This window comes from Mercenaria mercenaria, chromosome 3 (assembly GCF_021730395.1).
Source record: "Mercenaria mercenaria strain notata chromosome 3, MADL_Memer_1, whole genome shotgun sequence".
In the NCBI taxonomy this organism is placed as follows: domain Eukaryota; kingdom Metazoa; phylum Mollusca; class Bivalvia; order Venerida; family Veneridae; genus Mercenaria; species Mercenaria mercenaria.
Genome location: NC_069363.1, coordinates 32,447,729 through 32,519,817, shown reverse-complemented (window position 1 = coordinate 32,519,817; position 72,089 = coordinate 32,447,729). Strand labels below are relative to the sequence as shown.

General features: G+C 36.9%; 2 protein-coding genes across 2 annotated transcripts; one reads left to right on the top strand and one right to left on the bottom strand.

Annotated features, from left to right (window-relative positions):
* Positions 1-29,990: 29,990 nt before the first annotated feature.
* LOC128555871 (uncharacterized) lies at positions 29,991-39,017 on the bottom strand. The gene is made up of 2 exons (XM_053539650.1): positions 38,768-39,017; positions 29,991-32,419 (listed from the first exon to the last, which is right to left on the bottom strand). The coding sequence occupies exons 1-2, from the start codon at positions 39,015-39,017 to the stop codon at positions 29,991-29,993; spliced, it is 2,679 nt and encodes an 892-aa protein (XP_053395625.1).
* LOC123525156 (translation initiation factor eIF-2B subunit gamma-like) lies at positions 37,559-64,689 on the top strand. Its single transcript, XM_053538128.1, has 12 exons — positions 37,559-37,664; positions 43,069-43,303; positions 43,793-43,950; positions 47,394-47,559; positions 54,127-54,244; positions 55,938-56,027; positions 58,134-58,255; positions 59,492-59,682; positions 60,368-60,445; positions 60,699-60,847; positions 63,191-63,294; positions 64,444-64,689. The coding sequence occupies exons 2-12, from the start codon at positions 43,156-43,158 to the stop codon at positions 64,494-64,496; spliced, it is 1,377 nt and encodes a 458-aa protein (XP_053394103.1). The 5' UTR covers positions 37,559-37,664; positions 43,069-43,155; the 3' UTR covers positions 64,497-64,689.
* Positions 64,690-72,089: the final 7,400 nt, after the last annotated feature.

Genomic DNA, 72,089 nt, shown 5'->3' with positions numbered 1-72,089 from the left:
ATTGCACAGGTTCCATAACTCTATTTTGCTTTTTTACAAAATTATGCCCCTTTTTTGACTTAGAAATTTTTGGTTAAGGTTTTGTATGTAAGCTGGTATCTCAGCAACCACTTGTGGGAATGGATTGAAACTTCACACACTTATTCACTGTGATAAATTGACTTACATTGCATAGGTTCCATAACTCTATTTTGCTTTTTTACAAAATTATGCCCCTTTTTCGACTTAGACATTTTTGGTTAAGGTTTTGTATGTAAGCTGGTATCTCAGTACTCACTAATTGGAATGGATTGAAACTTCACACACTTGTTCACTGTCATGATCTGACATACACAAAGCAGGTTCCATAACTCTGTTTTGCTTTTTTACAAAATTATGCCCCTTTTTTCGACTTAGAATTTTTTGGTTAAGGTTTTGTATGTAAGCTGGTATCTCAGTATCCACTAATGGGAAAGGATTGAAACTTCACACACTTGTTCACTGTCATGATGTAACATGCAGTGCAAAGGGTCAATAACTCAACTTTGCATTTTACAAAATTATGCCCCTTTTTAAACTTAGGAGTTTTGGGTTAAATTCTTATATGTGAGCTGGTATCTCAGTACCCACTAATGGGAATGGATTGAAACTTCACACACTTGTCCACTGTCATGAGCTGATAAGCACTATGCAGGTTCCATAACCCTATTTTGCTTTTTTTTAAATTATGCCCCTTTTTCGACTTTCGTATTCATTCAGTCGACAAGGCTGTTGAATAGTCGAGCGTTGCTGTCCTCCGACAGCTCTTGTTTAACATACAATCAGTCTGTTCATCAGCTTCTTTTTCCATGTTTACCGGTACCCTACGTAAAGGCTGTTTACGTTACCAGTAGATATTTTATTTCTTATGATGCCTATTCTATCAAGATCATCATCGGACTTGGAAAATAAAGACGCATTTTGAAACATGTCTTTGCTGATCAGTATTCGTACCAATATCAGTTCTTTAATAAAGTCCTGAAGAAGTTATGGTATGATTATTTACTTATTTTTTTAGGATTTTGACATTAGCAGTCCTACTTAACTTAAGTTTACAACGTAAGTTCCAGGATATATTACCTCGGGTTCTGACTTGATGTTCATTAACCTTAAGCGGATAGTATCATTCTGTTTTACAAAAGATTTAGCTATCATTGTTTAACCTGTTTATAGTTAGTTTTTAGCTGGTTCAATAAATAACATCATTCCCCGTTTTATTAGAGGTACCGAAAGCTTTCCCTTAACTATCATTTCAGAAAAAGGAGGACTATCAACTTTCTCAGACATAAAAGCTCTGTAACATCCAATTTACCAGCCAATCTAAGTTTGCATGTCTGGTCATATATTGTCAATGTATCCGATACTTCATCAACTTGACAGCTTTCAGAAAATCTAAATCGATAATAGCATCTATATCTTTGTCGGCTACAGCAACATCCTAAACATATTTTACAACTTGCATTTCAATAAAAACTGGTAGGGCTTAAAGAGTGAGGTTTGGCGCCAGTAAACTAGTTTAAACTCCCCAGTGGTGCTTTCGCCACTGACCTTTCCAATGCGGTGCCCTACTATGTTCCTTCTTCGTGTATGCTTTTTAAGGTATGTTTGTTACTTCTTTGTTATTAATACGTTCGTTTGTGTTGCTGTGCACATGTGCTCAGTTACTGTGTGCGTGTATACAGTAGCACAGACACATATTTCCATGTGGACGCTGTACTTGTATTCAGTTGCACATACACATATTTCCATGTGAACTCTACGTGTATACAGTTGCACATACACATATTTCCATGAGGACTCTAGGTGTATACAGTTGCACATACACATATTTCCATGTGAACTCTATGTGCATACAGTTGCACATACACATATTTCCATGAGGACTCTACGTGTATACAGTTGCACAGACACATACTTCCATGTGGACTCTACGTGTATACAGTTGCACAGACACATATTTCCATGAGGACTCTACGTGTATACAGTTGCACAGACACATACTTCCATGTGGACTCTACGTGTATACAGTTGCACAGACACATATTTTCATGTGGAGAGTACGTGTATACAGTTGCACAGACACATATTTCCATGTGGAGTGTACGTGTATACAGTTGCACAGACACATATTTCCATGAGGGCTCTACGTTTATACAGTTGCACATACACATATTTCCACGTGGACTCTACGTGTATACAGTTGCACAGACACATATTTCCATGTGGACTCTACGTGTATACAGTTGCACAGACACATACTTCCATGTGGACTCTACGTGTATACAGTTGCACAGACACATATTTCCATGAGGACTCTACGTGTATACAGTTGCACAGACACATATTTCCATGTGAACTCTACGTGTATACAGTTGCACAGACACATATTTCCATGAGGACTCTACGTGTATACAGTTGCACATACACATATTTCCATGTGGACTCTACGTGTATACAGTTGCACATACACATAGTTTCATGTGGAGAGTACGTGTATACAGTTGCACAGACACATATTTCCATCATGTGGAGTGTACGTGTATACAGTTGCACAGACACATATTTCCATGAGGACTCAACGTGTATACAGTTGCACATACACATATTTCAATGTGGAGTGTTCTTGGCGTTTAGTGTTTCCCCTTATATCAACAGCAGTGTTTGCAGTAGTATATACTATGCTACTGTATTGTACCAAATTATTATATTTGAATACTCGAGATGATGAAAAGAGCATCCATGTCAGTTAGGCAGACACCGTATGTCTTTTGATCGTGTCTTGACATCTGTTGTTTAAAGCATACTCAGCTCACGTTCAAGTAAAGATATTTTTGTCTGCAGCTTACTTATATCGTTCCGTCTATGTATTTTTGAATGTGGGTAAGAGATATTTTTTGATATCTGTTTATTCCACCGCTGCCACCAAAAACTTCTTCCATGTGTACCAGGCGTTACTTATGTATTAAAGAGTATATAGAATTTTTCTTAAGTTAACTGCTTTGATAAATGGTATGAAATCGGTAAAATAATTTTTTCTTAAGTTGTCTTGCTTCCGATTAGCTCGGCCAATGATTTATAAACGATTGTTTAAAACATAAATTATCTAAAAATCAAGCATATCATCAATTCAATATGTCCTTTTTGTACAAACTCTATCTGGTAACAAACCTGTGTCTTTGACTATGTACAAGCTACGTTTCAAACCAAACAAGTTTAAACAAATTATTACGAACCACTCAACCTATGACGTGTGTATGGATCGGAAATATCAGATCGTTCAGCACGACGTTTATGTTGTGTTAGTGTACTGTTTAATTTTTCAGCTTGAACATTTCGGCTTGGGTGGTTCATGTACTCCCGCTTTAAAAGCGTTGAGTATTGTTTAATCACACCTTGGATATAGTGCCTGCTTTTTAATTTTGTCTTTTGGCAGTTTCTGTGATATGCAGGCTCCATAACCACAGATTCCCTCACTAAATTCCAGTTTGTTTGATTGTTTTCTCGTTTAGGGCACATCCATTATTTTATCTGGGGACCATACGCCGCTTTTCATGGAATTGCACTCTGTACATCATTGAAGGTTCCATGTGCACCGCCGTATGAAAACATCTGTGGATGTCTCTAAATTACATTCTGGTACTTATAACATGTGTAAATGTTGAGTTCTGCTCAACCCGAGGCTAGAGGGCGTAGACGGTAGCTTGCACCTCCACTATTTAAACATTTTACCATCAACATCCAAAAGGTTTATCCACAGTGACGCTCTGTTAACTGAAAACAGATATTTTTTTATTTTAAACATTTTACCATCAACATTCAAAAGTTTTATCCACAGTAATGCTCTGTTAACTGAAAACAGACATTTTTTTTATTTTAAACATTTTACCATCAACATTCAAAAGGTTTATCCACAGTGACTCTCTGTTAACTGAAAACAGACATTTTTTTTTTATTTTAAACATTTTACCATCAACATTCAAAAGGTTTATCCACATTGACGCTCTGTTAACTGAAAACAGACATTTTTTTTATTTTAAACAGTTTACCATCAACATTCAAAAGGTTTATCCACATTGACGCTCCGTTAACTGAAAACAGACATTTTCTTTTTATTTTAAACATTTTACCATCAACATTCAAAAGGTTTATCCACATTGACGCTCTGTTAACTGAAAACAGACATTTTTTTTATTTTAAACATTTTACCATCAACATTCAAAAGGTTTATCCACAGTGACGCTCTGTTAACTGAAAACAGACATTTTTTTATTTTAAACATTTTACCATCAACATTCAACAGGTTTATCCACAGCGACGCTCTGTTAACTGAAAACAGACATTTTTTTTTATATTTTAAACATTTTACCATAACATTCAAAAGGTTTATCCACAGCGACGCTCTGTTAACTGAAAACAGACATTTTTTTTATTTTAAACATTTTACTATCAACATTCAAAAGGTTTATCCACATTGATGCTCTGTTAACTGAAAACAGACATTTTTTTTTATTTTAAACATTTTACCATCAACATTCAAAAGGTTTATCCACATTGACGCTCTGTTAACTGAAAACAGACATTTTTTTATTTTAAACATTTTACCATCAACATTCAAAAGGTTTATCCACAGTGACGCTCTGTTAACTGAAAACAGACATTTTTTTATTTTAAACATTTTACCATCAACATTCAAAAGGTTTATCCACAGTGACGCTCTGTTAACTGAAAACAGACGATTTACAATAGTCAATAAATGTACAGTACACAGGGTGGCCAACCCACGTGACTTTTAGATATCGTACACCCGGAGAAAACGTCCTAATTCTAGTAACATTTTGCCTATATATTCCTTATTACTTGAAAGATTTTCATAAGATAAAGAGCGTCGATAACAGCAAAATGAGTGCTTTCCTGCGCCCAAAACGTCTGCAGTCAGTACAGTACTTTTCTCAAACAATTTGCCCAACAGCGGAAGTTTGTACGTTATCTATTAGTCCACGAAAAGCAGTTGAGCGAAGCTTAAGAAAAGTAAGAGAACTGTGACAGCTGCTTTGTGCTGAGGAAAGCGTGCTGTCTTCGACGCACTTCATTTATAAAAATTCACCAAGTAATAAGGAAAATAATTATATAGTTACTCCAGTCCAGACGTTTGTTTTCGGTATCCAAAAGAAATGTAAGATGGCCACACTGAATGCAAGGTGTTTTAAAATGAATAAATATCCATTAAACATTTTAGATCTTATCAATTATGCTATAGTCCTTTCTGAAACCTGCCCGTTCTTCACAAATTACATTCATGGAATCTAGATACTAGTACTGTTCAAACGATTACTGAGAACGGACGTAAATAGTTTACCAAAACAACTTCAGATAGTGAAACCTCTGCAATTACGATCTTTATTTTTATATATTGGAAATATTATACCATCGGTCCAGGAGTCTGGAATAACTCTAGTATAATAATAATGATAATACTAATAATAATAATAATAACTTTATTTAAAGAGGATAACATATTTGGCTATAGCCAGTTTAATATATGGTCCTCTAACATAATATTTAGCTATATCAAATTTTCCTTTCTTCCAAGTACTCTGGTCTTATGGAACAACCTCTCCTCTGAAATTGTCCTCCTGCCAACGCTTGAATCTGCAATTACATGTAGTTGTAGAAAAGTGCATTTCATAACCTGATTTTACTATTCTTGTCTGTATATGTATATAGCCAGCAACAGAAAGTAGGGGTTTATTGTGCGGGCAAGAGCAAATATGCGCCATGTTTAGGTTTGCAGAACACTGTAGGACCACATTCGTAACAGATCGCATTTGTAACAGATTTCGTACGTATGCGATCGCATTCGTAACAGGTAAAATGTGTTACAAATGTGTTTGTCCAACATGGGGGTTGACATGAGAAGCACATATGTATCATGTTGAGCTTTATACTGCAAATGTTCAATAAGTTGGTTGTCATCGCAACATTATTAAATGACTGTCATAAGCACCATCGTCGTCGACGTCAATAATGTCATAAAATTATTTGAGCCGCATCATGCGAAAATGGGCCTTCGGGAATCTTCAAGGCTTTGCAACCAGTGTGGGCCCAGATCAGCCTGCACACCCGCGCAGTCTGATCATAGCCCACACCGTTCGCTGTTATTTTTGAAAGAAGGCTTATTTTCTGACCCTAATTCAGATGCATAAATGCACAGGTCAGCCTAAATATAGACTTCCAGAAATCCACGAAAATATCCGAATGCCAATTTTCCAATGATGTGGCTCAATCTTTATTATCATTTCTGCATCCACTGCCACTACCACTATAATATGTTTACAACTTCAGCTACTTCTACTGTAACATCGACTAGTTGAAATGTAGACGCACATACTCAGGTCTCTGGTTCGAACCCGGTGGCGACATACATTTGTAGCTATCTTTCGTTATCCAGAGCTGTTTCAAGTTGGGTGACAAACAGGAAGTTTATATGTCCTGGGAAAATTATATACAAATTGTCACGGACGGAGTCGTTAAGTCTAGGAGGGCCCGACCTTGTGCATGCTGCAAACTAATGTCTATGAGATTTTAAGAAAATACACTTTAGCTTTTAATTAATCTCACCCCACTGAGCCCGCTTGTAAGGTAATAAGCCTTCTTTTATTATAATCCTGCCGCGTGAAATAGCGGTGTTTTTGCGTTCGTGCGATATATATAGGTCTTGTCTTTGGTATAACTTGCCCATGCTTAGTCAGATTTTTTTATGTTTAAAGCAATGCGAATTGACAATATGTATGTGTTCGGGTTTAACGTCTTTTTCAACAGTTTTTCAGTCATATAAACGACGGTGTCTACTTGTAGCAGTGAGCACAATGCCCAACTTTATAGTGCTGCCTCACTGGAATATCACGCCGTAGATACGTGGCGTAATACCCCACCCAGATACAACCAGAGAATTGCCGATTATAAAAGTTGAACAGGAATTGCATGTGGTATGCATCTTCCCCTTTAATCATACATATTCATATATTCATGCATTTAGTAAACAAAATCTTACAAACCGATATGGGAAATTTATAAATGACATGTACATGTAGTACCATGCTACTATGAATAGACATGAAAACGGTATTCTTGCCAATTTTAATTGCCAAATAACAAACCAGTACCAAGATATTAACCTGACCTGTAATATTCCTCTAGTCAACAAGAGGGTCGTCATGGCCTGCTTTCGCTCACATGAATAATACTACACTATACATGTTATTAAATATGCGATTTTTGCCATTTATTGGGCCATAACTGTAAGACAAATAGATAGCGTGATGTGGCTACTCTTCGAGGAAAAAAGCAAAATCTTCATGATATATAAATTCAATGCAAGTTTGGTCAAAGTCAAATAATAAATGTGATTTATGTCATGTTCACAATGCTAAACTCAGCACTTTTTTTTTTTTGCCAATTCAGGGGCCGTAACTCCAAGTCAATTGGTGCAATACGGTTGTTTTTTAAAGGAACCGAAATCTTATAGGTTTTTAAGTTGTGTGCAAGTTTAGTCAAAATAAACAAAAAGTGTGGTCTCTATCGCGTCCACAAGGCTAAAATCAGTAATTATTGCCATCTCTGGGGCCATAACACAAAGACGAGTAAGGTGATATCACAGATATATATAAGTTCTGTGCAAGTTTTGTCAAAATCAAATAATAAATGTTGGCTCTATCATATTCAGAAGAAAAATGTGAACGGACGGACGGCCGAACGACGGACGACGGACGACGTACAAAGGATGATCACAATAGCTTACTTCGTCACTTCGTAAAAGTGAGCTAAAACATATTACAAATGTGTTTCTGATGTAAAAATGCACTTTTTTGTTCATTTTTCCAATTGAAAATGACATGTGACAAATGTGATCAGATGTCACATCAAAAATTGGCATCGATCACATTTGTCACACAAATTGTTAAAAATGTGCTTGATTTCTGTTACATATGCGATCTCATTTGTAACACCTGTTACATATGCGATCGCATTTGTAACACTTGTTACAAATGCGATCTGTTACGAATGTGGTCCTACAGACCACAACTGATGCATTTCATTATTATTTTTGAAAAACAGTTGTAGGAAAAAGATACGTAGCTGTCTGTTTTTAAATGAAACAAAAAAGGTATTTGACTTAGTGGCCATTATCACTAAGTGACTTGTAGCTTTAGGCTGTATGAGATCCTGATGAGTAGTTTTTTTAATGCAAGTAGATTCCCCGCAAGAATTCGTATCTGAAAGGCAATCCTAACTTATTTTAGCAATATTACGGAATAAGGGAGGTAACTATGCACACGATTTGGTTTTACATAGCTCTCATAGGTGTATGGTCTGTAGAGTAGTCGCCCTATTATATGCTTCAGCAGCTATTTATAAAATGTTATTTAGTAGGAAATAACGCAATTTAAACATTTACTGTTATTTATTTCCCAGTTTGAAGAGTGTGTGTGCGTATGAAATACAACAACAATAACATTTATTATGCATTTAAGGTCCATTACTAAGGGAAAGTGAGTTGGCAATTTTTTTCACAGCCAGTGCATAGACTTCTGCAAGACACTAAATAATGAAGATTGGCCGGTCAAAATCTACAGAAGGTCTTTGGAACTCAAAGAAATGTATGTGTATTATGTTGAAATTTCAATGAATCGACAGAATGACCCCCCAGGTCTTTTTAACTTTCTTCATACTTCATAGAAAAATAATTGTACATATATTGCGATTTATTTCGAATTTCTACATACCAACTTTCATTTTCCAATGAAATGAAATAGTTTCTGTGCTTTTTAAAAGAAATTAAAATGTTCACTTTCCTTAGTATTGGACCTTTAAACACTTGAAACTTGAAAGATGTATATAGCCGATCAGTTACATACATATACAATTATGAACTTGAACTGATGCAGTAACATCATTAAAAATAAGAGAAATTTGTTAGAGAAGTATCAATCTTTAAATTCTTAAATTATTGGCAAAGTATATAAATTTTGTTAAATTATTAACCGTAATTTCATTGTGTTTGGATATAGGGGTTCTCAAATTTAAATAATGCAAAAGATGAACAATGTTTATATAAGTATTGAATAAATTTGAATGGATTTTGTTAAAAGTAAAAGGCCATTTTAATAGCATGCTATGTCAGCGTCAAAGTCTAAGCTGAGCAATTTAAAATGAAAAATTGGTGTAAACTGTGTTTACAGCACCGGTAAAAACACTTGCATACAAGAAAGGAATATCTGTTCCTGGCATGTCTTACGACTTTTTGCCGCAACAAATCCAAGAGCATAGCATTTTTTATGATGAAAAATCCAAATGCCTTTGGCGGGATTCGAACCCGAGTCGCTCGAGTTTTATTCCAGTGCTCTAACCACTGAACCAAAGAGTCGCCTCCCTGTCGCAGTTGTCAAAGATTGGCTTTAAACGTACAGGCTACACTTTCTCAATTCAAATAAGTCATCATCATTATGATGTCGTGTAAGCTATTTTTACACGAAAATGCCATTTTGGACATGATATAAAGTCCGTATCCCGGACGAGTTACGACTTTTTGCCGTAACAGAAATTAAAGAGCTTAGCATTTCAATGACGAAAAATCCCAACTGCCTGTGGTGGGATTTGAACCCGGGTCGCTCTAATGCTCTAACCGCTGAGTATGCGTAAGCGACCGTTACACATGTGATCGAACAATTGACTCCTAAAGCTGATCATAAGCAGATAGATGTAGTTCTATATGATTAGCAGTCAATAAATGTGGAAACATTATATAATGATGTTATGCATGGCTATTTTTAAAAGAGAAAAAATGAACTTGTTCGAATATAAAATGTTACTTAGAAATGAAAAGCATGATCCGTTTGTAGACGATATTAAACTATCTTAGCTGCTAAACAAACCCGCCATATTTGGGTATCAAAATCCGGCTAACAGGGTTAATGGTTTTCCGAAGCAGCTCCGATTATTAATTACACTTTCAGAAACTGCAAAAATGTTTACGAATCAAAAGCAATATATTTTGGCTGCGTAATTATTTACAGAGACATATTGCCACATTTCATTGTCCATCCAAGAGATGTTCCCTTTTGTGAAAAAAGCAAGAATGTACAGTCCATGTCTGATAATTTCGGAGTGACGTCACGTTTGTTTATGCTTTCTGGACTTATAAAACTAACAAAATAGGTAAAGCAGCTTACATAAATAATAATATTAGGTATATTTTATTGTAACACGACTGTCAGTCCCGGTACCTCAGTGGTTAAGCATTGATGTTTGAAATGTTGAATTATGTGGGTCGTAGGTTCGAATCAAGGTAGGTGTTTTTTTCTGTTTTTTTTTTCTTTCAGGGTAACCACCATAATCATTTATTTTTCCTGAAATATATTAATATATTTAGAAAGAAATATTATTAAATTAATTTCTGTTTAAAGGTGACCAGCCATCAGCTCTGTGTAAACACATCGTATTATGAATGCATAGTCACGAAAACGCTCGGAAATTTCGTGCAGGTTAAATTCCTCTCTGGTATATTGCCAGTATTAGTGTAGTCAACATATCAGAGGCGTCCACGTCTCTTGTTGCAAAGAAAAACATTGTTCAGTATATGCATACTACAAAATATTCTGAAGGTTATTTCAAGCAACATCATTTTTCCATATTTCGTTATTGTATACCGTAGTGCTGTATTACTGCATTTTTAATATTTTCAATTGTCTTTGAAAAAAATGTATTTAAAACATTAATAAAAAACAAAGATTTAAAAAAAAGTATAAATCACAGTGTGATTCGAACCAACGCGACAATGGAAATAAAAAGAATTGCACGTGTAAGGCTAACGCTCTACGACCGTACGGCCGGTACTAATCTTCTACTTCAAAGTAGCGTTCCAGTTAGTAGTATAATATAAAAGTGTACACTTAGATAATGATAATTATCGATGACCCCCCCCCCCCCCCCTGACTTGGACTCGTCCAAATAGTCACTCCGAAGTTATCAGACACGGACTGTACTACAACAAATACGTCCAAAACACTTCAGCTGTTAGCAAAATAATAACCCTAACTTGTTCATATTGATTGAATACCATTTTAAACTAAATAAGATTATTTGCATGAGCGTTCTACATCAAGACCATTTTAACCGTAAATTTAAAATAATATGCGTTCGTTTTTCTTTTGCCTTTATGATGTACAATATATATGGAAACAATAGATATATGACACTCAACATAAACAACTGATTCCATATTTTCATTATTTCATAAAATTAAAGATGGTATACTTTGCTAAATATATCAAAATAGAATAGTTACTTTCAATCTAGATATTTAAAAATGTAAGAAAACATTTTATCTTCAATGGGGTTTAGCCTAATTTCTAACAAACATTTAAGTTACAGTACAACCTCTGAGGAACGAATACCTTCCTATAAAGACAAATATTTTCTTTCTCATTGGAATTAATTCATAGTAAATTCACTTCTCAAGAGCCAAAACATCTGTATAACAAATATATGGGCCACGCTATGAGAAAACCAACACAGTGCATTTGCGACCAGCATGGATCCAGACCAGCCTGCGCATCCGCGTAGTCTGGTCAGGATTCATACTGTTCGCTTTCAAAGCCTATTGCAATTAGAGAAACGGTTAGCGAACAGCATGGATCCTGACCAGACTGCGCGGATGCACAGGCTGGTCTGGATCCTTGCTGGTCGCAAATGCACTATGTTGGTTTTCTCGTGGTCCAACTCAAATATATTTCCGTCTTCTCAGTCGTGTTTGCTCTATAGAGGTTGTATCGCTTGAAAAATATTTTGATGATTTGATGAGTTTAATCATATTTTTCCAACAGCATTTTATAAGCATACTGTGTAAAGTTTACTTTAACAGTGTTGCTTGATTCCTTACCAGAACCCTACTTGTTTTACCATATATGTTCAGCCTGCTGCTTAAGAGCAATTATCACTTTCTCGGCAAATGACTTGAATAATCACCCCCCCCCCCCCCCCCCCCCCCACACACACACACCCCGCATGAGGCCGACATAGACATTCTACATGATGGCTATCTCCAGTATATGTCTCGGCCAGGATCTCTCAACCCACAACTTCTTGAAAAGAAATTATTAAAATATCTGAGATTAAGTTCAATGAATCTCAGACTTTTATCAAAGAATTTTCTTATTGCTTAAGATAGATAGATACTTTTATTTCTTCCTATTTAAAATGTATAATATACAACTTTACAAGAATTTACAAAATAGATACAGATACAATCAACATATGAGTTATTTAAGATGGCTACAATAACTAACCAAACATGTACAAGTAGCTCAAAAGTAGCTATGCAAATGTGCAAATGCAATGATCAAACTGACAATACGCCATTATATATGTCTGACATAGGGAATATTCCATATTTCGCAACCGTAGAGAGCCTTAGGAGTTATTACTAAGCTATATATTGCCAACATTGTTAGAGTGTTAAGACTCCCTAGACGAAGTCTACAGTTTAAAGGGCTAAACAACTTTTGGTGTAATTTTACATCTGCTTCGCGAATTGCCAATTTCATGTTTAATTGTTTATTAAGATGATTCCTGAATGAAATTATTCACGTTTTTCATCGTCTGATAACTATTTTGTCTCCAGGTCTTTTCTACGCTATTTGTTAAATATAATAACAAACACAAAGTGCAATACCAGACGGGCGGTTTATTTACGAAGTGCAGCCATGATACGTTCATAATTACATGTAACACAAAATATGAAGTTTATGTCAAGCAACCGCATACTGAGTAAAAATAAGTTTGGTACTGCAAAAAGGTACCGTATATCCACGAAAATTAAAGTTTTCCTCTTTTGTTTCTCACTTTTTTTTTTATACGATTTTACAAATACATGGTTAAATGCCAAAATGAAAAAGAAAAATCTAAATCATATGCGAACCGACTCGCCCAGGAAAAAACAGAGCTTAAAACATTTGAGTTACTAAATGAAATTTCTCTGAAAACCTGTGCCCATTTGTCAAATGTCAGATCGCTGAATGTAGGGCCTCATTCCTTGCGGATATATGGTGGAAAAACAGAAAACATATATATTATGAAAGTAACTTTCGATAATAACATCGTGTTTTTAGAACTATACACCTAATACTGTCGAAAGAATAAGATACACTATGAAAAATACGCTGCATTATCATAATCAACTTTCTACAGAGAAAAACGTTTGTACATTTATATTTAAGCTGTCAAATAATCTAAACGTAATATCATAACATACTGATCTTGTAACTGTGACCTTAAAAGACTAAACCCACATAATTGTGGCTAAACAATCTAATATTTTCTCTCAAAAATCCTAAAGATAAATACTCAAAAAGTGACTAAAGATTTTGAAACAAACAAAAATAGTTTGCAGGTACACCGCCGCGGCACTTTTGAAGTAAATACATTCTTCTTGCATTTCTACTAACTTTTATTTTCATTCACTATCATTTTCATGGTCATATACATATATACACATTCTATGCCAAACTTAGTGGAAAAACGTGTTGAATTTTGTCAAGAAGAAAAAACCTAAAAATTAAAAATAAGCAACATCGAATTCTGCCCTGAATTATATATATTATTATTATTTTTTTTTTTTTTACTCCGTTAAATACAATATTATCAATTTCATTTATATGTATATTACTTATTTATCAATTCTAAAGAAAATGTTTCTTGTACGAAATCGTCCGGTAGAATGACTACTAAATACACATCACCAATAAAGTACCTTTACACAAGCACGAAACAATCGTGCGCAAGACTGACCAATATATACCATTGTATTGTATACGTTACGCGAAAGACAAATATTTCACGCTATACTACCGAAACGCGTGAAATTAATAGTCTTTTCTACACTATTTGTTAAATATAATAACAAACACAAAGTGCAATACCAGACGGGCGGTTTAGAAAAACACAAAAAGAGCGGGCTGGAAAGACATACTGGTGCTTACAGAGCCAATGATTTTGAAACTATTAATCTCCTCTCCAAGGAGTCGGCAACATAACCGTCTTTGCTATTTTCCCCTTTCCAACGCCCGTGCCGCTTCCAACATATATCGTTGACACCCGCGTTGGCTGGCGCCGTGGCGCCTCCGGCGCGGAGTGAATGTAGACTTATATTCAAATCTCCTACGACCTCTCTTAATCTCGAAACAAGACATTCTCTGGCTCGAGTGTAACTAAGAGGTTTGTTTTTGTAAATAAGTTTGCATTTATATTTTGACCTAAAGCACGGTTTAAACAAAAATACATCATCTGTAACAGATAAACTGGTGACTTCAAAATACCGTTTTAACATGTTGTACGGGCAAGCTACAGAGCTACCCTTTGAAATGACAATTTTATCTCCGTGACGATATTGGTCAGTCTTGCTTTGTCTAATATAAACAGAAATATAATTATCATGAAACTGAATATCATTACAGTGTAACCTGCTTAATTCATCAAACCGTAAGAAACCTGAATAAGCGAGTAATATCATTGCCAAATCTCTAATGACTAGAACATCCGTACATACTGTATATTTATCACACAGTGTAATTAAAATGTCTGTAGTGATTGGCTCCTTCTTATTTACAGGTTTTGAAAGAGTCCGTTTTGAAGCATCCATTAAGTTTGTGACAAACATATTATCTGTCGGATCAGGTAAATTCTTCAAGGAGTGTGCCCATTTTATGGAGTAAACCGTATTAGAAATCACTGAATTTGGTGAATGTTTGTCAATAAGCTCGGCTAAGTATAACGCGACATGAATTGGGGAGGCAGGCAGTGCTGATCCACCCTTTGAAGAAATGAAATAATCCCACTTTTTGAAATAAGAATAATACTTATTAACCGTAGTGTCACTTTTCGACAACGTCAGAAAATTGGCCATCTTGGACGACAGTTCATTAAAACTAAGATGTTGTATCCCGCTCTGCTGAATTTCCTCGTCAATGCAGCTTTTCAAATTCAAGCCTGTTCAAATAGACAAAAGACGATATCACTATATATATATACCTAATTATACAAATCTTAAAGCAATTAGGCCAAAATATAACGGCCTGCCGTCAAAAATGCCGTGTCTGCCTCTGCCTCTTCTTGTTAGCTTTCCTGACTGAAATATAACATATTCATTAACATAATCACTCGTCCTTTTACCGTCAGGGAAAAGTAGTGACCAAAATGGCGCAGACTTCCACACTGGTAAAAGTAGTGTACAAGTACATTTTTTACTTTGTATTTTACGTATACATTGAACACCCAACTTGGGTGGGGGAACAAGCAAAAAATTTTCATCAGTCCATCTAAAGCTCATTGCATCTATACCGGAAGTCCCTGGGCACCAATACTTTGAGTAAAATGCATTGCATTTAGCGTTGTAACTACATGCGAATAAATCAAAAGTATGCGGACCCCACTTTTCGTCTAATTTCTTAAATATCTCATTTTCGACTGACCAGTCATCACTGTCGGTACATCTACTGAAAAAATCTGCTTCTTTATTTTCTGCTCTTGGAATCCATTTTGGAAACAGACTGATGTTATGCACTTTACATACTTCGTAAACACCTACTGCTATGTCTTGCAAAACTGGTTTTCTACTACCAACTTTCAAAACGGAAACATCATTTTTATTATCAGTGTTAACCAAAATGTTCTGCCCTTCCAGGCTCTTAACTGAACTGTTTAAAACTCTGTGCACGGCCTCTAGTTCCCTCCACGTGGAACTTAATCCACTTTCGGATTCAGACCAGCAGCCGACAACTTGACTGTCGTCATTTTCATCAATATATCCAGCAAAACCTGCTCCACTGGCGTCACAAAAGACAGTTTTTTGAATATGTTTTTGTTCTATACTTTCTAATAACTCTGCGTCAAGTTTGCCTTTATTAAGCGTTCTCAAAATTTTCATTCCAAAATATAATTTCGTCAAATGCCTTCGAACTTACCATGACTGGAGCTTCCCAACTAGCACGACTAAGAACACATTCATACAGCGACCTTGACATTAGTCTTACGACTTGCCCAATGGCTGACTGCATAGAGATCAACTGCCCTATCAAACGTGCAACAATACGCACGGGAAAAATGATATTACCTTTTCGTATCATTTCCATGAATTCTTTCAACAACCTTTCTGTTTTTTGTATACGATCTTCTGTGACCATAAAGATACCCCTGCATGTATCCCATAAATAACCTAGCCATACGATACTTTGACATGGTTCCCAATGACATTTGTCTTCTGCTATCAAAAACCCAAACATAATCAAATCTTGATGCATAAATTTAGATGCCTGTAAAGCCCTAGTGTACGTACTCTCACCACTGAGCCCATCATCCAGAAATAATACTGTTCTAAACCCTTGGGATCTCCACTTAGTCACAGCTACTCTCAAAAGCTTAGTAAATATGAACCCTGCTGTTGAAATTCCGAAAGGAAGCACATTAAATACATAATAATGAGCTTGACCGTCACACTCCCATGAAAAACCTAAATATGTTTTATGTTCTTGAAAAATCATGATATGATGATACGCACTTCTTATATCAAAAGAAAACAAATAGTCCCCAGTTGAGAAAAGTTGCTTAGCAACCGACTGATCCTCAAAACAACATTTATATTTGAAAAGCTCTAGATTTATATGTCTGCAATCTAGCACGAGTCGAGGCTTACCTGATTTCCCGTAAGCCACTGTGAGGGGATTTACGATGTACGGTGTTTCTTGAACCTCAGTTACACAACCTTTCAAAAGTAAATTTTTAATCTCACCGGATACAAATTTTGAATTATCTCTGGCCGATTTGTTATTTTTTAGACGAACAGAACTAGGAATATTTCTAAACGGCAATTTGTAGCCATGTTCTACTACATCTAAAATGTATTGATTAGCCCCAGCAGCTTTCCAGTGTTCTAAAGAACTTTTCAACTTACCAACTGGCGTTATCAATATTTGATCCTGTACAGTATTTTCTTTTATGCTCTTAAAACTTTCTACTACAGAATGTAACAAATTTTTACTTATCTGTGAATCCTTATTCACTTGACCACCATCTCCCATCACGGCTTTACATTCTGCTCGCCAGTGCCCTGGTCGCCACAGCGGAAACAAGTACCGGGTTTCCGTCCCTGAGTAGACTGGTTCCATCCTTGTGAGGGCCGCATTCCTCGATTCTGCGATGGTGCTGCTACCGATGCGTCTTGCGTCGGAAAATACGTATTTCGTTGAAAAGGACTGTAACGAAACCCCCTAGATCGCTTTTCCTGTTTCAACTTCCGGTCGGCTTTGACTTGGGCTCTAAATATTTTCTTTTCGTCGTCGGAGTCGTCAGCTAGAGGGTGAGCCTCGTATTCTTGAACTACACGCCATCCGCTGTCAGAAGAATCTGCTATCTTTATTAATTTTTCACGATGATTAAGAATGTCAATACCTTCTGATACTTTTTTCTGTGCTGACGTTACATCCTCGCCTGGAGTCGTTCTTATGGCGTCTTGCAGAAACCCGTCTGCTTCCTTCAGTTTATCGAGTACTCGAACGTTCACCTTATGTTGCTCCTCGTTCCCCTTTTTACGAAACGTGTAAGTGTCATTTAATGCTAAACTCTGCTGAATTCTTGAAATCTGAGCCTGTGAAAAATCCCTTTGCGACTCCTCAAATTCTGCTAATTTCGACGTTAACATCCTTTCCATATTGGAAAGAAGTTCATTTTCTTGGTTTGACATGGCTGCCAACACGTGGTCTCTAAGCAAGCAGTGAAAATCTAGACAGAATGTTGTACGAAATCGTCCGGTAGAATGACTACTAAATACACATCACCAATTAAGTACCTTTACACAAGCACGGAAAAATCGTGCGCAAGACTGACCAATATATACCACTGTATTGTATACGTTACGCGAAAGACAAATATTTCGCGCTATACTACCGAAACGCGTGAAATTAATATTCCCAGGTAGTTATTTTACCGCATTTTCTTCTTGCAATTCACGATTTTCTCATGTTTTCAGTGCACTATTTCAGTGATTGTTAACTGATAACTCTTCACTCGAGGTTGAATATTTGACAGCATAAAAAGTATTTTGATTATTTGTTTATTCCCTGCCTCCCACCCTTACAGATATGTCGAGTTTCTTGATAGTTGATTGTTGATGGCTTGTAGCAGTATTCGAATATTAAAGGCAGATTTGACTTTGTGACTGTGATTTAAACAACAGTATTCATTTAGTTCTAAAGAGATTCCTCAGGCCAGACAGTACATCACCTTTAAGTTCTTATAGAAAGTAAGGTTCACAATTACGTATCTTAAAGGTATATCAATATATTTTAAGGGTTTTAGGTATCAGCAGTTCCTTGATAATAATTACTACTGAGTAAGTGGTTGTGTATTATGAGAACATTAAAGGCAGATAAACATTTAACATTATATAAGAACATTTGGGTTCTTCATGCCAGACTCGTTATCTACATTAAGAAAAGTAACGTTCACAAGTACGCATTTAATTTTATATCAATATATATTATATGCTGTTTTTCCCATACAATGTTACTCTTTCGTTATCAAACCAAAATTGTCATTATCCTCTTTTGAGCTAGTTTTCATTTTATTTTTTTATTCTAACTTAAAAGAATGTTTTGTGTTTCACGATAAACAATTATCATTTTGTGGTTGTTCAAAGAATCTGCAAGAGACCTGAGTGGCCATCTTATATGCTGTTTAACTATTCTAGATTTGATGAGTTCAAGTTATTACATTTTTCTGTTTCATTCGGGACATAATAGAAACCCCATTTTTACAATTTATGTTTCTCATGAGTTTCATGAACATTTGATTGTATGTTTGCCTTAAATTTTGATAGTATGATTTCAGGCTGAGTGGTTTACAAAGATAAAGATAACCGCATTTTCCCCACTTCTACTGGTCGATCATATCAACTGGCATTTACAAGACAAATATATTCGTATTTCTTTTAACATTGGAATGCTGTCAAATCCTAAGACCTGTATCCTATATTATTGTTTGTTGTTTTTGTAGTTAGGAACATGAAATTAGTGAATAATTGATTTACTCACGACATAGAGTAAGTAAATGTTTATATTGCGCTCCGACTGGAATGGCCTCAGTTCCAAAAGAAAGACCGCTTATTTCGTTCACCACAGAGTCACTATATGTTACCACACAGTATTTGGAAGCATTATATAGAGAACACCATTTCAAACAATAGTTGTAATATATATGCATCATACCCTGGATACGAAATCAAAACCATGTCATCTGCCACTGTTGGAGAGTTCACATGAATATTGTATCTACCAATACCAAGCCCACTAGATTCCGATTCATTGGTAAGATCATATGTACAATAGTTATTGTATTGGAGAAGTTACCCGTCCCCTTGTCTGGTTCCCTGAAGCATGTCAAAAACTTAGAAATCGAACCAATGTGCGAATAAAACTTGTCATTTTATCGTCCATGCTGACAAAGAAGAAAGAAATATTGGCATCAATTGAAAAATTGTACAGTTTCGAAAGCAGACCTTGATGTCAGATTCTGTCAAACACCTGTTTTGCGTCAAGGTAACAAACATGCACTTTACTACCATGCTCCTTATTGTAGAGTATGCTTTCAGAAAAATGACGGCATTAAACAGCCTAGCCCCTCCTAAATCCACCTTGCTGTACATTTAGTTTTGAGATTATTTTATCTTTACACCTCTCCAACAGAATAAGATCGTATATTGTAAGGTTGTTGGGATCGTCTTTACTTTTGCTTCCTCCCTTGTGTACCGTTACTATCACCCCCTTTTTGATGTTGATAGGGATACATTTGTGTATCCAAGGCACTCCTGAATAACGACAGAGCTTTAATTACAATATGACCACCACTGACAGCAGCAGCTTTTGAGAGAAATGAATTGGTAACAGATTTATTCAATTTCATATAGATATAATGTTTCCACTGTTGATCAAAGTAAATACTTTCCGAGGGGCTATATAATTGCTGGTAATAATCTTTCCGCTGTTCGCTTGATGATAGCTGATCATGGTATACTATTCCATTGAATATCATATCCGAACCAGGTCTTGAGTTAGAGTTTTACAAGTTTCCAAAATTGATTTTAACTTAGTTCGGCTGTTCTATCAATTTCTTCGTCAGCGTCTTTCAAGAATTTAACAATTCTTGTGTCTGTGTGTTGTCCTGAAATCAGCTTTTGTCGACTTATAGAGCTGTAAAACGGTGTTGTCTGGGCTCCTGGGTATGCCATCCCTGCACCAATCTGAACGCCTGTCTTTCATACAGGTTTGAACTCTTGACAGATGTTCATTCCAGTACGGTTTCAAATGATGCCGAAAACGAGATGTTGGGAAAGTAGCACTTCCGCTCTAGGTGTGTGCCTTTATATTGTCACTGTTGGAGTCTATAAAACTTCTCATTTATGTAAACAGCAAATCTCTTTTTACTCAGTAATCAGACGATATTTGAATATTCTTTTATCGAAAAGTCGTTGTGATATAAAAATACGAGACACATAATATTATATTTATGTAAGGAAATGACATCGTTGTGTTTTGAATTAGGATAAAGATGAATGTAGAAGCCATGTATTTTCCCAAACAAGACTTTTTTAAAGTTTGGACTATCAACCCGATGATCCTTGTTGATGTGAAGGTTACAAATTCATATTGTTTATAAAAATGTGCGGTAACTCTTTTTAGCCCTTTTCCTTTCATCATCCGAAAATCATTTTCAATTTTCGTACATTATCTATGAAAATGTAACAATACATACTATTATATTTTTTGTAAAAGTAATAATATTCTGCACGGTGACATCTTCAACTCATAAACGTTTCTGTATTTTGTTGTTTTTTTTTTTTTTGTTTTTTTTTTGAGCTGTGCAAAACCAGATTATATATAAAACGCAGGAGTTTGGGTTTCAGGTCTTGTCTGGACCTTCAATTGTAAAACTTTATTTCAAGCAGATGTTCTATGAACAAAAGATATTTGATTATAATCATACTTTTATGCAGAACTGTTATTTGGTTAATAGTAAAAGAAATGTTAATTTCAAACATACAGCTCCAAAGAAATATTCGCGGAGGTAAAACAATATAGCAATGAAATTAACATGCATTATAACGATAGCCTTATCTAGGACGTTGCATTCGACTCCAGTAAATTTTGCCAGGCTCCAATCACACGAACGCTGAGCCTAATCCTGCCTTATAGCTTGAATTAGCTTGAATGGAAAATATAGCAGACGGGTTGCTTCAAAAATCCAACATTTTAATTATATACAAAATACAAAATGAATAAGGCGTAGATAAAAGGGCAGGGCTGTTGGGGAAAGTGAAAAAAGCAAGGATGAATATACAACTGGAAAAGCCACGCTCCTTAACCGCGGTCTCCCTACTACACAAACCAAGACACGTAACAAGACAAACAAACATACATACATACACGCACGCACACAAAGCAAAGAAGCAGACAAGAAGAAAAAACACAGATGGGCACCTCACTCATAGTAAAAGGTGCAGGGGGTAAATACTAGGGGGTGATGGGGGGAGAGAGGAAAGAAACACCAACAACAAACAGGGCAATATATAAAATGGACAAAAACAAGTTGAAAATAGGGACACCGCCTTGGAACGGTCAGTAACGTATGTATATAAAGGAAACTGGGGGGTTTAAACGCGTTTAAGCACATGCCAACCTCGCATTTACCTTAATTCTAATCAAGTGAGACAAGACAGTGTAAAAATAACTCTCCGTCGAGAAAGGCTCTAACCGTAGTGACAAAATACCAGATTATATAAAGTAATAATTGGACAGTTTCATCTGAAAACTTGTATTAGTGACACGATATAATTAATGCACAAGTAGTTCAAGTACTAGAAAATCATTGTTTTTCTAATGGTCATGCAGAAACTAGAAATAAATGTAGTAATCAAAGGCAAATCAAACTCTACCATGATTTACAAATAAATGGCAACGAAAATTCCAAAGCACCCATCAATCATGAAAATATGGTGTAGATAAAAGGTTTGTGATGAAACTGTAAAAGTGTAAGGTTAAGTTATTTTTCAGTAAAATGATTTTAAACTGTTCCTAAATATATTTAAATGTATGATGTTTAGAAAGTGATATACGCATTAATGACTTTAAAAATACACGACATGCACGACGATTCGTGACTAGTCTGTTCCACCACCCCCAGTAGGGTACCATATCACCATGCCACGCCATAGGTCCCATTGTGAGCCAGGAAATTTATGGTACCGGTACCATATCACCCCCAGTAGGGTACCATATCAAATTTATGGTACCCTATGGGAATTTAACATAGGGTACCATATCACCATTTAGGGTACCATATCACCATTTAGGATGCCAGATCACCATCCAGGGTACCATATGCTTTACCAGTAGACAATAAGAGAAAAGGTACTTTCTTTCTTAAAAGAAATGGAGTGGCCCTGAAAAGGACCGTTGTGTTTCTGAATAGCATCTCTACTCAGTGGTGCTATCAGCAGGGGCTCTTTGGATGGTGCTATCAGCAGGGGCCCTTTGGACATAGGGGTGAACCCTAACAACCCTGACGTAGCGCCGTATCTCTCCTCCATTCTCTGCCTTTCTGCCCGTCTCTACTGTTCTCTATCTCTTAAGGATCGGATGATCTTTAATGCCTCATTCGTTCTTCGTTGAGTGTCCCTCCACCTCTCTTCTTCTCTCCTTAGCGTATTGAGAATGCTGTTTTGAAGAGCAGCAGCTCTGGCTTCGAGTTGTTGCAGCTCCTCAATTTGCTCGGCAATGGACTCCATTGTGAACGAATGATGGAATGTAGGGCAATGTACTTGCTTATATTGGGATCGCGCAGACCGGATAGAGAGTCAACATATTAGCCAATGAGATTTGATCTTACATGGAGGACCAACATCTACATGGCTAAGTTGAAAAAGACCAGGACCTCTGGTCTTTTTGAGGGATGAGTTTATGGCACCTTTACTACTACCCCTAGATAGGGAAAAATAACAAAACACGAATATTTTGTGTACACATTTTGTATTGAACAAGTAACTGTATTAACAAAGAGCATTAAGGGTACAAATAATCATGGTCTAACACATACAATTTAAACAAAGCTAAAGCAAGTTTATCAGATTGATCTGCGGACAACACTGACAATGTTCAGGTTTAGCTAGTGATCTAGCTTTTGCATACAAGTGTCCATAGAATTGTTTAAACCAAGTTCCTACATCTTGTCATTGAGATGCCAATATCTCGGCTCTTAACAAAATTTGATAGTCAATATAGTCTCTAAATCATATGCTCTGGCTAAAGCGTCCAAAGCAAATATGCAGTAAACACCACACATGGCACTGCTTCCACTTTGAAGTCGTATGTTGTTCCTAGTCCAGCTTCGGGTATTGTTGTCCAAGAAGGGTCAAATAGCTTCCTCTAAGGGTGGTAATCCATAAAAGTCAAAGCAGATGGCTGTATTTTCTCTGAAGTAAATAGCCACTCAATGTTCTCCAGGTTTATCTGAGTCATGTGTGTTCACTATGTAAGCTTTCACATGACAAGGTTTCTGCTTCGGTAGATGATCCTTAGGACACACTTCTCCATTGAGTGTTCTCAATATAAACGATTTATCCAAGATGTATTGAAGTTCATGGGTACTCATGATTCCAGACGTCTTTCACTCGATCTGCCCATATACTCATCCAGCTTTCCCGTGGACCTGATTGATGACGGGCTAACTTGTCCCTTATATCTACCCACATATGCAGGGCTTGTACTTTCTCACTGTCATGCACATCCATGAGCTCTAGTTTTGGATACCATTTTTCCATGACATTGTAGAGATTCAGTAGATTAAGAGCTTTTTCAATGTACAATTCCACCCACTCGTCCGTAGATGTGAACAAACACATTTGATGCTGTAATTGACTGGGATGATCCACTACACATCCAAAACAGTTCTTCATCGGAGATGAGCGTTTGAAGTTCTTCCACAACACAATCGTTTAAGATGTCTCGCATATTCTTCAGTTTTCTTTTAAATATCGGTTCGTGGTATTTCACTTTCTCAACATCTTCTCTGAGTTCTCTGGCATAGGCATGACCATCCATGTTTTAATAATCTGTCACGACTTCTCTCAATCCTTTGATTTCAATTTGATTGTCGAATTCTGCGTACACTATCACGTTCATGACGCTAGGAAGTTGTTATGCAAACTGAAGATCTATCCTCAGGTTCCCCGTTTTATAGGATGAAGCTGACCTTCCTCGCAACCTTGATCTGCGGTAAGATCAAATCCCCAGAGAGTTTTCTTTGCGAACGTTTTTTTTCCACGACCACGTTGTGGTATCACCACCACCCTTCTTCCACGATGCCTGAATGAGTACTGACGACGAGGCCTTGGTTTTGAACCTTTTATAGTTTTGATCAAAGATTCTCCCAAGGATAAAGCTGTTGCTTTTCCAACAAACTTCAGCGCCCTTTTTCCACGAAACTTTAACACCTGTTTTGGATTTCTTCCTAACATGATATCCTTGACTGCACCCAGACCTTCATGCATGTTTGAGGGCCCTAATTGCTGATTTAACCATGGGTTTCACAAAAGGAAATTTTGTTTTGATAGCTGATTTAAAGATAGACCTATGTCCATGACCATATTGGCGAGGAACATCACGATACACGGCTGAGATTTCGATGACAGTTGCACTGCCTTTTTATGAGCTAGTTGAAATTTTTGTAACGTTTGACCAAATAATTTAGCTTTTTCACTTTCAGACAAATCCTCTCCATGAAGTACAGACCCCATGTCTTTCTGCAGCTCTGATGTTTGTGTGATGTTAGGGTTTGGTGGTAACCTTGGACGTTGCTGTTGCTCTGCTCTCCAGCGATTCATCTCTTCTAGCATTTTAAAAACGGAACAATGGCCATCTTATTCATATTTTATCTATCAATTTTTCAATACTGTTGTTGAGCACAGGTGCTAACGCAAAAGCTAACAGTGGTAAAAATCCTCCTTTCTGATTTAAAATTTGTTTTTTCTTCTGGATGGGAATCTTTTTGTTTGCCAAGTCCCGAAGTTGTTGACGCCTTGGATGCAACTGGCGCTTCTGAGCTTCTGTTAGAGATACATTCCCTTTTAAAATATTTTGACAGCATTCCGCCACACACTTGTTCAGATCCTTAGGCGCTTCCTTGATTAGCTTTTTCCTAAGCTGAGGCTGTGCCTTGCCTAAAGCTAACATCATTGCTCCATGTTTCTTGATCAACGGTGTTTTACGTTTTGCAATTCTTTTGCATGCCATCTTCTTGACTGTCCCAACAACAATTGATGTGAATACTTAGGCTTATATAGGCGACAGGGCATCAAAGGCTGTTTTTGTGGCATCACTGATTGAACCTGATCTAAGTGTAGATACTTGTCGATTCAGTGGTGAAAAACGGGCTAACATTCTACTCGGATACCCTGTAAATGTAGAAGATGGTGAGCTTGCCCAAGATGGAGTTCACGACGAAGTACTGGACAAAAACGATCTTGGGGTTGAGTTTCGGGACGGAGACGAGAACGAAGTTTCTCCTGGTGTTAATTTGCTTACAGTCCATTTACCGTTTGGAGTCAAATAGGTTAAACCATCATGTTGATTCACCACCACGTTATTAAATCTTGATTTAGGAGTATTAAGAACAGAAGATGGGATGGTACTCTTGAATCTCGATTGCATGGGACTTGGAGTTTGAAATCCAGACATGATGCTGATAGGTGAGAGAGGTGAACTGACTGGTGTTGTCTGATCAATCACATCAGAAACTCGACTGAGTGGTCTCAAAGGCGAGTCTTGTCTTGGTGAAGATTTTTGTCTGATAGTCACAAACCGATCATCGAGTTTCCTCATGGGTGGTGGAAGTGTCCTCCCTGTGGTCTTGCCCGATGATTTCTTGACTTGTATTTTGACTTTCAACGGTGATTTGTGTTTCTTGGCTGGTGTTTAAACAGATCTCTTTTTGCCTTTCTTGACTGCTGGCGTTTTGACAGATCTCTTTTTGCCTTTCTTGACTGCTGGCGTTTTGACAGATCTCTTTTTACCTTTCTTGGCTGATGGCGTTTTGACAGATCTTTTCTTGACAGCCTTGTCAAATTTTCTCAAAGTCTTTTGTCCGTCCCAACGGAGTAGACTTCGAATTATAACACCTCCAAGAAATCCACTGCCTCCTTGTTTCAGTATCAATTTACGTTTGGTTTCGGCATCCACGTTGGCGTCTGCTAATTGTTGAATCTCTTGTTGATTTCTGTTCATGAAATTCAAAGTCTGTTTAGGCAGTTGAATCCTTTTCTGTATGATTATTTTGGCTGCTTACGTAAACCATTTCATCATTTCATGCAGACCCGCTTGTAATAACTGTTGTCTTTTTTTAATATTTTTCTCCTGACTGAGCGATTCCAAGGCTCTGATGACAGCTTTTGGTGTGTAATCCATGACGAATTGTCTTGAAGTGAATACCTTCTTTCTATGTCTTTTTAGTCCCATGTACACAACAGTTCCTCGATTTCCTCCAATCACCCAACGATGAAAGATATCTGTTCTCAGTCTGTAGGACTCGGGAGTTCTTGGATGAAAATCAATCACTAAATATCCGTGAGGAACTGAAATGGCATCTCGATAGGCTTGCAGTTAATGTGGCAATTGAATTTGACTTGCCATTACTTTGATTTGCCCTTTATCTCTAGTATTTTGAAACAGAATCATGTAATGCGCATTCAGACTCATTGTTCTGCTTGCTTTGGATTGTTGAAACATGTTCTGTGTGATATAAATCACACTGGCATTACGATGATGTCCTTTTCTAGTAAACCAAAGTTTGATTTTTTCCTCGTCGTCGTCTGGGATGCCATTGACAAACTTGATATAAGATCCTTCTCTTTCTTGAAACATAGCGTAGGTAGTCTGCCATTCTTTGTAACACAACACCACTTGTTGTGGTACAGTTTAAAACACATCCGTTTTAAACTCAATCAATTGTTTGACAAATTGTGTTTTACCAGACCCACTTGGTCCAGAAATAAAAATATTGCAAGAATGTTGAAATAATAAATTACTTTCTTCCATGATGGTTTCAAGAATAATGACAACATATTCTTTTTTACATGTTTATTTATACTGGCAAAACAATGTTGATAACAACAATGCTGACAAAGAACAGTGTTGACAAAAACAATGTTCACAACAAAAACAATAGTTAACAATTATTTAACAAATAAATGCCTTTTATCTTATCATCCATATACCACTCCAATTTAATGTTTTCAATGTCACAGTTATAAAGTTCACATAACCAGTTTAAACTGTCAAAATCTTTCATCATACGCACAGTCATCAATATCATAACTTTCATAAGTGCCATTTTTTCCTGTTTGCTTTATGCTTTATCCATTAATCTCATCCAGTTGATGACATGAGTGATTGTTTCTGCAGGTGTAAAGATTTTCTTCTCTTTACTGTCTGACATGTTGTTGTAATCTGTACTGGTTAATCAGGAACAGCAATTCTGATGCTACCATATAATGCATCCACAAAAGTGACTTGATCTTTGGTAAATATTCCAATATTTGATGGAGTAATGTCACCCCCATGCAATTCCATCAACTCTTTGAGTTTGAGAGACACCACAGCTGCCTTGTTTGACATCATGTTTACGAATGATACATTTTCTGTTGTGTGGCTACTATTTACCATTGTCGATCTGCATGGTGATCACATAACATAGTCAGAATGTTGACGTAGACTTTATCATCTCCATCCAACATTTTGGGTTCCGTCGTGATGTTACACGTGCAAAACGAATTTGGTTGCAAACTGTGTTCACACCACTCAAGTTCGATGTCAGAATGATATTTACTCATGTATTTTCGGAGCATGTACATCCATGTAGAGAAACTCATATCCAACTCTGTCCTTACTTTTGTTATGTCCTTGTACTTGACGTTAAGACACTTCTTTGCTTGCAGAAAATCGCACAATGCACATTCTATATCTACCAAAAAATTCTCTGGCAAATTGATCCACATGTTCGTATACGAATCACCAGTGTGAATGATGGAAAAGTCTACTTTTAAATCCGTCCTGTTTCTTATATAGGCTGTGAATAATTCAACAAAAGTGTCTGCCGAAAAGCCAAGATGTACTTTACTGAAATGTGCTTCATACGCCCATACTTTGTGATGTACTGGACATACTTCCTTGAGTTCTGCAGCGAATGAATTCATCATGTTCTCGAATACTCCAGAGCTATGCTCCATCTTGAAGCCAAAAATATAACACAACTTCTTCTGTTTTGTTAATTTTATTCAACACACTTTTATGTATGACTTGTTGGTTACAATGCTGAAGTCAGTTCAGATTCATTCAAACTCATTTGATGTAATGTCTACTACGGAAGATATCCGTAAGGCACGGTCTTATATTGATCCACCACGACACGTTTGGTATACACTGAACGGAAAGTCTTGGTCTGGAGTTCACTGGTGACCTCTCATTCTCTATGTCTTTTGATACGGTATGGATATTCAATGAGTTCTGAAAAAGATTCCCTGTTTTGGACAGCTTGTATCATACTGTTGAAATTGACTTTTTGGGTGGTATTGTAATCCAGGGTAATGCCTTTGACCTTGCACACTGTGTGGCGTTCCCCATTGCCAATGTACTCGTACCCGTATTTTTCAGGACCCAGGGCAACATACTTGACAATTCTTCCATTGGGTACTTCATCAGTCCACTTTCCCAATCGACTGTCTGTAATGGGAATATTATATTTATCAGGGTCATAAATGTACATACAACTGTCTGTGTCAAAATACAAGATCCGATCCCCTAAACGTTCCAGGACTGAATACAGTTCTAACCTAGCATAGGCAGTGACAAAAGCTGCAACTACCACATTGGCTGCAGCATAGGGTTCTGACATATCCATGTAATCGGAATAATTGATCAGAGAAAACTCATCATGTTCAAAGAAGTCAAAGTAGTTGACTTTTTTGTGAGGGTCAGCCATGATCTCGTATAACCTGGCTGGCTTATCAATGTATTCCGGTTTGGATAAGACATTGTTTTGGGCATTCTTTCCCCAGAGACAATTGAGCATGGTTTTGGCCACGGCCCTTTTGCCGGGATTCTTCTCCACATCTTCAAGGATGACACCTTCGGCCTGAAAATAGTCGCTTTTGAACTTGTCTTTATCGGCCTCAGTTTTGACCCAGTTGGGATAACCACTGGCCTCCTGTTTCCTTTTCAAGTACTTATTGATGTATTCCTTATAGACAGTGTCGCTCCATTCCTTGAAGTGCCAGATTTGATACACTTCAAGGACTTTGTAACCTAGATCTAAAGCCTTATTCAATACCACAGAAATCCAAACCCCAACCAAGACCCTTTCTTCTTCTGAATGAGTACAAGCCTGAAGTTCTTTCTCAGCACATGTATAACACAAGGTGTACACCATTTTATTGTTGCAATGCATGGGTAAGACGGGTAACCATAAATCTTGAGGAGAAGCATCTTACACTTGACAAAACCTCTGTATTGTTTAAGGTTTGTAATATCAATTTCCTCCTGACTTAGAATGACAGGGTGATGTAGGGGATATTTTTGTATTTGTTCACATAAAGATACAGTGAACAAATATAAGCTTACTTGGTCTCTTGATTGGTGCTTTCATCTACTTCATGTTTTGGGTGACTGCACTGGTACGTCCACCAAACAGGGCATCACGGGGTTTGATGGGTTCCATATGGGGATAGAACCGATCAATCAAATTCTTGTTCTCAGTGTCTTCCTTGCACTTTTGGTCAAATTTACATTCCCAAATGTATGCAATGTGGTACCCTTGATTCTTCAACATTCAAATCTTGAAAAGGTCTCTACATACAATGTATTCATGGTCTTTAAAGAGTAAGGATTCTTGACTTCACGCTTTGGATAGCATGTTTCACACACATGAGTCCAGCACCCTAGAAACTCATACATCGTGTTGGTCTCTGCATTGTACCCATCAACAGAATAAGGACCTATACGGACTTCTCCACCGTTCAGTGCATGACGAATGGGTTTTCCTCTGATAGTTGCCTCGGCCTGTAACCATCGTACGCCTTTAATGGAATAACGGGTCTTGTTTGGATATCCTGCATCTGAAATTATACCCAAACTCTTTTCTGGCAATGTGTTTTTGTGGGCACAATAACAGACTTGAGCTAAAGTGACACATTCGGTAAAAGGATTGATATCGTCACTAGCCATTAACTGATGTTGAAATTCACTACAACCCCTCCTTAAAAGATCTACATCTGATCGGCAATACTTTTCCTTTTGAAAATCAAAGATGGACTGTGTGTTGACCTTTTCCTGGTGCCATTCCAAAAAGACTTCACGGGCTTCTGGTTTCATACCGCCTGGATGATAGTACTCCGAGTCTAAGTAATGTCCCACATAATTCTGGTATTCAGCTTTTTTGGCCCAATGTGGAAAATAGCCTTTAACCATTTCTGTAAGACCAGACGTTTTGGGAAAAGCTGACAATGGCATACTGAGAAAGCTCAAGGAATCAATCTTTCTCAGTCCATGACATTTCAGGGAAATGAGTTTGCTTCCATTCATGATGACCTCGGGTTTGATTGTGGTATGACTGACAATATACCGCAAGGTAAACTGACCATCATACCCTTGAACATTGTGTGCTATGACCGTGGAGCCTTTGTGGGTGGGTTTAAATAACCAAGTACAAAATTCGGCCCCGGTATTATCACCCCTAAACAACATATCCCTGGGTTCAGGTAACCTGTCGCAGTGATCGCACAGTTCAATGATGTCCTTATGGATACATTCATCGCAAAAGCGTTGAGCACAACAAAAATTAAATATGTGCCCACTTGTATCGAACCGACTCTCAAAATAAAAAAAGATGTAATCTGAATGACCTTCAGATTCAGGCGAAACATAGTTTGGTATATGACATTCGTGATTAGGTCCAACAATGTCCTTACAATATCTACATTTCTTAGACCCTGAACAAACATGACTTTTCTTTGTACCTACAACAATACCATGACAAGACTGACATTGCCATATGGATTCACAAATACTTTTCTTTTTGTGACCTGTGATTTGCTTATGCTTGTGATAACATTCAACACTTTTAAAAGTTATCCTACAGTCACTACAAACCACCTGTACGCCAGATTCCGTTGAATAACACTGACAAATGTTTTTACACTTGTGTTGTTCTAGATTGTTATAGCCAATGTCACAGTATTCACAATAATAACTATGTCCATAAAATCCCTTGATCGAAGTGATGGTGTCATAATGTCCTCCGTGGTAGTATACGTGTATGACTTTACTCCCTTTCCTCATGGTGGGTGGGGTAAACAAAGGTTCACCTTTAACATTTTGCGTGTGAACCTTGATAATGTAGTCTGGGTAGAGTTTGGTCTGGATTTTCTGGTACTCCTCTATTCCGCACGGCTGGTCGTATCCGATCCCAACACTATCCAATAGCGTCTGAGCTTCCTTCTGCTGTAAACTTTTCTTGGATTGTCGTATCATGTTCCATCGTTTCTTCCATTCCTCGGTATTTGATTTTTGTGCATGGCATATACCTACTTCGATGGATCGTGCCAAGCATATGCTGTCATTAGGATTGTCAACTTGCATGACACTCCGTTTAAGTTGAGTCATGTTCTCTATAGTGACATGTGATCCATGATGCATATTTCGTCTGGCTTTGCCGGATCCTTCAGGCATGGGAATAGGAGTAATTTCAGCATGTAGTTGACCATCATGAATATTGAAATCTTCATTGCTTTGCATGACATTTTCAATTTCTTGAAGTACAGTTTCTCCTGTCACTGCTGACGCATTGTCAAATGGGACGTGTATTCCAAGTTTCAAACCGGGATGATCAATAGAGACTCGAACTTTATCTCCAGGCTTGGTCTGACACTCCTCTTTCATCTTGTCTACCATAGCATTGAATAGTTCGTAGGTAAAGTCATATGGCTGGTCATACGGTTTGAATGTGACCTCGTACACTTTACTTTGAGTCTTGAATTTTCTTGATTTCCGCTCCATTCTAGGTGTAATGTTAAAGTAGTTGCTTGCCAGGTCGTGTCGTTTTTCATCGTGTTGATCTTGCATTGCTTGTTTACGTTTTTCTTCTAAATCCTCACGCCGTTCTTTTCTACTAGCTAATATTTGTTTCTTTTTAGTTAATGATAAACGATGCTTCTTTAGTTCTTCTTCATCATCTTCACCGCTACTCGAAGTATCTGAGTAAGGTACTAATTTACGTGGTTATACCATATTTGCCTAGGCAGAAATGATACAAATCCCTTGTTGACAGTCCTTTTATACTGACGGAAACCAAGCTGGTATGATGGCCTTGAAAAAAAATCCTATAAATACGGGGACTGCCAGCACATCGACATCAGTTGATCTCTGAAATCTGAAGAGACAAGATGGAAAGCAAAACTTATGCACCTGTAGAGAAAGTAGATGGGGCTGATACCATGTACTATCAACAACCAAGCTGCTGCTCCTCAAAACAGCATTCTCAATACGCTAAGGAGAGAAGAAGAGAGGTGGAGGGACACCCAACGAAGAACGAATGAGGCATTAAGGATCATCCGGTCCTTAAGAGATAGAGAACAGTAGAGACGGGCAGAAAGGCAGAGAATGGAGGAGAGATACGGAGCTACGTCAGGGTTGTTAGGGTTTACCCCTATGTCCAAAGGGCCCCTGCTGATAGCACCATCCAAAGAGCCCCTGCTGATAGCACCACTGAGTAGAGATGCTACTCAGAAACACAACGGTCCTTTTCAGGGCCACTCCATTTCTTTTAAAAAAGAAAGTACCTTTTCTCTTATTAGAGAGTTTGAGATTTCAACCTTCGCCTTCCCCTTCAACGTCTCTCATATATATTTGGAGTAAAACGTCACCGATATACGTGTATTTTATTTATATCAGACGTTGCTACTAAAGTTTTCCATGTAATATCAAGTAAGCCTAAGACTTCTATTTATTACTATGTGAAATAAAAAGCTTAGCTTCAGGATTTCTGCTTATTAAGTTATTCGATTGTCCACATGTATAATTAGACTAAATTTGCTGCGAAACACTATCAAAAAGTATTAGAATAATGAAGTTTTGTATGGCTAATGATTTTAACTAAATACATTGAATTGAACCTGGAAGTATGAAGTTATAAACTGATTTTGAGAAACTTTGAGATTTTGTCTAAACTTTAACTTCTACGGCATATTTCTGTCCCCAGGCGGTATCGATTATACCAGATGGGCCTTTTTGACGTATGAAGTGAAGTTTTGAACGTCCGAAAATGTGATATCACGAAAGTCAAAACTTCAATCCTTTTACATCTACTCTGTCCACATACTCGGCATCAAAGACTGAAATCTGGATGGAGGCACATGGCATGACAGTCATTTTACTTGAAAAATGAATAATAACGCGCGATTATCATTTGGTGGAATATTTTATTTTCACTTCCAAATTAAATCAATCCGTTGTTTTCGGACACTTAATACGACAATTGTGTTTTAATTATAAACATAGAATGGTACTAGTAAGACGGAAAATTCTTCTGAAGTATCAGGCAATTTCAGATAAATGATGTCATGATGCGAGAAGTTTCCTGTTAGCCATATGGGATGACTTCATTCTTTACCTGCACGGACCCAGGGCCTAGTAGAGGGGCATTGTGGGTCAACCACCCCCCCCCCCCCCCCTTGATTCTTACATTTTACAAAACAAAATCGGTCTTGAAACTCGGTGTGAACCCCACCCTCCCACCCCCCACTGAAATGGGTTTTAAAATTGGTGTCCCTCTAACCAAAATTCCTGGATCTGCACATGATTTACTTATGAAATAGTATATTCAAACAAATACATGTATATGCCCACATGTTATATTGTGTGACAATTTTCGTCCCCACCTAACATTTCTTGACTGTTTCGCTATCAACATATCTTTTAAAGGGTTAGATTTTCATCAGGTACATTGTTTATGAGAGTCTAAAACTAAAATGCGTCTTTTAAGCAATTCGATGTTCAAAGTACCAATTCAAAGTAAGAAAACTTTTAAGAAAGACTATGAAATTCTAGTCAACAGCATGACGGATGATCTGTCCTTTATATTTTATGATCATGCCTTTTGTGTTTGCTTTATCGCATATATTTAACTTAACTTCAAAGTATATCGAGAAATGCATTTGTAATAGTTGGTGTTTTAAAAAAAAATAACATTAATTTCTTTCAGAAACACCATCAACAGTAGAATACGTTGATATGATTATCATTCGGTTTATTTCCTCTCATGTATGATTTACAACCGTGCATTGTATACTAACATCATTTTACATAAAACCTAAATGTTCGGAGCAACACTAACGAGTTTTAACGTTGTTCACATTGTTTCATTTTTTTTTTATCGTAATCGCTCTAATGTCCATGCGGTGATTATATTAACTGAAATGTTTTTATTTAATTTTCTTTTTTAAAATCTCTTGTAAAAGTCCTGCCCTTTCGGACAATTGATAACAAAATGCACGAAAACAAACGATCATAATTACGAATAAATTGAATGGGTGGATTAAAAGAAGTAAGGTTCATTTTAAAGTTTGAAATCTCAAGGAATTTTCATCGAACTTCAACTTCATACGTTAACTTCGCAAGAGACGTTGAAGGGGTAGGGGAAGGTTGAAATCTCAAACTCTCTATTGTCTACTGGTAAAGCATATGGTACCCTGGATCTGGCATCCTAAATGGTGATATGGTACCCTAAATGGTGATATGGTACCCTATGTTAAATTCCCATAGGGTACCATAAATTTCCTGGCTCACAATGGGGCCTATGGCATGGCATGGCATGGCATGGTGATATGGTACCCTACTGGGGGTGATATGGTACCGGTACCATAAATTTCCTGGCTCACAATGGGGCCTATGGCGTGGCATGGTGATATGGTACCCTACTGGGGGTGATATGTACCATATCACCACCCTTTACTACTCACTGATCTGTCTAGCAATCTGTCTAACGCACGTCTCAAAATGCCCTCCTAAAATAGTAAAGATAATTACTTCAAATTTTCAGATTTGAATGGTAAAGGAATGTTCTTCGTGAATATTTTATTTTCTCAATTTTGATTTTTTGTCACTAATACAGGTTTTCTCATTGAACGGCCCATATAAATAGGGTCAATCTAAGGTATAATTGTACCAATGTACTCAACAACTTGTCTGAAGTCAGAGCATCAAGAACCTAACTTTTAAGGGCTCGACTAAGCAAACTGCAAGAAAAAAATTCCACTCCTTCCGTCTCCGTCCGTCTTTATAGGATTTAGGAGAAAAGCATCACAGAGTCTTACACTTAATTAGTCAAGGCACCATCAAATAGGAAAACTTAGTGACTAAACGTAGAGGGTCAATTACCAAACATGCACTGTGCTCAACGATTTTTGCATTGTATCCACTTTAAAATTTGATAAGCATTTTATACATCTTACAAATATTTGATTAAAATCAGAATTATGTTAAATACTTCGAAGTTTATAAATTGCATCCCCATAGCATGCGGGTGTGTAAGAGTTTTTAAAGGTTTGTGCTCTATTTCTTTAAACGTTCGAACAAACTGTTGTAAAATTTAGTGAAAACCTTCCGTAGTTTGTTATCGGTAACCCTGTTGTTATAATTATTTGGTTTGAAGATTTCTATCATTAAAATCCTCTAACTTTGAGCAAGCTCTTGCAAACGGAATAAGTTGTGAAATATAGACACCGTGTGATGTAGCTCGATGAACATTCCATCTATTACTATTCAAGAATTATAACGAGGGTCATCTTTGCTTCTGAATGAAGAAACTTCAGAAGCGAAGTCCAAATATGCTGAACCTAGTAAATAAAGTACACTGCAGTATGACAGACTTTTTACACCGGCTATTGAAACTGGCATGGTCCTGTTAAAAGGCTTAAGTATCCCATCCAATTGACATATTGAACAAACGTTTTACTAGTTCGACGTAGTATCTAAATTTCTAAATTTTGCTACCCGAAAGTGAAATTCTTCTCATCCTGGACTTTCAAGCTCGTGTGAATTTAAGTGACTATTCCAGTCAAATTTCTACTGGTCACTTTGCTCCTACTTTAAAGCAGTAGGTAAGGTACTTTATCGCGTTTGCCTCGGTCGCTTCTGTTGTAAATGGGTGCCACTAAATTGCTGGGGTAAGGTATAATAGGTTTTAACTGTTTTTAAAATAGGGAAAAATTTGAGATCGGCGGGATTTAATTAAGGTCGGTCGGGAGGCCGAAAACACTCTTTTTAGACTTTAACATTTCAAATCTTTGTCTCATTTACGTTGTATTTCACATCAGATCTGGTGTCGATTTGGCTCTGAATTCCTGACTTGAAACTTTACAAGTAATAATTTATGTTTTATCTTTGAGATTTATAACTCCCAGTTCAAATGTAAGCCTACCGGCTGGTCAAGTCAAAAGTACTCCAGATATAAATAGTGACTGTCTTTCCTTTCCTCATGCTCTTTCTCAATAGCATCGTATTTTCTTTTACTCTTCCAAGTCTCAGTTTGTATGTGTAGCAAACTAACGAAATCGGCATGTTCTTGTAGGTAAAAATAGCGGCCTAAGAAAATAGACATTGAAAGAAGCAAAAAAAAAGAGTAAATTCAGCAGGTTAAATTTTGTATTTAATGAACTATAGTTTTCTTAGATAAAAGTTGACGCCCCTTTACTTTTTTTCTTTTTCTATAGTAGCGATATAGTTCTTTATGGGAATATATAAGTCTTTGAAAATCTGATATTCTAGAAAATGTCGAAAACTCTTAGTATATAGGCATACAGACACTAAATAGAAAAGTGGCGCAAAAAAAAATGGTAGTCGCATAATGGCGAATACAAATAGTCCTTAGTTTTTGCTAAAATCACATGACAGATCTATGCTTGACATGTAGGTAGCATTTTCATAATGAAATAACAACATGACAAAATTTTTCATGAAAACGTAGATCATACACCACCAGTATAATTTGGGGTCTCATTTTAGCTGATTTTGCAGTTTGTGTGTTTGACTGAAATTATTTTTCTTGCATCAAACATGACCCCCACTTTTCTTTTGATTTTTAGTTAGCACTGACAATATTCTTCAAGAAAATGTAAGTTACAGACATTTAAAATGGGCCCTGATGTGTGCTGCGGTCTTTGGAAATAGGTCAATTTTATACAGAATAAAGAACAACAAATATTAAATGCGTTATAACCCATATAGACAGCCGGATTTACTGGTGTTCAGCCTATGATGTCTTACATTGTGTACACTACGGTAGCGCTTTCATACTGTCGCACTGACAGACGGAATGTGTGACGTCACGCTCTATGTGATGTCTTATGGATGTTTTACACGAGGGTATTTTTGTAGTAATCACCGATGTTGTACTTACTCTATTAAATTGCATCAGGGTAAAATATACAAGACAGCTGTCAGGTATAATTTGATCAAGTTTGAAAAAAGGTTTCTATGTACAGGTAGCTTTTGCCGATGTCATTGTTTAAAACCATCTCTATCAGCAAAATATGAAGCTAAATATAATGCGGTATAGTTAACATTCGTTCTAAACGATTTCGTACATGTTCATAAGTCTACGTTAATCATGAAAACGCGTCTGTGCGTATGGCTTTGGAATCCTATGAAATTAGGTGCTTCCTACTATGTGGAAGAACCTGGTCATGTTTGGAAGTCATTGCAGTAACAAAATTTAGAAATGGGCAGTTGCTAGAGAACCGAAATCAGTTCCCTGGATGGCGAACTTATTCATTTGGAACCGGTTCTCTAGTCAAAATATTGTAGTGCCCGCATATGGTCAGGTACGGCCTACTGTCCCAAATATCATAAAGTATAGACTGATTCCACCTGGTAAGTTTCCCACAGTTACAATATTGGTGGCAGCGGCTAATTTCGAGCCCATATTTTGCCGACCAATAAATCGCTACAAAACATTTGATTTTTAGGCTTGGCCAACTTGCCAGTCTAAAAACGGACTGTGTAGTTGATGGTTCATGGTAGTGGGGCTGAGTGATGAGCAGAAACAGAATGAGAAATTGCTGTTTGTTTTGGATTGGAAACAAGGTAGGACAGATCCAGCATGGTCCGATCTGTTTCGTGCCAGTCCAGCGGCCGAGTCAAATCGGTGAAACAGGGAACAGTTTCTTCTGTTAGGTTGTGTTTTATGACAGTGTGACTTGGGACAAGATGACATTCATCTTGGTATGCTGAAAAGCTTAAAGGAGGAAGCTGTTGAACTCAGTCATAGCCTTCCCTCTTTCGGACTCTTAAACAGATTAGTCTGATGAAGCCTCATCCAAGAGAATCTAGACGAGGAAAGTATGGCCTCACACAGTTTTACTAGGATAGGGCAGGCACTGCAAGGCTCTGTCACAGAGGAGACTTGAGCTCTGCTTGGACTAGCAGTAACGTTACCTTAGCCATCCCTCTGTTAGGCAAAGCTCAGTTAGAGGCAACTGAGTGAGGTAAGGGTCAGCCGCCTGTTTGACTAAAGATAGTTTCATGGTAAATGTTCGGCTGCTGACCATTCTTGGAGTAGGAACAGTAATTATGATAGCAATGACCATCTATAGAAGAACTGAGTCTGTTTAAGCCGTAGGGGCTGATCTCGGTGCACTGTGGATGCGGAGATCCATCATCCATGGTCGCCGGTAGCGGTGGTATTGTGGCTGAAGTGACACAATACCAGTACTGGTTAAACCCAGGAAATCTCATATTTATGAGCAGAGACCTTGGTATAGTTCCTTGGTCTAAGGCACCATGGACTACTTCCATGGTGTAGGACTACCTCCTTTTAATAGGACGGGGAGGAGTGTAGTGCCCGCGTATGGTCTGGTATGGTATGGCCTACGGGACAATAGCCTGAACACAGAACACAGCAAGAGTGATTTCCCTTGGCGCAGGCAGCACGAGAAGACGTTGCTGGTGTTGCAAGACAATATTATTTGGCTATTGTCGCAAATATCATTAAGTATAGACTGATTCCACCTGATAAGTTTCCCACAGTTACAATAGAATTGTGCATAGGCTAGGGAACTGGAATTTTATTTCTATGCATGAAGCTGTCGAAATTCACTGTTTCTTTTTGTATGTATCATACTCGCCGCATTGACTGTTTTGTCTGTAGTAACAACTTGGAATACTCAGAGAAGAAAATCCTGAATGACCTTGTAATGAACTTATCAGATCATCATCCAATAAATATATCTGTCGAGTGTAAATTGTTAAACAAAAAACTTGTTAAAAAAGATAAAGTGTCTACTAGGTTACAAATTAAGTGGAATAAGGTAGACCGGGATGCATACGAACAATCTTTGAAAGAAAAGCTTATTGATTTAAATTTTCATGAAATGAAGACGCCGCAAGATGTTGAACAGTACCGTAGATACCCATGTATAATGCGCAGTTTTTTGACCCCCGGGACCACCCCCGAATCGTGGGTGCGCATAATACACAGGTATAGACAATTTTCCAACTTCAAAACAAGTTTGTTACCGATGTTCGCCATTTTGGTAAAGGGAAACTACTCCCCGCGCTTACTGTCTCCGCTAAAATCTAAGATTGCCGTTACGTTCCGTAAAAGATCGAATTGTTTATTTTTCTTTCAAACAAAATTAATTTCATATAAATTTAAAAGTATTTTGACGAAAGAAATGTTTATAAATCACAAAAATTATGTTACTAATTAAAGATCGAGAATTATCTTTAACCGAGATCAAACTGTGAACAACATAATTGACACGAGGTGACACGTTGATTGCCGGTAATTACTGGCTTTATGATCGTGACAAAAAGACTATCACACCTTTTGTTATCAGTTTAAATTGAGAAGCTCATGTCATTTTGAAAGATACCATTCCGAAATATTGAATCAGCTGCTATTTATTTATTCAAAATAGTGAATTAAAAAAGGTAAAACAACAAATATAACAATAATTTACTGGTTTTATTTTCGAGAAAACAAAAATCGATAGTACCGTGAGACCGATGCTGCTCTCCGCCGTGGAGATAAAATTTATTACCGGTGTCGATGTAAACTCTACTTTCGTTTTCCATCCACCTCAAAATTGACCAAATTTTTTTTTTTTTTTTTTTTTTTTTTTTTTTTTTTTTTTTTTTTCCAGGATTTTGGACTAAGATCGGGGGTGCGCATTATACACGGGTGCGCATTATACACGGGTATCTACGGTACTCACAGAAATTAATGCAGATGGTAAAATTAACGGTAGATGAACACTCAGTCAAAGTGAAAAATATGAAATCAAAACCAAAATTAACTGTCTGGACTGAAGAAATTGCGTCAAAATTAAGGGATTCAAAGAAGGCATTTAGGGAATGGGCAGAACATAATAAACCAATGGACTTAAATAATCACTTATTCATCCAAATGAAAGAGTGTAAAAGGTTGTTTAGAAGTGAATGTAGACAGGAGCAAGCAAAACGAAAAGCACGTGACGGGGAAACAATTATGGAAATAGGGCTGTCATTGATTGGGTCTTAGGCGTATCGGCGATACCGATATATCAGAAGACAAATATCGACGATACATCGATATATTGATTATTTAGTTAGATTAAGGACCTATTTGTTCATATGCATACTATATACCTTCCTGTAAATGCTATTTGTAGTTTTATTGCCTACTTTCCATATTTCTGTTTGATTGTGTTGTATTTGTATTTATAAAATAAAAGAAATACATAAAAATCAATAACATCTTTCATTTTTATTTTGCCTTCACTCCTATTTTTGCATTTATCCAAATTTACAATTTTGTGAACTTCAGTTGTTTTTTGGAAGTGTCTAGGGGTACGGATCCGTACCTCTAGAATCTTGTTCTAGAGGTACGGATCCGTACCTCTAGACAAGCCTGTTAGGTGTTTTCTAGGGGTACGGACCTCCGTTTTTCTAGAGATTAAGGGTCATTTACATTTCAAATTTTGTTGAAAATGAAAAAACAAATAACATTTCACCAGAATTCACCTTAAACTCGGATCTAAATGGTTTACAGATAACAACGTTCATCCGATTTGTTACATTTTCTTTCGGAACGTAAATAACCGAGGAACACCAAATAAATCACGAGGATTCGAACTGGCAGAAAAAAAGATATAAAGCTTAAACAAAATGATGTTAAATATGTTGGGGAAAAACTGTTTTTAATTGATAATTAACCCTTAGTGTATTTATGTTTTTCACACATTTGGTAGCCGTTACGAGATACATGGGGCGTTTTCACAAACAGTTTCTTTTACTTAATGTCGCTTAATTGATTATTAAACAATCAGATCCGTGCCGATTATCATTATACCTTGTTAAATAACAAAATTAATTGGTGCATATTATTATGCCTAATATTTATTTATTTTTTTTTTTTTTTTTTTTTTTGCTGAATTTGAAATAGACTTTATTTAAGGGATAGATTCAAACAAAATAATCGGCACGGAACAGTTTATTCATTTGGAAATCCTCGGTTATTTAGGTTTTGAAAGAGAAGGTAAACAATCGGGTGAACGCTGGTATCTGTAAACCAATTAGATCCAAGTTTTAAGTGAAGACTAGTTAAAACTTATCTGTTATTTCATTTTCAACAAAAAATAAGATATAAATAACCCTAAATCTCTAGAAAAAGGAGATCCGTACCCCTAGAAAACCCCTAACAGGCTTGTCTAGAGGTACGGATCCGTACCTCTAGAATCTGATTCTAGAGGTACGGATCCGTACCTCTAGACACTTCCTTGTTTTTTAGGGTCTGAGTGTTTATTTGGGTAGTTTTTTCTCTCTGTAAAATATCGATTTTTGAAAATGGGAATCGATAATCGATCGACAAAAAAATATCGTTGATACATCGATATCGTTTCTATCGATGACAGCCCTATATGGAAACAAGAACACTAGATACCAAACTATTTCATAAACTCATAAACAAACAAAGAAAAACTAAACTGTATGATTGACGACCTCCAGAAAAAGTGGCCAAATGTTTTCAAAAGAATTATTTGACCTACAGCCTTCAAACTTCATATAATGCCATAGGGCTTACAGAGAATATGACCCCTATAATTTTTTTGATTACTAGATCAGAGATCAAGGTCACAGGGGCCTGAACATGGAAAACCATTTCTAATCAATAACTTCAGAACCATCTGACCCAGAATGTTGAAACTTCGTAGGATGATTAAACAGGTAGAGTAGATGACCCCTATTGCTTTTTGGGTGTCTTGATCAAAAGTCAAGGTCACAGGGATCAGAACATGGAAAATGGTTTCCAATCAATAACTTGAGAACCATTTGACCCAGAACCTTTAAACTTCATAGGATGTTAGGACTCAAAGAGTAGATGAACCTTTCGGGGTCACTTGAGCTAAGGTCAAGGTCACAGGGGCCAGAACATAGAAAACTCTTTCCAATCAATAACTTGAGAACCATTTGGCCCAGAATGTGAAAATTAATAGGATGATTGGACATGCAGAGTAGATGACCCCTACTGATTTTGGGGTCACTCGATCAAAGGTCAAGGTCACAGGGGCCTGATCATGGAAAACTGTTTATAATTCATAACTTGAGAACCACTAGGCCCAGAATGTTGAAACTTAGTTGGATGATTGTACATGCCAAGTAGATGATCCCTATTGCAGCCAACCATCAGTGTCTCTTTGACTTTCACTCCTGTCCCGTATTGACCTCTTGCTTATATGACGATGCATTGGGGAAGACATGCGCTTTTCTACAAAAGCATCTTCTAGTGTTTTTTTAGCATGTTACTGGAAACAAACAATTTTTTGTTAGGCCTAATCTCTGTACATGATACCTTGTTGTTTTTCAGTGGTGTAGAAAAACAGTGTTTGTGTTCAGACTAAGGATTACAAATTACAGACTTAATAAGACATATCAGTATAAACCTAGTCAGACAATGGAGTTTCAAGCAGTGGTACTTGCTGCAGGTCGAGGGTCAAGGATGACGGACCTCACATCTCAAGTGCCCAAGGCTCTACTGCCGATAGGAAATATGCCCATGTTATGGTATCCAATAAATGCTTTACAAAGAGCAGGATTTGAAGGTAATAAAACAGCCATTTGAGCCTTATATGCTATGCGAAAAACAAAGTTAAATACAATTTTGGTATTTTTGCTTGAATATAACATACTGCACATTTTTGTCTAAAAGTTTTTACAGTTTCATTATTGATATACTTGTCCATTCATCACCAAAACTTTAAATATTATTTTTCACTTAGATTTTTATGTTGATTTAACTTTTCATGAATTATTATATTCTGTTAGATGTTTATGAAACAGAATAGCCCTATGTATACAGCCAGAACCTTCTCAGAAATGTATGCATTTTGTAGCAGATATGAATGTCAGAAGTTTCAAACAAATTCATTACATGTACATGACTAAAACCCAATTACAAGTAAGGCAAAATCATGTTGAGCATTTTTGGAAAGGATGCTATCAGTTTACATCAGTTATAGATCATTTATTTCTGTTTTATGCATACTGATATATTTTTAGATATTTTCAAAACATTCAAAATATATTTACAGAAGCTATAGTGATAGTTCTGGATTCATACTGTGCAGAAGCACAGAAGTTACTTGTGGAAATCTGTGATGTTAAGATGAGACTGGATTTTGTGAGCATCCCTGATCAGGACTATATGGGTACAGCTGACTCACTTAGATATATCAAAGACAAAATCAAGGTAGGTTACTTATTGGTACAGTCGACTCATTATGTCTCCCACCACACAGCGGTGTGGGAGACATATTGATTTACTCCTTTCTGTGTGTCTGTCTGCCTGTCTGTCAAAAATGTTGTCCACACTCTTAAGTCGAATAGTTCTCATCCGATCTTCACCAAACTTAAACAAAATGTGTTTGACAATAAGTCCTCACCCAAGTTCAATAACCAGCCAAATCGGCCCAGGCACTTTGGAATTATGGCCCTTGAATTACTGAAAATTGATGCCAGTGATACAGGTCTTGGCGCATGGTTGACTCAGATACATAATGAAAGGCCATTTACTCCAAAACTTACTCCAAAACTATCAAAGTTATTTTTCTGTGAGTAAACAACATATAAAGACAGACTTACTATTCAGATGATTAGGCAGTTGTGGGAGACATGCGCTTTTCCCACAAAAAGCAGCTCTAGTTTAGATATATCAAAGACAGAATCAGAAATGTAACTTAATTATCACCTGTTATTTGTCACCTACTGGTTGTTTGTTTCCGTCTATCTGTCATTCCTTCTGTCCGTCTGTTTGTCTACAATTATGTGTTCTGTCTAAAACTCTGTCATTCATCAAAGGAATTTATTATTACTTGCACAAATGTTCCCCATAATGAGACAGCATGTCATAGGCATAAACGGGTCCCCTGGCTCAAAGTTCAAGGTCACACTTGGAGGCTAAAAGTCAATAGGGCTTTTTCCTGTCCGGTCTGTAACTCTGTCGTCCATACAGGGATTTTATTTTTATTATTACTTGGCAGAAATGTTTCCTATAATATTACTAGGCAGAAATGTTTCCTATAATGAGACAATATGTCTGAAGCAAAACCCTTATTTGTAGTGCAAAGCTCAAGGTCACAGTCAAGGTTGAAGGTCAGTAGGATTTTTTTCCCTGTCTGATCCATAACTGAGTCGTACATCAAGGGGTTTTAATATTACTAGACATAAATGTTCTCCATAATGAGACAACATGTCATGCACTTAACCGGGTCCCCTGGCTTAAAGTTCAAGGTCACACATGGAGGTTAAAGGTCAATGGGGCATTTTTCCTGTCTGGCCTGTAACTCTGTCATCCATAAAGGGATTTTATTTTTATTATTACTTGGCAGAAATGTTTCCTATAATGAAACAATTTGTCTGAAGCAAAACCCAAAAATCTGTAGTGCAAAGGCCAAGGTCACGTAGGTTTTTTTCCCTGTCCAATCCATAACTCGGTGATACATCAAGAGATTTTAATATTACTTGACACAAATGTTCCCCATAATGAGACGATGTATCATGCACAAAACTCCGATCCCTATCTCAAAGGTAAAGGTTACTTTTAGAGAAAGTTCAGTAGGGTTTTTCAGCTTGACTTTTCAAAGAATAGGTAGAGCTATTGGACTGACCCTGATTTGGTGAAGTTTTTGTATGTTAGCTGGTATCTCAGTACCCACTTATAGAATGGACTGAAACTTCACACACTTGTTCACTTTGATGATCTAACAAGCACTTCACAGGTTTCAAAATCTATTTGCATTTTAACAAAATTGTGCTCCTATTTAGACTTTTTTGGCATAGAATTTTCGGTCCTGCTGCAGTATGTACTCGTCTTGCAATTCAGTAAGGAAAAACAATTTTTACAGACACCGTCTGTCATAAAGTCTGTTAAAAATGATACATACTGGAATCTTGCTCTGGACTATCAAGCATTTAGCTAATGCAATCATAATGTGGTATTGTAACAGAGCATGACTGATTTTAGAGTTGGGAACAACAATTGAGTTCTGTTTTAATCTTTTAATCTATAAGGCTTCGGCACGTCTCCATTTTAACCCTTACCCTGCTAAATTTCTATAAATGAACTTGTCCATCTTTCAATTTGGACAGTGCCATTAGCTGTTAAAAGGGGTGCTAACCTAAAACTTACTGACTGAATGGGGAACAGTGCAGACCTTGATCAGACTGTACAGTTGTGCAGGCTGATCATGATCTACACTGGTCGCAAAGGCAAAATTAATCACATCCAGCATGATAAGGGTTAATAAGATTTTTTTTTTTATGCCCCCGAAGGGAGGCATATAGTTTTTGAACCGTCTGTCAGTCTGTCCGCAATTTTCGTGTCCGGTCCATATCTTTGTCATCGATGGATGGATTTTCAAATAACTTGGCATGAATGTGTACCACCGTAAGACGACGTGTCGCGCGCAAGACCCAGGTCCGTAGCTCAAAGGTCAAGGTCACACTTAGACATTAAAGGATAGTGCATTGATGGCCGTGTCCGGTCCATATCTTTGTCATCGATGGATGGATTTTCAAATAACATGGCATGAATGTGTACCACAGTAAGACGACATGTCGCGCCCAAGACCCAGGTCCGTAGCTCAAAGGTCAAGGTCACACTTAGACATTAAAGGATAGTGCATTGATGGGCGTGTCCGGTCCATATCTTTGTCATCGATGGATGGATTTTCAAATAACTTGATCTGAATGTGTACCACAGTAAGACGACATGTCGCGCGCAAGACCCAGGTCCGTAACTCAAAGGTCAAGGTCACACTTAGACTTTAAAGGATAGTGCATTGATGGGCGTGTCCGGTCCATATCTTTGTCATCAATTGATGGATTTTCAAATAACTTGGCATGAATGTGTACCACAGTAAGACCACATGTCACGCGCAAGACCCAGGTCTGTAGCTCAAAGGTCAAGGTCACACTTAGACACTAAAGGTCATTTTTCATGATAGTGCATTGATGGGCGTGTCCGGTCCATATCTTTGTCATTCATGCATGGATTTTACAATAACTACGCATGAATGTGTGACACAGTAAGACAACGTGTCGCGCGCAAGACCCAGCTCCGTAGGTCAAAGGTCCTAAACTCTAACATCGGCCATAACTATTCATTCAAAGTGCCATAGGGGGCATGTGTCATCCTATGGAGACAGCTCTTGTTTTGGTCAGAAATCATCTTACAGTAGTTTCACATGCCCGAAGCGGTATTTCTTTTTGTATTCATGAGCATTTATCAAGCCCTCAGGTAGTATTGACAGTGTCCATGCAATGCAATAAAACAATTAAGTGATATTTTAAAATTATTTTTTAAAGGTGGTGTAAGAAAGAAACCCGATATATATTTTCTCTGCAGAAGCTTTATTATATTATAATGAGAAGAAATAATTGAGCCGTGCCATGAGAAAACACGCGGTGCGTTTGCGATCAGCATGGATTCAGACCAGTCTGCGCATCTGCGCAGCCTGGTCAGGATCCATGCTGTTCGCTTTCAAAGCCTATTGCAATTAGAGAAACCATTAGCGAACAGCATGGATCCTGACCAGACTGCGCAGATGCACAGGCTGGTCTGGATCCATGCTGGTCACAAAGGCACTATGTTGGTTTTCTCATGGTGTGGCTCATATATGTTTTGTATTTCAGCGAGACATTTTGTTGATCAGTGGTGATTTGATAATTGATATAAGCTTACATCACATTGCTAACATCTTTAGAACCTATGATGCTACAGTGACCATGCTGCTGTGTAGTGCACCAGAACAGACCTCAGAAATACCTGTACCAGGACCCAAGTCCAAGAAAAGATCTGGTATAATCATATATTCTGTTAATACTGAATTTATATAATACTGATATATTCCTATATGCGCCATAGAGAATAAGTGGTAAGCTTGGCATTGGCGAATCATGAAAAATCATTTTATGATGTAATTGTCAACAAGTTTTTGCCACGAACAAATTATGTATTAAATATGGCCAGAGATATGCTAGAGCTTGAAATTCTGATCATTTACATAACTATACAAAGCTTGTTTTAAACCCAAAAGACTAGCAATTTTTAAAAATTAATGATCAGAATTTTACCTAGAGAAAAACAGTGTTTGCTGAAATTCCCGATTCATCGCCAATAATTTTAGTTTTAGCTAACGGATGAAATATACGCGAACGGGGAAAAGAGCATTATTTGCTTTTAACATTTCAATGCCTGTATATTTTGATCCTAAAGCTTTTTTTTTTTTTAAAGTTATGTCTTAGACTTAAGACATAACTCGGTTGCAGACAAGGTCAAAATAGCTAATTTTGGGCCTTTCAGGGGCTATAACTCTGGAACCCATTACGGAATCTGGCCAGTTCCAGAAAGGAACCAAGATCTTATGGTGATACAAGTTGTGTGCAAGTTTGGTAAAAATCAAATCATAAATAAAGCTGCTATTGTGCAGACAAGCTCAAACTCGGTTGCACAACCAAGATAGATTGAAAATAAATTTATTCTAAATCTGTACGCTGTTTTAAACTTGGCTTTTGTTTAAGGTAGTTGAAATATCCCAGTATAATGAGTATTTATCAAAGCAAATGTAAAACTAGAAATTATATTGAAATCAAAAGAAAGAATCCACTTTTTAAACACTTTCGTATTAAAGGGAGATAACTGCAGAAATTTATAAAAAGGAATAAATTACATGTCTCTGATAGGGATCTAACTCTATGTAGTGGATCTTTTTGTTCCTTAGATAAATCTCTAACAGAATATATAAAAACTGAAAAATGTCAGAAAATGTTGCTCAACTTTAAAGGTCCACTACTAACACCGAACGAGTATTATCTGAAAACCAGAGTTTGTAGCTAAGACTTCCTATTTACTGAAAATATGACCCACTGCATCGGATCTGACCAAATAGTCATGAATATGTTCAAGAATAACCATCAAATAAACAAAACATTTGCCTATTTCAAACCGGAAATATGTTTTCCGACTGCTTTCGAACCCGTCGCGCATCTTCGGATTTTTTCAGAAGAATCCTCCGAAACAAGGCTATAATTTATAAATAGATGTAAAATACATTATATGCCCAAACGATAATGTAATTTTTACAAACTTAGCATAGGGAATTCATCATTTTTGTAACTCACAAACACTTCATGAAAATCATTCTTATAATACAGGTAATATACAGCTATACTACAAGTTTTCGGGAGGACAATTTAGGCCCTTTCCGAATAAAAGTGTTTTCTTAACTTCGTCTGCAAAATTTTTCAGTTAATCTCTTTTCAGCATAGTTTTAAAAATATAAATGAATAACTATCTTACACTGTAGAAACAAAATGTGATTGAACTTTACCTAAATACACAGATTTATGTACATATGGCTACATTAATTCAATAAAATTAGACATATTGTCTTGGCCTAATATATTTCACTGTCAATTTGAAACTAAAATTTTGTACATGTCATATTTTTCATGCAAATCGTGTATAATTACCATCATGGAAATACAGTTATTTTGTCGCGCATCTTTAAATGGATATTCGTTTGAATTGATTTTAAAATTACGTGATCCCGAAGAATTTCTGACCGATTACGGAAAAGCGATAAACATGAAAGTAGGACAAAATGACCTCCCATGTCAGTCTAAGAAAATACAGAAACAATCATTCATTTCTCTGTACATGATAGTGGTTTCATTTATGATTTTATTTTAACCAAACTTGCACACAACTTGTATCACCATAAGATCTTGGTTCCTTTCTTGAACTGGCCAGATCCCACTATGGGTTCCAGAGTTATGGCCCCTGAAAGGGCCAGAATTAGCTATTTTGAGCTTGTCTGCACAATAGCAGCTTTATTTATGATTTGATTTTTACCAAACTTGCACACAACTTGTATCACCATAAGATCTTGGTTCCTTTCTGGAACTGGCCAGATTCCGTAATGGGTTCCAGAGTTATAGCCCCTGAAAGGCCCAAAATTAGCTATTTTGACCTTGTCTGCACAATAGCAGCTTCATTTATGATTTGAATTTAACCAACTTGCACAAAACTTGTGTCACCATAAGATTTTGGTTCCTTTCTTGAACCGGCCAGATCCCATAATGGGTTCCAGAGTTTTGGCCCCTGATAGGGCCGGAATTAGCTATTTTGACCTTGTCTGCACAATAGCAGCTTCATTTATAATTTGAATTTAATCAAACTTGTACAAAACTTGTGTCACCAAAAGATCTTGGTTCCATTCTTGAACTGGTCAGCTCCCATAATGGGTTCCAGAGTTATGGCCCCTGAAGGGGCCAAACTTGGCTATTTTGACCTTGTCTGCACAATAGCAGCTTCATTTATGATTTCATTTTAACCAAACTTGCACACAACTTGTATCACATAAGATCTCGATTCTTTTTTATACACCCGCAGGGACGTATTATGTAATCGCCTCGGTGTCCGTCTGTCTGTCTGTATGTTGGTTAGCAATTTCCCTTCTGCTCTGTAACTCATGAACCCCTTGATGGATTTTAAAGAAACCTGACACAAATGTTCACTCATTGAAAGGATGTGCAGAGCGCATGTTTTGGATGGCTAAACTCAATGTCAAGGTCACACTTAGGGGTCAAAGGTCATATGACTTTGTTTTATATGAATATTGCTCTGCATTTGCGTTGCATTGCAGTGCTCTTGTTTTTATTTCGCAGATCCTTCTTTTGTCGCTTACAATATTTTTTTTTATTACTTTCCTTTTATGTTACTATAGATAGCTTATTTAGTAACTTTTTAGCTCACCAGAGCACAAAGTGCTCAGGGTGAGCTATTGTGATTGCTCACCGTCTGGCGTCCGTCCGTCAATCGTCTGTCCGTCCACACTTTCCTTTAAACAACATCTCCTCCTAAACCAACAGGCCAATTTTGATGAAACTTCACAGGGATGTTCCTTGGATGGTCTTCTTTAAAAATTATTCAAAGAATTGAATTCCATGCAGAACTCTGGTTGCCATGGCAACAGAAAGGAAAAACTTTAAAAATCTTCTTCTCAAAAACCAGAAGCCCTAGAGCTTAGATATTTGGTGTAAAGCATTGCCTGGTGGACCTCTACCAAGTTTGTTCAAATCATGACCCCAGGGTCAAAATTGACCCCGCCCTAGGGGTCACTTGATTTTACATAGGAAAATCTTAAAAAATCTTCTTCTCAAACACCAGAAGCCCTAGAGCTTAGATATTTGACCTGTAGCATTGCCTAGAGGACCTCTACTAAAGTTGTTCAAATCATGACCCCGGGTCAAAATTGACCCCGCCCCAGGGGTCACTTGATTTTACATAGGAAAATCTTCAAAAATTTTCTAAAAATAAACAGAAGGCCTAGAGCTTAGATATTTCACGTGTAGCATTGCCTAATGGACCTCTACAAAATTTGTTCAAATCATGACCTCCAGGGTCAAAATTGACCCTGCCCCAGAGGTCACTTGATTTTACATAGGAAAATCTTCAAAAAATTTCTAAAAATAAACCAGAAGGCCTAGATCTTAGATATTTAACGTGTAGCATTGCCTAGTAGACTTCTACAAATTTGTTCAAATTATGACCTCCGGGATCAAATTGACCCCGCCCAATGGGGTTACTTGATTGTACATAGAAAAATCTTCAAATTTTTCTAAAAATAAACCAGAAGGCCCACAGCTTAGATATTTGACATGTAGCATTGCCTAATGGACCTCTACAAAATTTATTCAAATCATGACCCCCGGGGTCAAAATTGACCACGGCCCAGGGGTCACTTGATTTTACATTGGAAAATCTTCATAAATTTTCTAAAAATAAACCAGAAGGCCTACAGCTTAGATATTTCATGTGTAGCATTGCCTAGTGGACCTCTACAAAATCTGTTCAAATCATGACCCCCCGGGGTCAAAATTGACCCCGTCCCAGGGGTCACTTGATTTTACATAGGAAAATCTTCAAAATTTTTCTAAAAATAAACCAAAAGGCCTAGATCTTAGATATTTGACGTGTAGCATTGCCTAGTAGACTTCTACAAAAAAAATTCAAATCATGACCCCCCCGGGTCAAATTGACCCCGCCCCATGGGGTCACTTGATTTTACATAGGAAAATCTTCAAAAATTTTCTAAAAATAAGCCAGAAGGCCTAGATCTTAAATATTTGACGTGTAGCATTGCCTAGTAGACTTCTACAAAAAAAAATTTCAAATCTGGACCCCCCAGGGTCAAATTTACCCAGCCCCAGGGGTTACTTGATTGTATATAGGGAAATCTTCATAAATTTGCTAAAAAAATAAACCAAAAGGCCTAGATCTTAGATATTTGATATGTTACATTGCCTAGTAGACTTCTACAAACTTTGTTCCATTCATGACCCTCGGGGTAGACTTGGCCCCGCCCCAGGGGTTACTTGATTGTACATCAGAAAATCTTCCAAAAAAATTCTAAAAATCATCAGTTTGACATTTGAAACATGTAGCTCATATTACTCTGGTGAGCGATCCAGGGTCATCATAACCCTCTTGTTTATTATTGGCCGTAGGGAAAAACTGAGACCATTTTTCTGTGGTACAACATGGATGGTACCTCCAATTTTTAGGTGTAAGAATATTTTTCTTTTTGATTTTGGTTAAAGCAATGGTACTCAGGTGAGCGATATAGGGCCATCATGGCCCTCTTGTTTAAAGATTTATGTCTTTTCATTTGTCTTTATTTTGCACCTTTAAGGGTTATGAAATAGAGGATATTTGTTTGTTGCTGTGTAAAATCATAATGTATTTCACTGAGTGAAACCTTGCACAATATTTTCATGACTAGCACAGCCATGTGGGAAAATACAAATCATGGTATTTATGAGTGAAATGTATTTCAATGGAAACAAAAGTTTTTTATGATTTTCTAATGGTCTTAACCAATATATACACTTTTTAGCTCATCTGATTTTTTGAAAAAAAATGATGAGTTATTGTCATCACTTGAGCGGTTGTCGGCGTCGGCGTCGGCGTCTGCGTCAGCGTTGCCTGGTTAAGTTTTATGTTTAGGTCAGCTTTTCTCCTAAACTATCAAAGCTATTGCTTTGAAACTTGGAATACTTGTTCACCATCATAAGCTGACCCTGTATAGCAAGAAACATAACTCCTTCTTGCTTTTTGCAAGATTTATGGCCCCTTTTGTACTTAGAAAATATCAGATTTCTTGGTTAAGTTTTATGTTTAGGTCAACTTTTCTCCTAAACTATCAAAGCTATTGCTTTGAAACTTGGAATACTTGTTCACCATCATAAGCTGACCTTGTACATCAAGAAACATAACTCCATCTTGCTTTTGCAAGATTTATTGCCCCTTTTGGACTTAGAAAATCAGTTTTCTTGGTTAAGTTTTATGTTTAGGTCAGCTTTAATCCTAAACTATCAAAGCTATTGCTTTAAAACTTGCAACGCTTGTTCACCATCATAAGTTGACCCTGTACATCAAGAAACATAACTCCGTCCTGCTTTTTGCAAGATTTATGGCCCCTTTTGGACTTAGAAAATATCAGATTTCTTGGTTAAGTTTTATGTTTAGGTCAACTTTTTCTCTTAAACTATCAAAGCTATTGCTTTGAAACTTGCAACACTTGTTCACCATCATAAGCTGACCCTGTACAGCAAGCAACATAACTCCATCCTGCTTTTTGCAATAATATTGCCCCTTTTGGACTTAGAAAATCATTTTCTTGGTTGAGTATTATGTTTAAGTCAACTTTTCTCATAAACTATCAAAGCTATTGCTTTAAAACTTGCAACAGTTTTTCACCATCATAAGTGGACACTGTACATCAAGAAACATAACTCTATCCTGCTTTTTGCAAGAATGATGGCCCTTTTTAGACTTAGAAAATCATGGGTAGGACAATATTTCTATTACACTAAAAAAAATCAGATGAGCGTCAGCACCCGCAAGGCGGTGCTCTTGTTACATTGCATCATGACATCACAGTATGATGAAGTTATGATATCTGTGTTGAAAAATTGTCATATAGTTTCTTTTACTTTTTGAACCCGCCCGCTTAGCTCAGTAGGGAGAGCGTTGGTCTACGAATCGCTTGGTTGTGAGTTTGATACCCAGGTGGGGAGTATGTTCTCCGTCACAATTTGGTTGTGTCTGAAATCATTCGTCCGCCACCTCTGATTCATGTGGGGAAGTTGGCAATTACGTGCAGAGAACAGGTTTGTACTGGTACATAATCCAGGAACACTGGTTAGGTTAACTGCCCGCCATTACATAACTGAAATACAGTTGAAAAACGGCGTTAAACCCAAAACAAACAAACAAACTTTTACTTTTTGTTACAGTGACGGAGGAATCATAGTTGTTTAACCTATGTTTTCAGTTTTGTGTTATTTCTTTGTATTTCAGAGCGAGATTTCATAGGTTTTGATGAGAAGGGTAATAGAGTTTTGTTCATGACGTCGGAGGCAGATCTCACAGATATGGATGATGATAAAATCAAATTTAGAAAATCTTTATTTAAAAAGTGAGTAAAATCACAGATTGGGAGAATATTACAGTAACTGTGAAATCATTAGGTAATATATTCGTGGGGGACTAATTTTCGTGGATTTTATGGTTGAAACAATCATCAAAATTTAATCCCAACAAACAAGTAAAATTCTCATTCATTTTATGTTTAGAAGTTGAAATCCACAAATTCATATCCCCACAAAATTGCCGTTTTGACCAAAACCACGAAATTTCATGACCACGAAATTAAATGATTTTACAGTATATTTCTACTTTGTGTAAAGATTTATGTGAGTATGTAAGTCAGACATGTTATTCTCTTTTACATGTCATATTTCCAGGTAAGTTTCTCTTGGATTTGTGTAATACAAGGAGTGTTTCTGGAGTCTTTTAAAGTGTTTTTTTAGCTCACCTGAGCCAAAGGCTCATGGTGAGCTTTTGTGACCGCTCAATGTCCGCCATCCGACGTGCGTCTTGTGTCCGTCAACATTTTCTAAAAAGATCTTCTTGAAAATCACTGGGCAGAATTACACTAAACTTCACAGGAATGATCATTGGGTGGCCCCCTTTCAAAATTGATCAAAGAATTGAATTACATGGAGAACTCTGGTTGTCATGGCAACTGAAAAGAAAAACTTTAAAAATCTTCTTGTCCAAAACTGCAAGGCATAGAGCCTTGATATTTGGCATGTGACATTATGAAGATTGTTCAGATTATGCCCCTGGGGTGAAAAGAGGCCCCGCCCCAGGGGGTCCAAAGTTTTACATAGACTTGTATAGGAAAAAACTTTGAAAATCTTCTTGTCTGAAACCGCAAGACCTAGGCCTTTGATATTTTGTATGAAGCATTGCCTTGTTTATTTACCAAGTGTTAAAATTATGCGCCTGGGGTGAAAAGAGGCCCCGTTCTGGGGGGTCTAAAGTTATAAATAGACTTCTTATTCAAATTATGCCCCTGGGGTGAAAAGAGGCCCCGCCCGAGGGTCACTTAGTTTTTATATGAGTTTAATATATGGGACAAAATACTTCAAAAATTATCTGATCATATTTCCTAGACTGTTTAATTATAATTACCTGATGAACCCAAGTAATTAGGGGTCATTTGACTGTGACCTTGACCTACTGACCTACTTTCTTGTTTCTTAAGATACAGCCTTGAAATTTGAATGACATATACAGTTTTGCACACAGACTTTAAAACTGACTTTCAGTGACCATGAATGTGACCTACTGACCTACTTTCATAATATTTTAGTATCAGTTTTACATTTTAAACATGTAGCTCATATTACTCAGGTGAGCCATAAAAGGGTCACCATGACCCTCTTGTTATTATTATTTCAGTTTGTCCACAAAATATGGCTGACAGTGCTAAAAATAGAAAAATCTTCAAATGCCATCTCCTGTACCTCTGGTTCAGTTTTGAACAGATATGTTCATTGGCTGGCTCTCTACTAAAATTGTTTAAAACTGTCTTGATTTGTCAACAGAAAATGTCTGTTATGGGCAGGTCTAGTTATCCTTATAAGGCTCCATGGAATACTTTGAAAGACATTCACTGAATCTGCAGTCAAGTTTTCAAATATTTTGGCAGAAATGTTTCTTGTTATATGTTTGAGTTGGGAAACTATTGAGTGATATATGCTTCTATTAGCTTAGCAGTTATAATTACAAGTAAATATATGAATGTCCTTATGTATTTATAGGCATCCGAATGTAAACATCAGATCTAATTTGACTGACTGCCATCTTTACCTCATAAAGAAATGGGTGATCAATTACTTAGCAGATAACAAGTAAGTGATATGGTATATACTGTAGTGTTCTTGATTAAGTTATTATTATAAATATCTGCGATTTATACTCAAAGTACATAATCAGACAAGGAATAACCAAAAACTCAAGTAATTCTAAACTATTTTGATTTGGCAAAACTGGCTTGATATACCATAACTAGAACAATATGCAAAATTTGATTGCAGGTAACATAAAATGAAGTAATTTAAAGTAGAAGTATGATGTAATTGAGCCAGTCTGCTGCAATCTTTCTTGGGATGTGGCAAGGAATCTGGCTTTAATCTACCATATCTATTTAATACCATGCCCAATAGTAAGTTTTATAAGCTACAGCCTTGACAAACGGTAGGGTTTTATAAGGCTATGCCTTTATCTAGCGACAGGCAAAAATATGGGACTCCATTTTTTCATACTTGGACTCCAACTTTTTCCAGGAAGGGAGTCCTGGAATCCTACTTTGAAAATCCTACCGAGAACCCTGATGAGGCTATTAATGAATTATAGCTGAATGCCTAAAAAGAACCTCCATGGCCGCATTCAACTCAGACATATACAGTTGGAGGCAAAAGGAGGTTCTATGCTTGTCTGTTAAAGGTCAAGACATTGTGTCAACACATGACTTATGCTTGTCGATTAAAGGTCAAAGTCACTGTTTAAGGCCAAGTAAAAATTTGTTTCTGCTCCATATCTCCTAATTGTATCGAATAAATGTTCTATTACAACACAGAAATGTTCTCAGTGAATAGGTTTTGTGTAGTGCACATGACCCATGGAAATGTACTGACATGTCTTACTCAGTAAACTGGAAGAAAAACTTGTGTCTTGACTCAGTAACTGGAAATGAACTGACGTGTCTGACTCAGTAAACTGGAAATGAACTAATGCATCTAACTCAATAAACTGGAAATGAACTGAAAAAAAAACAGACGTATGTTGACTCAGTAAGCTGAAAACAAATGGACATGTATGACTCTATAAACTGGAAATGAACTGATGCATCTAACTCAGTATACTGAAATGACTCAACTGGAAATTAACTAATGTGTCTGACTCTGTAAACTGGAAATGAACAAATGGCTCTTGACTTCATAAACTGGAAATCAACTGATGTGTCGGATTCAGTAAACTGGAAACAAACTGATATGTCTTACTCAGTAAACTGGAAACGAGCTGAAGTTTCTGACTCAGTAAACTGGAAAGGAACTGACACATCTTGACTTGGTAAAATGGAAATGAACTGACACATCTGACACAGTACACTGGAAATGAACTGATTAATCTGAGTCAGTAAACTTGAAATGAACTGATGATCGACACGTCTGGCTCAGTACACTTGAAATTAACTGACATGTCTTGACTCAATACACTGGAAATGAACTGACGTGTCTGACTCAGTAAACTGGAAATGAACTGATGTGTCTTGGCTCAGTAAACTGGAAATAAACTGATGTGTGTGCCCGCCTGCTTATCTTAGTATGGATCGCGGGGTGGCGAGTTTGATCCCCGGACGGGGGTATGTTCTCCATGACGATTTGATGAATGACATTGTGTCTGAAATCATTCGTCCTCCACCTCTGATAATTCATGTGGGGAAGCTGGCAGTTACTTGCGGAGAACAGGTTTGTACTGGTACAGAATCCAGGAACACTGGTTATGTTCACTGCCTGCCGTTACATGACTGTAATACTGTTGAAAAACAGCGTTAAACCCAAAACAAACAAACAAACTGATGTGTCTGACTCAGTCACTGGAAATGAACTGACGTGTCTATTCTCAGTAAACTAGAAATGAACTGACATGTCTGACTCAGTAAACTGGAAGCTAACTGACTTGTCTCACTCAATAAACTGGAAATGAGCTGACAAGTCTTGACTCAGTAAATTGGAAATGAACTGATGTGTCTGACTCAGTAAAATGGAAATGAACTGACATTTATGACTCAGTAAACTGGAAATGAACTGACACATCTGACTCAGTAAACTGGAAATGAACTGATGCATCTAACTCAGTAAACTGGAAATAAACTAACGGTAATGTGTCTGGAACAATATCTTTATTTAAATTTAAGTAAATCAGTTCTGTGTACTGACCATTTTATTTTACAGACAGATATCCTCAGTGAAAGGGGAGCTAATTCCACATCTTGTAAAGAAACAGTTTTCAAGAAGAAAGAAGAAAGATTTGCCTAACCCTAATGAATCTATCATTTCAGAAGATGTTAAATCAGGTTAGTAATTGTTTGACTCATAAAAATCTAGAAAGAAGTCACAGTCCCAAGGATTTGATACAATATCAGACTTTCCTATTTTGATATCAGAATTAGAGTTTACCTCTCCTAACAGCTGTCATTTTTATTCGCCTGAAGGGACGTATTATTTTATACCCCCGGTGTCTGTTTGCAGGCCATCCATTAGCAATTTCGTGTCCGCTCCATAACTCTTGAACCCCTTGAAAGGTTTACAAACATTGAGATGTCATGCAGAGCTTATGTTCTGGATGGCTTGCTTTGAGGTCAAGGTCACACTTAGGGTCAAAGGTCATCGCTCTGTAACTCGTGAAACCCTTGAAGGATTTCGAAGAAACTTGACAAAAATGTTTACCACATCGACATGATGGGCAGAGCACATGTTCTGTATGGCTAGCAATAAGGTTAAGATCACTCTTAGGGGTCAAAGGTCATACCTTTGGGTGTATATTTCTCCGCATTGCAGTGCTCTCGTTATTTTTATGGCCCTTAACAATGTCAGAAAATGCTAAATTCACAATTGATAGTCTTTAACTGAATATAGTAAGAAATATTACTCAGTTTATAATTATAAAATTTATATATTATAATGAAAGCCAAATAAATTATCTTTCATTTGATATAACTTTTAATATCATAAAATAATATTATTTTTGTTTATTTATCCATTAAAAGTAAAAAATGGAGTAAAATTTTAAATGTTCAGTAATGCAGGTTCCCAAATACGATTTTGAAAAGGAGGTTACATTCCTATGCAAATGTGAGATCCTAAATGCTCATGATTATTAATGAGGTGATATTATCCAATTAGAAGAAAGAATGAACTTTACACCAGTGGTTTTGATTAGCTTTTAGTTAAAAAAAAATATTGTTTTACAATTACCCAAAGTTCAGCTATTTCTGTTGGAAATCTTTCAGTGGGATATTATAATCAGGAATGTATTTAATTAAATCAGTGTTTTAGCTTCAGAGTGATACTGAAATCATTAAAATCTGTTGGAATCTAGACATAGTCCAGTTTAAGCCTATGTTGTGCTGTTGTAAACCTCAACCATTTTAGTCATGCCACATTTAAGCATCCTAGTATGTTTTCTTATATTTTAAGCGCTGTGTAAAGCTTTTGCATCTATCATTAGTAAGATTTAGCTGGGCGACTTCCATTTTGTTCATTTCTTCTATTCATTTACTGAGTGAAACAACTTGTGAAATATATTTCAGATATATTAAGCTATATACCAGAAAACAGTATGTCTGGTGTCATAGAAGATATGTCAACCTGGATAGATCATACTGGAGACATGGAAGATTGTTTCCATGGTGACAAGATCCGTTGCTATGCCTACACTGTCATGGGTGGACTCTGTGTGCGTACAAATACAGTGGCAACCTACTGTGAAACAAACAGACAAGTAAGTACTTATATACTGTAGCTTCTGTGATAAACTATTAAACTCCATTGTATGTTACATGAATTTCCAGCAGCAGGTGGCAGTTAAACGGGTATTGTTTCGACAGTAAAACCTCACTGCATGCCCTGTATCAGCATTGGGAAAGCAGAATGGTAATTTTGCATTTTCCATGGGTTATAATGGACAAAAATTTGTAATAAATCGTTCTTCCAATAGTTTGTCTGTAAATATGTTTTATGTTGGTGTAAACAACTGTTCATTTGGTGTATGGATCGAGAGAGAAGAATCACAATAAAGGTTTCACCTTTAAATCAAGTTACACTGCATTTAAAAAGATATCTGAACTGTCAAATATTTGATTGATTTTATATTCAATTCTCATGTAAAGGCCTGGTGTAAGAAGTTCTGTACATTCTGAATAATTAAGCTGCACCATGAGAAAACCAACATAGTGCATTTGCAACCAGCATGGATGCAGACCAGCCTGCACAGGATCCATGCTGTTCGCTTTCAAAGCCTATTGCAATTAGAGAAACTGTTAGTGAACAGCATGGATCCTGACCAGACTGTGCGGATGCGCAGGCTGGTCTGGATCCATGTGGGTCACAAATGCACTGTGTTGGTTTTCTCATGCTGCGGGTCAATTATGTATTATAATCATTATGTTATATCTTATTTATTACAGATACAAAGATACTTGATGACTTTCACTAAAGATATGCCTAATGTACATCCATCAGCTGTACTCAAAGGAAAACCACAGGTATCAACTTTGATTTCATTTGCAACATGATTTACAAATGGTATTGTCTGTAAAAACGATACATCGTTTACTAGATGACAAGGCAGAAATTACAAATGTGCAATAAATCATTTAAATTGATCTCGACCAACTAACTTGTTGGTAATTTTTTTGGAAATAAGCACTTACTAGAAGGCATATATTTTCATTAAACAAAATCGTGTAGTAGACATGTAAATAGATTATAAAATATTGATGTATTATTTGATAACAGATTGGTGCAGACTGTCTAGTCGGAGAAAGTGCTACTGTCGGGGAGAAGGTATCAGTGAAACGGTCTGTGGTGGGCAGACATTGTAATGTAGCAGATAAAGTGAAAATAACTAATTCTGTATTGATGGATCATGTTCATATTGCTGAAGGGTATGTGAAACATTTAAACAATTATTTTTATTATGTAACATTTGATTCAAGTTATGGATCTTGTTTTTGGCCCCGGAAGGTGACTTGTCTCCATTATCTGTGAGTCAGTCTGTCCATCACAGTGTGGATGTCATAATGGTAGTTTTTGCATGCTCAGGTACATAGAGGACAGTATGCCTTAATTTATTGAAGAATATGAACATATTTTTATTATTGTAAAAGATTGGGTTTGCTTTGACAGCAAGTAGTTAAAAATTTTGAGAAAATATGACAACAGTTCAAATATATGTGAAATGATAGATTTTTCAATTACTTTATAGTACAATAGATTTTTGTACCCCCCGACAACAAAGTTGTAAGGGGGGGTATACTGGTTTCAGGTTGTCTGTCTGTCCGTCTGTCTGTCCGTAGACACAATCTTGTGCGCACCATCTCTCCTCATTCCCTTGACACAATTTAATGAAACTTCACACAAGTGATCAGTAACAACAGTAGTTTTGCATGGGGCATGTTAGGTTCTTTCAGAAAAAAAAACTTGCAGAGTTATGGGACTTTGTTTTTTGTTACTATACTATTTACATATACACAATCTTGTGCGCACCATCTCTCCTCATCCACTTGACACAATTTAATGAAACTTCACACAAGTGATCAGTAACAACAGTAGTTTTGCATGGGGCATGTTAGGTTCTTTCAGAAAAAAAAATTATAATGTTATGGGACTTTGTTTTTTGTTACTATACTATATACATAGACACAATCTTGTGCGCACCATCTCTCCTCATCCACTTGACACAATTTAATGAAACTTCACACAAGTGATCAGTAACAACAGTAGTTGTGCATGGGGCATGTTAGGTTCTTTCAGAAAAAAAATTTGCAGAGTTACGGGACTTTGTTTTTTGTCACTAAACTATATACATCTTTATTACATAGACACAATCTTGTGCGCACCATCTCTCCTCATCCCCTTAACACAATTTAATGAAACTTCACACAAGTGATCAGTAACAATAGTAGTTGTGCATGGGGCATGTTAGGTTCTTTCAACGACAAAAATTGCAGAGTTATGGGACTTTGTTTCTTGTTAACATATTATGTACATACAGTCTGCATATGCAGTCTTGTGCGCGCCTAATCTTCCGAACCCTTGCACACAATTTAATGAAACTTCACACAAGTGATCAGTACCAACACTAGTTGTGCATGGTGCATGTTACGTTCTTTTAAATAAATATTCTGCATAGTTATGGGACTTTGTTTTTTGTTACTAAACTGTATACATACAGTCCACATAATTATGCAATCTTGTGTGCGTCAAATTGCAATGTACTGTGTCAGTGCATGTGGGGGGTACATTCATCACCTTTAGTGATAGCTCTAGTTTTCCTTGCACCTGGTAGATAGAGAGCAATATACAGAATTTCATTTTCTTACAACATCTAAAGATCAAACCACATCTGGTATGGTCAGGCTATAGTCTTTGTTGATATGTGAAATGCTGGTGTTACATACAACATGATTTCACAAGTTAAAACACCTGTTGAAATGTAGGTATTATAGATACAAAGCATATGGGGACTGTAGTAGTCATGGATGTCCATCCGTCTGTCATGTGAGCTGCATACTTCAAATATCAGATAGGTCAAGTCACACTTTGAGGTCAGATATCAGATAGCTCAAATTGGTGACCCGTCCATACTTTCTGAACCACTGGAAGCATTTATGTAAAGCTGGCTTACATCTGTACTCGTGGAGACAACCAGCAGAGTGTGCAACCCAGGTCACTAGGTTCAGGATCAAGATCATGCTTGAAGGTCAAAGGTCATAGTCACAAAATTTTACTTTCTCTGTATCAGAACGACATCTTGCACTTTTTATCGCCTTTAGTGATAGCTCTAGTTTATACCAGCAAAACAAATGAGATGAATTGTTTGTATAATATATATCATTGATTGGAAGAAAATCCGACACAATTGTAATAATATAATTTCAAGCATGAGTTATATAAGGTACATGTTACTTGATGAGCAGCTTGCACTGTAGAGAAATGTTCAGTTTTGTGTAGTGAAATTATAAATATCCGTTTCCATACCAATTTTACACAAACAAATCAGCCAGGTTCTTTTGGTTCCAATATGAATTCCAAGTTTAGTTTAAATATCAAAATTTGTAGAAAAATAAGCATGCATAGATGTCTCAAAATTCAAGTTATCTCAAAAACATTTTCAAGACCTGCCCCAAAAAACCAGTGTATAAGATATCATTTGAAGTTTGATTTCGGTTAATTTGGAATTCGAGATACCGAGTTAACCGTATATTGTTTTGTATATTTGATTACAGTTGTAGTATACAAGGCTGTGTTATTGGAGCAAATGCCCACATTGGTGAGAAATGTGAACTCAAAGACTGCATTGTTGGTAGTGGACAAAACATAGGTGCTAATTGTAAGTATGCAATGTTTGATCTGTCATGATCCTCCAGTCATAATATTAAATGTTTTAGAAGTGCTAGGTTATGAGTTTACACAGTATAGAATGATGCACAACTTATAATATGTACAACTTATAGTACTTTGTCCTTGATTTGGTGACATTCACAGCATTTTTGCTATGTGTGTTTGTAACACTTCTGGCATTGCTTAAGTTTGGTTACACTTGGTAATTGTCACATCTTAATGGTCTAGCATTATAGCAAATACTTTTTATGCCCCCACTTCGGGAGTGGGGTGGCATATAGATAGATTTGCCCTTGTCCGTCCGTCCGTCCGAGAATGTTGTGTTGTGCCTAGCTCCAAAAGTATTTGACGTAGAGTCACAAAACTTTACAGGAATGTTGGTCAGCATGTGTTATTGTGCACCTGGGGTTTCGCTTCCGGATTCATTCAGTCATGTAGGAGTTATGGCCCCTGACTGTAAAGATTGGTCATTTTAGTGTTGTGTCGCGCCTAGCTCCAAAAGTATTTGACGTAGAGTCACGAAACTTTACAGGAATGTTGGTCAGCATGTGTAGTTGTGCACCTGGGGTTTCACGTCCGGATTCATCCAGTCCTGTAGGAGTTATGGCCCCTGACTTAGTAAAAATTTGTCATTTTAATGTTGTGTCGCACATAGCTCCAAAAGTATTTGACCTAGAGTCACCAAAGTTTACAGGAATATTGGTCAGCATGTGCAGCTGTGCACCTGGGGTTTCTCGTCCGGATTCATTCAGTCGTGTAGGAGTTATGGCCCCTGACTTAGTAAAAATTTGTCATTTTAATGTTGTGTTGCACGTAGCTCCAAAAGTATTTGACCTAGAGTCACCAAAGTTTACAGGAATGTTGGTAAGCATGTGCAGTTGTGCACCTGGGGTTTCGTGTCCGGATTCATTCAGTATTGTATGAGTTATGGCCCCTGACCTAGGAAAAAATTGTCATTTAGTGTCATGTAGTGTGGGCATCTGTGTCCCATGGACACATTTCTAGTTATCTATAAGGTCAGTATCTATTAAAACATGATTCAGACCTTAACTGTAAAAAATAAATTGAATATGTGAAAGAAATTTAGCAAAACTAGCTTTTATGCAGATTGAAAAATGAAAGTCTTTTTTTTTTCCAGGCAAATACACAAATGAGGCTTTGGTGGCTGCTGAAGAGATGCTTGAATTTTAACTACTGAAGGACAGAAAATAATTCATATATCACATACATTGCACAAAAATTTGTCATGGTGCAAAATTTTTAAAGGGAGTTTAAAGTAAGCGAAACAACTTCCTTTTGAAACTGTTTAGTGTGCACAACCAAATATAATTGTTCTTTTGACTGAAGTTGTTGGAGTATGGTAATAAATGATAACAACAAAATGTACGATTGTTTTTATGCTTCCACATAACTCCTCCTACACTATTAGCTTGATTTGCGTAAACTTTCAGAGATGAACAAGCTTGATGTGCAGCTGACCATAAAGGAAGGAGCTTTTTCTGTGACTATTTTTACCCCAATTATGGCCCTTTGATAGTTTTGCTATATAGAATATAGAGAAAAATCGTGTACAGTCAGTTAAAGACCACCTCTGAACAGAGACCACCTGGCTCTAAAGACAACATGTTTTGTTCCTGTTTAAACATTAACAGTGTGTTTTAACCTGTGAATAAAGACCACCTCCCAATAAAGATCACATTTTGACCCTCCTAAGGGTGGTCTTTATAGACAGGTTTGACTCTATGTTCAACTCATCAAACACTATGGAAAGGATATTCTTGAAAGTTTCACAGATGAAGGACCTTGATGTGAAAATGACCATAATTAATGGACTTTTTTCTGTGGCTATTCTTATTAAAATTGTGGCCCTTTCTAAATTTCACAAAATAGGCCATAGTAAAGAAATTTGTTGTGATCAACTTCTCATACACTTTTTTAAGGAATGGATTCGAAGTTTCTCAGATGCACAACCTTACCTGAATATGACCATAAAAGATGGGCTGTGAACATTTTGACCAGTGTTATGGCCCTTTCTTAATTTCACTATATAGGGTATAGTGAAAAAAAATTGTGTGTTCAACTCTGCATACACTTCGAAGGAATCGGTTCAAAGATACATAGGTAAAGAACCTTGATATGAAATTGTGCAGTGGGGGTGGGGGGGGGGGGCATCATTCTAGTCTTAATTTTTGATTTATGTTATTACATATTAAGTTTCTTATTTCTTTAGGCATAGTAATAATGTCATTTTTACACAGTTAATTTGACCCTTATTCTGATACACCATGATTACCTTGAACAAACATGACTGAACATTTTGATCGTTTCATTGTCAAACACTTCCCAGGTAATAGAAAAAATCCCATGAACTGAACAGATACGGACCAAAGATGACATTCTGTAGATTTGAACTTGAAACCAATTTGCTGAAAGTTTAGTCCCTAAAAGCATCCCACCATTAGGAAAATTTGTGCTGAATAAAACTAAATGTTAATAGGATTAAAATGGTATGGTTACTATCTTATATTTTGATCATGTTCTACAACATAGAACTGACCTGGCTGACATCTGGGTTCTGAAAAATTGTCTTATAATATTCAAACATTGATTATATATGTTTATATATAAGTTAATTGGAAATTCTTTCATTGATAAACAACAAAATATCGGTAAAACTGTGGATGCTCCCCGAAATATGATAATTGCATACTAAAGAACAAAGTGGAATTCACTGATTGTACACATGTACATTTAATTTACTAATGTTGAATCAATGAGGCAATCACTCATTGAAAAATTATCCCACAGGAATATGAAGATAATATACACACCTCTTGAGAGAGAAGCATACAATGAATTTTCACTGAATTCCAATCAGAGGTTGCTGAGAAGTACTCCTGACAAGGATGCCTGTATAGTTTACTAATGTTGAATAATCAAAGGGCAATTAATCAGTGAAAATCATCCAATCGGAACATGAAGATAATGTGCACATCTCCTCTTGGGAGTGAAGCTTCTTATGAAGTTTTGATGAATTCCAGCTAGCTGATGCACAGGATTACTGTGGACAAGAAATGGTACTGTAGTATACCAAGTTTAATACGGTGGAATCCCGCAATTCTGGCCACCAATGGTTCTTACACAAAATTGTCTTAATAGCTGGATGCTCTTATTAGTGGAACGATCGAAGCTGATGGGCATACAACTTGCACATATATGTCATAATGATCACTTTACTCTTTCTTTGGTCTATATGTATACATTGTGACATACTGTGGACACATAGCAAAAACCTAGTTTGGTCATACACTCAAAAGATGGATCCATTTCACCTTTAATATAATAATGCAATTCTAAGTTAGGCATAAATGTAATGCATGATAAGAAATATAATTTGCATTTTTAGCTCACCTGTCACAAAGTGACAAGGTGAGCTTTTGTGATCGCGCAGCGTCCGTCACCCGTCCGTCAGTGCGTAAACTTTTGCTTGTGACCATTCTAGAGGTCACATTTTTCATGGAGTCTTTATGAAAATTGGTCAGAATGTTAACCTTTATGATATCTAGGTCAAGTTTGAAACTGGGTCACATATGGTCAAAAACTAGGTCAGTAGGTCTAAAAGTAGAAAAACCTTGTGACCTCTCTAGAGGCCATATTTTACAAAAGATCTTCATGAAAATTGGAATAACTTGAGAGCCACTTGACCCAGAATGTTGAAACTTCATAGGATGATTGGACATGCAAAGTAGATGACCTCTACTGATTTTGGGGTCACTCTGTTAAAGGTCAAGGTCACAGGGGCCTGAACATTGAAAACCATTTCCGATCAGTAACTTGAGAACCACTCAACCCAAAATGTTAAAACTTCATAGGATGATTGGACATGCAGAGTAAATGACCCCAATTGATTTTGGGGTCACTCTTTTAAAGGTCAAGGTCACAGGGGCCTGAACATAGAAAAATGCTTCCGGTCAGTAACTTGAGAACCACTTGACCCAGAATGTTGAAACTTCATAGGATGATTGATCATTCAGAGAAGATGACCCCTATCGATTTTGGGGTCACTTTGTTAAAGGTTAAGGTCACAGGGGCCTGAACATGGAAAACCATTTCCGATCAATAACTTGAGAACCACTTGACCCAAAATGTTGAAACTTAATAGGATGATTGGACATGCAGAGTAGATGACCCCTATTGATTTTGGCGTCACTTGATCAAAGGGCAAGGTCACAGGAGCCTGAACATGGAAAACCGTTTCCAATTCCTAACTTGAGAACCACTTGACCCAAAATATTGAAACTGGACATGCCAAATGGATGATCCCTATTGCAGCCAACCATCAGTGTCTCTTTGACTTTTGCTCCTGTCCCCTATTGACTTCTTGCCTATACGACTATAAATTTGGGGAGACATGCGCTTTTTTACAAAAGCATCTTCTAATTTAAGTTTGAATCAAATCCTCTGTAATAACAGAGATATAGTGAAAATGCATCAAAATTAACTTTAAATTCTAAGTAAAAGGGGGCATTATTCATGAAAAATTGGAGTTATGGACCTTGTGTCATATAACGAGGGTGATAAGGCGGAACAATTGTTTTAAGTTTGAATCAAATCTATTTAGTAATAACTGAGATAGAGTGAAACTGCACCAAAACTTTAATGTGAAATTCTAAATAAAAAGGGGGCATAATTCATCGAAAGTTGGTTCCAGAGTTAGGACCTTGTGTCATATGATCTGGGTGATGATGTGAAACAACTATTTTAAATTTGAATCAAATCCATTTAGTAATAACTGTGATAGAGTGAAAGTGCACCAAAACTTTAACCTGAAATTCTAAGTAAAAAGGGGGGATAATAATGAAATATTGGTGCAAGAGTTATGGTCCTTAAGCCATTTGATGTGGGTAATGATGAGGAATAACTGTTTTAAGTTTGAAACATATCCATCAAGTAATTACAGAGATAAAGAGAACATGCATCAAAACTTTAACCAAAGTGTGGACGCGGAAGGACACTTCGTATAGTCAAGCTAAAAAAAAACATTTAAAGCTATTTCTATTGTAAGCTCTGATGAACCCTAAAATGGGGCCAAGCATCCCCATTGAATAAAATCAGGAGAGGACCTTATAATGATGCTACAGACAAAGTTTGATCAAGATTAATCAAGCAGTTATGGAAAACAAGAGGGCCATGATGGCCCTATATCGCTCACCAGAGTTTAACTGGCCTACTGACCTAGTTATTAGCCCCAAATGACCCAGTTTCATATAGATTGAATCACAACTGTTGCCTTTAGAGTGTTCACAAACTTTTACTTTGATTTGACCATGTGACCTAGTTTTTGACCCCAAATGACCCAGATTAAAACTGGACCTAGAGATCTTGCCTATGACCTAGTTTTTGACCCCATATGACCAAGATTCAAACCTGACCAAGAGATCATCAAGACAAACATTCTGACCAAGTATCATAAAGATTGAGTCACAACTGTGGCCTCTAGAGTGTTTACAAGCTTTTCCTTTGATCAGGCCTACTGACCTAGTTTTTGACCCCACATGATCCAGTTTTGAATTTGACCTAGAAATCATCAAGACAAACATTCTGACAAAGTTTCATAAATATTGGGTGACACCTATAGCCTCTAGAGTGTTCACAAGCTTTTCCTTTGATCTGGCCTACTGACCTACTTTTTGATCCCACAATTGACCCAGATTCGAACTTGTCCTAGAGATCATTAAGACAAACATTCTGACACAAAATTTCATAAAGACTGAGTCACAACTGTGGCCTTTAGAGTGTTCACAAGCTTTTCCTTTGATCTGGCCTATGGCCTAGTTTTTGACCCCATATGACCCAGATTCAAACATGACCAAGAGATTATCAAGACAAACATTCTGACCAAATTTCATAAAGATTTAATCACATCTGTGGCCTCTTGAGTTTTCACAAGCTTTTCCTTTGATCTGGCCTACTGACCTAGTTTTTGACCCCATATGACCCAGTTTCAAACCTGACATAGAAATCATCAAGATATTACATTCTGGCCAAGTTTCATAAAAATTGGGTCAGAACTGTGGCCTCTAGAGTGTCCACAACCTTTTCTTTTAATTTGACCGGGTGACCTAGTTTTTGACCCCTAATGACCCAGATTCAATCATGACCTATAGATTATCAAGACAAACATTCTGATTAATTCTCATGAGTTTCAAACTTAAATTGTGGTCTCAAGTGTTGACAAGATTTTCCTTTGATCTGGCATAGTGACCTAGTTTTTGACCCTACATGACCCAGTTTCAAACTTGACCATTCTGACCAAGTTTCATAAAGACTGAGTCAAAATTGTGGCCTCTTAAGTGTTCACAAGTTTTTTCCTTTAATTTGACTGGGTGACCTAGATTTTGACCCCACATGACCCAATTTTGAACTAGACCTAGAAATCATCAAGAAACATTCTGACCAAGTTTCATAAAGACTGAGTCAAAATTGTGGCCTCTAGAGTGTTCACAAGCTTTTCCTTTGATCTAACCTACTGACCTAGTTTTTGACCCCACATGACCCAGTTTCGAACTTGACCTAGAGATCATCAAGACTAACATTCTGACCAAGTTTCATAGAGATTGGGTCACAAATGTGGCCTATAGAGTGTTTACAGGGCAAATGTTGACGGATGCCGGACAATGACCAGTCACAATAGCTCACCTTGAGCACTTTGTGCTCTGGTGAGCTAAAAAGACATTTAAAGATATTTTTATTTCTAGCTCCAGCAGTCGGTTAAAGGGGCTGGTTACCTCTTATTTGAACAAAATCAGGAGAGGACCTTATAATGATGCTACACCAGTTTGATGAAGATCCATCCAGCAGTTCATAAGAAAAAGTTCAAAAGTACACTCAAAACCCGTTATAATGCTACTCGATATACCGCGGTATTCGTTATAACGCGGTATGCTCTTGGCTACCGAATTTTCAGAGGTAAAAAAGAGTCTGTGGATGTTATTTAATTTGATCATAACCAGTGTTTAAACTACATGTACCTGTGTACTTTAACACCTTTGCCATGACAACTGTGACAAAAATCAGTAATAGTCTGCTAGCTTACTTGTTTGCGTATCGCCTTTGTTAAAGTTTGAATACATGTAGACATGTGACAATTAGGCAATCAGTACTGTGTCAAAATGAGACTGTTTGCATAACAAGCGTGTAACATTGGTCAGTCAACTATCAAACCGTTTAAGTTTGCACCAAGGGATGACATTAACATTTGAGTGAATAAAAAATCAAACAACAGGCCCAGTTATGTAATAAAATGCAGCCGTTTTTCGTAATCATCACATTCAGTTCATCAGAATTAATGAAGATCCGATGCACTTTCTTCATGTATTCAAAATTAAATTTTTTTAAGACTGTGCGTTTTTTCTCTTTTAGTTACATAAACCCCCATTGCAATTGCACTGCATATGTAATTTTCACGACCGCGCACTCCTCACACAGCGTTATATGTTTACTTCTGGGGTACACAATTCCAACTTTCTTTTAGAATCACAACGAAATGAGAAGCTGACACAGCGTTATAATTCTTTTAATGTATTTTTCAGTAGCATTAAAGGTAAATAAATGTCCCGTTTATACGAATTAGAATTTCTTATGTAACATAAAACAGCGTTCAAAATATGTCTAATACATTACTGGTGGGTGGGGTATTGCATATACCACTTATACGGCCAACCTGCGTTATAAATTTAATCCGCTAGATCCGCGGGTCTTGAACCTTGGACCCCAACGACAGCATTATAACGGGGTCCCAGTGTATTTCTATTTTTAGCTCTAACAGCCTTTGAAAGGAGCCAAGAGCCCCGATTTGAATAAATTTGGGAACGGACCTTACAATGATGCTACACACCAAGTGAGATGAAGATCCATCAAAACGTTAATGAGGAGAAATATTATAAAGTTATTTCTATTTTCAGCTCTAACAGCCCCTAAAAGGGACCTAGTGTTCCCATTTGAAGACAATTTGGGAAGACCTTTCTATGATGCTACAAAGTTTGCTACGGTCCAAGTAGTTCAAGAGAAAGTCATTTTAAGGTATAACTCTAGTTGCCCCTAAATTTGGGAGAGGACTTTGCAATGATCCTACAGATTGAGTTTGATGAAGATCCATTAATCAATTCATGAAAAGAAGTTGTTTAAAAGTTTTTTTGTTTTTTTTTCAACTCTAGTGGTCCCTAAACTGGTTAAGGTGCCCTCATTTGAACAAATCTGGAGAGGACCTTACAATGATGCTACATACCAAATCTGATGAAGATTCATCAAGTTGTTCACGAGAAGAAGTCATTTAAAGTTGTTTTTTCCTATTTTTACCTCGAGCACCCAAATTTGAACAAAACTGGGAGAGGACCTTACAAAACAGTGGTGTAAAACTCCAATCGCCCACTTGCATTGGCATGCTCAAGTCCTGCTAAGACGTGTGAAACTTCTTATATACTTGATTAACTGGGTGCCTGCTTTCTGTGACATAGCGTTTCCAAAATTCATCACAATATGTTCTGAATTACCTATCCAAAAATGATACTAATATTCAAGTCAGTAGCCACTTTAAAATTCAATTGCACAATGACCATGATTAACATGTGCACATAAGTTTGTCAGTTTATATACGACAAGACTGTGATTCAAGTGCAAGTCTTTTAGTCGTAATCTTTACAATGTACAATAAAGACAAGTAAGCCAGTCCGAACATGAAGATATTTTATCAGCACTGATGTTATTATATTCACCACTTAATAT

What these genes read in the sequence shown, in the direction of transcription:
- LOC128555871 (XM_053539650.1), bottom strand. Translation starts at nt 39,017, where the DNA reads ATGGAAGTAGTCCATGGTGCCTTAGACCAAGGAACTATACCAAGGTCT. An exon ending in CTGTTCCTACTCCAAGAATG is followed by an intron (nt 32,420 to 38,767) that starts GTCAGCAGCCGA and finishes TACCTTACTCAG; the next exon opens with ATACTTCGAGTAGCGGTGAA.
- LOC123525156 (XM_053538128.1), top strand. Translation starts at nt 43,156, where the DNA reads ATGGAGTTTCAAGCAGTGGTACTTGCTGCAGGTCGAGGGTCAAGGATG. An exon ending in AGAAAATCTTTATTTAAAAA is followed by an intron (nt 54,245 to 55,937) that starts GTGAGTAAAATC and finishes ATGTATTTATAG; the next exon opens with GCATCCGAATGTAAACATCA. An exon ending in ACTGTGAAACAAACAGACAA is followed by an intron (nt 59,683 to 60,367) that starts GTAAGTACTTAT and finishes TATTTATTACAG; the next exon opens with ATACAAAGATACTTGATGAC.